General features: G+C 37.0%; 2 protein-coding genes and 1 pseudogene across 3 annotated transcripts; 2 read left to right on the top strand and 1 right to left on the bottom strand.

Annotated features, from left to right (window-relative positions):
* The first annotated feature begins 7,445 nt into the window (after positions 1-7,445).
* Positions 7,446-27,317, top strand: LOC125654203 (uncharacterized). 2 transcript variants are annotated; one of them, XM_048884040.2, is made up of 7 exons: positions 7,446-7,502; positions 10,261-10,352; positions 12,816-13,321; positions 15,860-16,096; positions 18,777-18,909; positions 23,635-23,796; positions 27,101-27,317. In XM_048884040.2, the coding sequence occupies exons 2-7, from the start codon at positions 10,266-10,268 to the stop codon at positions 27,284-27,286; spliced, it is 1,311 nt and encodes a 436-aa protein (XP_048739997.2). In that variant the 5' UTR covers positions 7,446-7,502; positions 10,261-10,265; the 3' UTR covers positions 27,287-27,317. The 2 variants fall into 2 exon arrangements, with proteins under 2 accessions (XP_048739997.2, XP_056001177.1); XM_056145202.1 differs by having other exon boundaries at positions 7,499-7,669.
* A 7,681-nt stretch (positions 27,318-34,998) lies between these two features.
* On the bottom strand, positions 34,999-57,273 carry LOC125654207 (uncharacterized). The gene is made up of 5 exons (XM_048884044.2): positions 56,900-57,273; positions 43,756-43,791; positions 41,074-41,140; positions 37,245-37,366; positions 34,999-36,737 (listed from the first exon to the last, which is right to left on the bottom strand). Exons 1-5 carry the CDS (start codon positions 56,952-56,954, stop codon positions 36,493-36,495), a joined length of 525 nt encoding a protein of 174 aa, XP_048740001.2. The 5' UTR covers positions 56,955-57,273; the 3' UTR covers positions 34,999-36,492.
* A 3,637-nt stretch (positions 57,274-60,910) lies between these two features.
* LOC125667884 (uncharacterized) lies at positions 60,911-62,713 on the top strand (annotated as a pseudogene).
* Positions 62,714-65,672: the final 2,959 nt, after the last annotated feature.

The following is a 65,672-nucleotide window of genomic DNA, read 5'->3' as shown; positions in this document are numbered from 1 at the left end:
CTACTGTTCGGTTTTTAACTTGATATTAAATTCAACCCTTTTCAATACCGACGAAATAGCTTTCGCCTCCATACTTGTCCATTGATGTAAATAATACCTCATATGGCATATGCAAATGACTTGACAATCGGAAGTTGAAACTTCAGTACATCAAACATGGCGCACAAATATGAATCGAGAAATTGGAAATTATCGAAATTGTTGAAAACGGTAGAATATAGAGCCTCACAAATCTAAAGTTGCAGGTTGTAAATTTGTATATTGACTAAGAAACATAGAATATCATTTTATTTACGTAAAGAAAGTCAGGAAATGTTTAGAATGAGCGCAATTGTGGCGGGAGTGAATCACTCCCGCATTTTCACCATTACGGAGATCCTAAGGAGTTGTAGCCCTCTACTTAAAAAAAAAAATTAGAGAGGCTACATTATTGCAGCTAGCGCAGCACATGTAAATAGAAGAGGAGCGGATCAAATGATAGATAAAATAGAACTCTTATCTATGAAAAAAGCAACGTGTAAATAAAACTATATACAGGTCTATAACCGAAACAAAGTTATCATAGAAACGGTGAATAGTCGAAACGGGGTCCATAGCAAAATTGTCGTGAAAACGGTGTTTATAGTCGAAACGGAGTCTATAAACAAAGTTGTCGTGGAAATCGGTAAAAATTACCCCCCCCCCCCTAAAAACAGGGGGGGGGGGGTCGTCATATCCATACTTCAGGGCCCTTATTCACAAAATATCTTGCGACTAAGCTGGAAAAAAATCTGTCTGATAATCAAATACGACCGTAAGTATGTATTCAAGTTTTATAAACCATAAATGCACATGTACTTTAAATATTATTAAATTAAGAAACAAGATATGAAAAATAAGGAAATTACTGTGTTTGTAAGTTTTGATCTTAGTCGTAAGATATTTTGTTAATAGGGTCACAGGTGCCTGTGGTATAAGGTAGAGGAAATAAAATTTATTTTCCCATCTTCGCTACCAAACCTCAAAAAATTTAATCCAATAACTCATGTTTTTCGTGCGAGGGCATTCACTTGCAACATTCTGAAAAATAACCTTCAAACCAGACAGATATATTTGTATCAGAAATGAGTCGTCTTTAGCCATTATCAATTTGTATACATAAGAGTAGCCTAGGTCACGCCAGCCGTTTGATTTTCCACTTTTGAACACTGCATTGACAAACGTGCTGGTGACCTAGACTAACATAAATGTTGTTCAAGTGACGCATACATTTCGGAACTTCTTTTTCTGAAGAGTTCCAAAATGTTGTCTAGTTCCGATATCCCGTATTATAACATTCTAGTTAATTTTCACTAAATGAAACTAATCAGTATCAAAATAACATTGATAAGAACACCTGACTAGGGTAACATTGATAAAAACACCTGACTAAGGTAGCATTGATAAGAACACTTGAATAGGATAACATTGATAAGAACACCTGACTAGGGTAACATTGATAAGAACACCTGACTAGGGTAACATTGATAAGAACACCTGACTATGGTAAGAACACCTGACTAGGGTAACATTGATAAGAACACCTGACTATGATAACATTGATAAGAACACCTGACTAAGGTAGCATTGATAAGAACACTTGAATAGGATAACATTGATAAGAACACCTGACTAGGGTAACATTGATAAGAACACCTGACTAGGGTAACATTAATAAGAACACCTGACGATGGTAAGAACACCTGACTATGATAACATTGATAAGAACACCTGACTAAGGTAGCATTGATAAGAACACTTGAATAGGATAACATTGATAAGAACACCTGACTAGGGTAACATTGATAAGAACACCTGACTAGGGTAACATTGATAAGAACACCTGACTAGGGTAACATTGATAAGAACACCTGACTATGGTAAGAACACCTGACTAGGGTAACATTGATAAGAACACCTGACTATGATAACATTGATAAGAACACCTGACTAAGGTAGCATTGATAAGAACACTTGAATAGGATAACATTGATAAGAACACCTGACTAGGGTAACATTGATAAGAACACCTGACTAGGGTAACATTAATAAGAACACCTGACGATGGTAAGAACACCTGACTATGATAACATTGATAAGAACACCTGACTAAGGTAGCATTGATAAGAACACTTGAATAGGATAACATTGATAAGAACACCTGACTAGGGTAACATTGATAAGAACACCTGACTAGGGTAACATTGATAAGAACACCTGACTAGGGTAACATTGATAAGAACACCTGACTATGGTAAGAACACCTGACTAGGGTAACATTGATAAGAACACCTGACTAGGGTAACATTGATAAGAACACCTGACTAGGTGGTCCCGATATGAATCTTGATTTCGTCAGACATATTTTCATTTACAAGTGCATGGACTTACAAATGTTGATCAATATATATATATATATATATGTGTGTGTGTGTGTGTGTGTGTGTGTGTGTGTGTGTGTGTGTGTGTGTGTGTGTGTGTGTGTATATATATATATATATATTTTAAAAGATAATATATTTTAAAACATCCCACCAATGTTTTTAATTTTTTGATAAATTGAATAAGGGTCTTCCCTGTGGGTGACCCCTTACATTTCTTCCTGCCGTTCCTCATATAAGAATACTCCACCAAAAACAATGACGGCATCTGGACGAGAATAACTGTGAATTCCCTCATGTGTCTAATATCAAAACACAAAAAAACCCCCAAAAAACCCTGTACTGTCGTGAATTGCTGTAGTGCACATAAAATTCATAATTCATAAAACACCTGCTGTGACACGGGACCTCGATTTTTGCTGTCCCATTCGAAGGACCGCCCCATTTAGTCGCCTTCTACGGCAAGCAAGGGGTGCCGAGGACCTATTCTAACCCGGATCCCCACGGGATATAGCTAATTATGGAATGAACGTTATTTTTATTGGATTAAGAGCATGCGGGACGATGTGGCCAAAAATGACTGGTTAATGAATATTTTTGTTTTATTTTTTTCATGAAGCACCATCAGGATGTCCTTTACAATGTGTATAGATTTCATGACCACTTTCTAAGTATATAAGGGAGGTAATAAGCTTTGAATTACCCCCCTTTTCGAAAATTGTGAATTTTCCAAGATCATTCCGATTTTCAATTAAGAAAAATAATTACATGTAGATGGAATTTTCATATGTATCTTTTACAATAATCTTTAGAATATATGCTGAATGTAAAATAAATAATACTAACATACTTAAACATAACCACATAATAAGAAATTAGGAAAATTTAAGGATTTGGGGTGAAAATTAGTACTCAAAAACAGGGTTGTCCAGACACTAAATGAAGCACTGCTCAAAAACCTGTCAATATTTTTTTTCCCTGCAAACACTGTAATTAAAAGCTATTCATATACCTAACTTCCTGTAGAAATATGAAGGGGTGAATTTAATCTTGATTTTGAGGTAGGCGTCCTTGAAGTGTTCACTTGGGGTTAGGTTGCACCTTTTTTTTTTCTTTTCGCACGTCTGCTTTTCACATACATTCCGATGTGTGTCATATTTTTTTTTTTTTTTTTTACATTAGTTTCCGCAGCAGTTTTTCGTAAAGTTAGTAAAAATGATTTGAAATATGAACTAGAGATATAAAGCGTACTTAGATTTAAACATGAAAAAGCTTGGGAAAATTAAACATTCCTAGCATGGACGTTAATATTTGATCCTCGTCATAGGAGGGGGGGGGGGGGGGGGGGGGGAGGGGGGGATTTTTCGCAAACAGTGATCGATTATAAAAGCACCAGAATAGTTTGTACGTTTCCCAAGTAAGATTCGAGAGAAATATGTATCCAGTTCTAATTTCATATGGTGTCCGGATAGGGCCATTTGCAAAAGCGTGACTGCGCGTTAGTCACAACACGCCGTCACGCCAACAAGCAACGCGCCTTCGCGCTCTCACGTCAATAAGCAACGCGCCTTCGCGCAGACAAGCAACGCTGCGCGAAGGCGTAATGCTTGTTGGCGTGAGAGTGCGAAGGCACGTTGATTGTTGTCGTGAGAGCGCGAAGGCGTGTTGCTTGTCTGCGCGTTATTTGTTGGCTTGAGAGCGCGAAGGCGCGTTGCTTGTCTGCGCGAAGGCGTGTTGCTTGTTGGCGTGAGAGCGCGAAGACGCGTTGCTTGTTGGCGTGAGAGCGCGAAGGCGCGTTGCTTGTTGGCGTGACGGCGTGTTGTGACTAACGCGCAGTCACGCTTTTGCAAATGCCCCTATCCGGACACCATAGTTTCACGCTATTATAGTAAATATCAACAAACGATCATCATCTTACACTTGCACCGAGTCATTGTTTGCACACGATTGACTTTCTTTTTCTAAATGCCTAGATGCAATTTGCATACATGTAGGAGCAATTTCGGTGACTATTATAGGCTATATACTATCAAAATTACTGTGGTGAATACTATATATATATTTATATATTGTGGTGTTGTTTTTTTTTTAAATCTCAGTGTCCGGTATAAAATATTAAAAGAAATAGAATAAACAGTACACAAAGTTAAAATTTTAACGCAAGCGCTTTCATTTTATAATCCTCATCGTCCCGCATATCCTTAATACAAAGTAAGTTGGGGCAGTTTATGCATTATAAACCGCAAAGCAGTTTATAAAATGGCGTAAACTTTCCAAAAAAACTTACTTTATATCGTACAAAACAAATAAAAAATACTTTCATTCCTTATAATCCATCGACAGTCGGCAGTTCTAGATTCCAAATTCACAATAAAGACTCTTGATGATCGTCTTAAAACATATTTAGTATTATATTCTCCCTCACTTTGTTCGTCCGAATATAAATTAATTAGATGCTAATTACCAAAAAAACAAGAAACTATATAGTATAAGTAGGATGGCAGCTCGCTAGCACTTTATTCATCACTCGTAATGTCCTTAAGAAATATATCGCAAACAAAACTACTCATGTTAATACACATCAATATATACACAGATTAATGTCATCTGATAAATGGTTACTATCCGCCATATAAATATTGTAAAATTTACCTGTACGTAGAGCTAGCGAGCGTGCTTAGAATGCCGCACAAACACATGTTCGCCTATTTATATGCCTTCACCACGTGACCAATACAAATGATATTCGAACCCGACTACCTATAAAACACCCGCATATAATTATAATTATATTCTCCCTCACTTTGTTCGTCCGAATATAAATTAATTAGATGCTAATTACCAAAAAACAAGAAACTATATAGTATAAGTAGGATGGCAGCTCGCTAGCACTTAGAAAAACAAAGAGAGAAAAATCTAATGGCGGAAGTAACACATTTGTTATTAATTATATAAACAAAAGTGAACAATATATAAACCTTTCATATGTTCAAATTTTTGGTAACATGAAGTTGCTTTTGCACACAATCTTTAATGTAGTTGTCCCTTGAAAAATCCGATTTCCATCGACCATGAATTTCCTCCTTCCATGAGCATATGGAGAATTTTTTGATCACACGGGTTAGAGCACATATTGCAATCATGATACCACTTGATACTGTAGAAATATGTTGATAACACAGATTCGGAAACCGATTGCTGTACAAGACCGCTTAGAAATACTGCCACAGTACTCACTGCTGCGGGTAAATAGGAAACATCGTGAGCCAAACACCAGCCTTTAAATTTTTGGAAATAAGTGTCGTATTTTCTATTAGAGTTGTCGCTCTTTCCTTTCCGTAGAATGTAATGAATGTGTGATGCTGCCGATGCAAACCTGCTGTCTTTTTTCATTTCCTGGATTTCCGACAGAATGTTATTGTGTACCTATAAAAAAGACAGATTTTATCAATGCAAAGTTGTCCCACAACTTTCCACCTTGAGACTTAAGATATAGTTCATGCATGCCCCATTCAATTACATTTGATTTTCTGAAAACGCACATGGTGCCTTATCTCTAATTCATATTTAGCTCACAAAATCCCACTTCGTTTCAATTCAAAATTCTCTTAGTATACACAAGAAAACGCACATGGTGCTTTGTTTACAATTTCATATGTAGCTCATAAGGTATATGCACATGGTGCTCAAAATACTGCTCTAGAATTCATTATGCACATGGTGCCATGCAAGATATGCCATGTGGTTCATGGAACCTTGTTGATCATCCATATGATCTATCTAAAATCAACTCTCAGCACTAGAACATTACTAGCAAACTTATATGCCGCAAAAATACTGTTTATATCTGATCCAGCTTTGAAAAAATTTTTTGGATTATTATACTCAATAAATCCTTTTACAAAATAATGAAAATTGTTTTGCTTTGCATTCCAAATCAGAGGCCAAAACATTGAAGATTTCCATTTTGGTTTAAAAATCCAATCCATCATGAGATTTGAACCTGGTACCTCCGGCATACTAATCCAGATACCTTACTGCAAAGTTGTCCCACGACTTTCCACCTTTAGACTTAAGATATAGTTCATGCATGCCCCATTCAATTACATTTGATTTTCTGAAAACGCACATGGTGCCTTATCTCTAATTCATATTTAGCTCACAAAATCCCACTTCGTTTCAATTCAAAATTCTCTTAGTATACACAAGAAAACGCACATGGTGCTTTGTTTACAATTTCATATGTAGCTCATAAGGTATATGCACATGGTGCTCAAAATACTGCTCTAGAATTCATTATGCACATGGTGCCATGCAAGATATGCCATGTGGTTCATGGAACCTTGTTGATCATCTCCGCTAAGGGGTCGTCAAGGTATTCACTCACGGTATCCCATCCGTGCCGGTCTGCAATCTTTAAAATCTTGTTTCTTTGAAGTATTGCTGCTTGTTCCTCTTTTACGATGTCTGCTGCTTTCTGAAAATCACACTCCTGAATCAACTTTCTTAGCTCTGACAACTTGGAATATCTTGCTTGATTAAAGTTAAACTGAATCTTGTGTCCCTCGTGTTTGAATTCGAATCCTGGTGACCCGTTAACTGAAACTGTTGGTTCCTCCACGTGCGGCACGTTTTTCCCCGCGTTGCTTTTTGTCAACTTTTCTGTAAGGCCCGTTATAGTGCTCACAATAACATTGCTCTGCCTTTCTAAAGCTTTGTTCAGTGAAGAACTGAATAAAGAAACGGCCTCTTCATTATATAAACCAAATTCTTCTCCCGGAGTTTCCATGCAATGGTCACTTTCAGCCATAGAGTTTTTGTAGTGTATAAAATTTACCTGTACGTAGAGCTAGCGAGCGTGCTTAGAATGCCGCACAAACACATGTTCGCCTATTTATATGCCTTCACCACGTGACCAATACAAATGATATTCGAACCCGACTACCTATAAAACACCCGCATATAATTATAAAGATATTCAAAGAAAATATAACATATAACGATAAATTGGCAACATCGCGGGACGTATGTCCGGAACTACATTTACACTCACCCAGATTAACCGCCTGCCCACTCGGAAGGCCTCGGATCGGGTACTAAAAGGTAAATTATCAGATTAAGCTGTATTAGTGTATAACATAATCCTAATCTGTGTGTATCGTTTATGTTATGATAATACACATACACAGGATAGAACTGTAGGATGTAACCAGGCTTGAATCTGACATCTTCAGCTTCACAAGTCAAGGCACAGGGGCTCGTTACGAAATGTTTGTCTTATTAAACAGTTAAATTTGACACCGTCTATTCTATATTTACAGTGTAAATTTATATAGAATAGAGAGGGTCAATTCGTGACAAGCCCCTTTGGTCAAGGGTTATTGATTCGTTACCTCGCACTAATAAGTCAATCAATGAATAAGTTGAGTAACCTATGAAAAATGAATTTATTCTCCCCCCCCCCCTCTCGTTTCTTTCTCTTTCACTCAATATTTAGCCAAGCCGAATCTCAGCCGAGATTATCTTTCGCTAGCTTTTACTCTCCGTCTCTTTCTGATTTCTCTGAACTAAACGTGTCAAACATTGAAATTTTCTTATTACACTGATAACAGATTTCTAGACGTTCCGTCCCATTATCAATCCGTCCCACAGGCACTTGTTTCGTACATGGGTCCCCCTCCTTAACAATACCGGGGGGAGGGGGGAGGACCCATATATGAAAACAAGTGCCTGTGATCGGTCTCCTAGTTAATACCTCCCCTAGTCGATTGAGCCCAGAAGAAAATATATATTGCCACGTTTTTTTAACTTTTTCCAAGTGTTATTTACAGTACTGAATTTGGTTTAATTCATCTGCGTATTTCCTCTTTATTGTGCTTATCTCTGACATCAGGTAGTAATCCTTTAATATTCTCTCTGGTATTTATGGCTTGATTGCAGACTAACATAACATACTTGGTGATGAAACAATCATTAAGCAACGAAATATGAATAAAATGGTAAACCTTTGTTGCATGTAAGATGCTGTCACTTTTTGCACCTTTCACACTTTAATGCTTGCCGCCGGGGTCGGATCTCCCAGTGACAGAACTGGCATGGAAACTCCATTGTCAGAATGATGGACTATCTTGAGGATTGGCTTATACATGTACATATCTTTGGCTTCGGTATATCAAATTTAAATCTAAGCTCTGAGGAATTCTTTGAACTAGCTTCTGGAGTTTTAAAAACAAAAAATTCTAATAGTTAGCTAGGTTACTGTAAGCTCGCAATTAATTATCAAAGATTGCACCATAATGCAGTTTTCCCTATGGTGTTTTCACAATGATTAATGGACACACTTTTACATTGATTGCTGTACAAACTTAAATAACGATGTTTTTATAATAGTGAATGAGCACACATGACCAATTGTACAAAAATTATAAAGTTACAAAAATTATAAAGCCTAAGGTTTGTATAAACAATTGTACTGATTATAAAGTTACAAAAATTATAAAGCCTAAGGTTTGTATAAACAATTGTACTGATTATAAAGTTACAAAAATTATAAAGCCTAAGGTTTGTATAAACAATTGTACTGATTATAAAGTTACAAAATTATAAAGCCTAAGGTTTGTATAAACAATTGTACTGATTAACGCACTTCAAACAAAAATTATAAAGCCTAAGGTTTGTATAAACAATTTTATTTACATACCTAACTCTGACAGTTATTTAATTTTGATAACTACCTGCAATATGCATGCAAAAACTTTCTTTTTTTCTTAAGTAATTATCTATTATAAAGGAAATTTGGAGGGGCCGGGTCGACGACTAAGCAAAATGGGCCGAATTTACCAGGGGACGGATCGACTAGGGACGGACCGACCGTGGGGGATAGACCTGACACCACTGATGAAATATGCTAAAATCATCCAAATATGGAATATCTAACTTTTATAAACAGAAATACTAGCCTGTGTGAACATTGTAAAGCCATACATTATAGGGATAATTATGATGTTTCTTAAGGTTACACTGCAAAGTGATATGATAGCTTTTAAACATGGTAAACAGTGCACAGCTTTGAACAGCGACTGGGCCTTACTGACATCATATGCAATGGGAGATAAGCCACATTAGTCAATATGAATTTTTATGATCGGGTAATTTTGAGTGGCTGTGCTGTCGCTGACTTGCGTAAAATGTTCAGAAAAACATTTCAGACTTATTTTTATCCCCTGAGATGAACTTATTCTAGTATGTAACTCAATATGCTCAGGTGTCCATTTCCTATGACCTTTAAAAGATTAACCCCCAAATTATGATATCGGACATTCACGTGATATTATTAACCCTCAAATTATGTTATCAGAAATTCAAGTGATATTTTATTAACCCCCAAATTATGATATCAGAAATTCAAGTGATATTATTAACCCCCAAATTATGATATCAGAAATTCATGTGATATCCAGTTGGTTATAATATTTAATGCTAATTAAGGAACTACCATCCTTGGGTATCTGAATGCCTGGTAATGACACTCAGGTTTTGGTGAGGAAACTTATTGCAGGAGTAATACAATCTGATTAAAATAAGATCTTTGATCCACTCTGTTATTGCTTTATGTAGCGACATAACAATAATGAAGCGGATCAAAGATCTTATTCTGATCTTATCAGATTGAGTAGTAATACTTCTGCCACAAGTTCTTTGGTTAATGACTGGTACCCTATAGGAAGGATAAAATATACAGACTCGATGTTTACATCTTTATATGACACGGTGTTTAGAAAACATTTTCATTAGAGAGGGTCATTAAGGAGACGGACCTGATCCTATTCTGTTTGTTACAACTTCCTAATTGATTTCTTAGGTTGAATGATGTCTTTCCGTAAACCTCGACAGCCACTAAGCACCAGTAAGGGAAAGAAAGAAAACCCATTCACTGCTACAGAAGAATCCATAGTAAGTTCAAATTGATGAATTGTTGATTGCAAACTATGCCTAACTGAAGAAAAAGCAATTATTGAAGTTTAGGTGCAGAAAAAGTATTGAACAGAAAAAAGATGAATGTTCTGTTTCTTAATCATATTAATATTAAAATTTAAAAGTCTTTGCTCCACTGGTTAAGCAGTGTTGACCAGAAAAGCTTATGGATTGGCAAGAAGTCAATCGTCTGTTATCAGCTTTTCTGAGTGCTACGCTCCTTCTACAGTTCTAGGTCAGCGAAGTCACTCACTGGGGACCTATTGTGATCGGTTTTCGTTCATCATCAGGAGTCTGGTTAACATTTGAACATTTTTAGCTTCTTTGGAACTGCTGAACCAATTTCAATCAATTTTGGCATGTAGCATATATGGTTGAAGGAGAACAAAAAATTGAATTATATGGTCCAACCCTTTTAAAGTAGGGGTCTAGTAGCGTGACATGTCCGGATCGATCTCCGGTATTGGTTCACGAACTATTATTATCTAACATATTTTTACATTTACCTGGATGTTTTTTAATTTAGTAAAATGAATACAATAACACTCAATCACTTACATTTGAGTAGACTATGGCTCCAATCTTCTTTCCATTTTTTGTCATCTAATTCACACATAAAACCAGAGGTACATATTTGTTTAATTGATATACAGGGGTATTACATGTTAAAATTATCTGTAGATTTAAAAAAAAATTCATGATATGCAATAATGCACTTGTGGAATTAAATAAAACAGTTCTGCACTTCTTATATATTTGTTATCTTGTTATATATTTGTTATCTTATATTATGTGAAAATCATCTTCAAAATGGCTATTTTGGCCAAAAAATGTAAATATAAATTGAGATGCTGTGAAAATATTATGCTGAGAAAGGGCAGATTTTTAAAATGTATTTTAACAAGCATTCATATATGAACATAATATGTGTGAGTTTGAATGAAAAATCACCAGTCAAATTTTTAAAATATTCATATTAGTGGTGTTGCAGTGCCGTATTTTTTACTGCCGAGGGCCTGTATTGAGTTCAAATTTGTACCACCATTATTAAAAAACATGAAACTGTGTTAAAATTTCACTTTTAATTAATTAGTTAGCCATATTTATTTCATGTTTGAGGGGAAAATTGCAGCATCATATCTCAAACAAAATTTTATGGACATATTCTAAGACTTCTTCAATGAATTCTGATATTGCCGTTTGACGAATGGGGGTACACGTAATAAGAATACCATAATTTACTCATTAGACTGACAATCCCCCATATTTTTGTTTTTATCATACCCTCAAATGAACAATCTAAGTATTTAAACTCAAATTTTTGAAAAATCACAAGTAGGTCCAGGACTAGGGACCTACCTTAAGTTCAGGAAAGCTAATACTTTCTCATATTTTGAGACAGCTAGAATCTGTGTGGGAATAAGTTAATTACTCCCACCATTATGAGATCCTGTGGAGTAATTCTCCCCCCCCCCCCCCCAAAAAAAAAAAAAGGAGAGAGCTACATTATTGCAGCTACTGGGTATTGAGCAAACAAATTTAGTGAATGGTTTTAAATAATGAGCAAGGCTCCTCTTTCAAAATTGTGAAATTCCTGGCCCGTGGTCAGATGTTCTGGTATGAAAGCGGGGCTCTATTGATTTTTTTAGGTACATGTACACTGTATGATAAATATTATGATATGATAAAGTTAGCGCACATTGGGGTCCAGACTTAGGGAATATGATAAAGTCAGCCCATACTGGGGTCCGGACTGAGGGGAAGATGATAAAGTCAGCCCACACTGGGGTCCGGACTGAGGGGAATATGATAAAGTCAGCCCACACTGGGGTCCGGACTGAAGGGAATATGAATTTTGTAATGGTTGTTTATTATACTAGTGTACCCTTTTCACTCCTGGACTTATAGGAGAACAACTACATGAAAAAGATGGTGATAATTATAAGAGTCCAGTCCTCACTAAACTGTAAATTCTGTGACTTGATGCCAGACTTTTAGATTTGGGTGGGGCTAAAGTTGTCACATCATGAGAAATTCATAATACTCAGGTGACCACCACAAGCCGTAGGGAGCAATTTCGGTTTTGGGTGTGTGTGCACATCCAAACATTTTCAGTTTGTGGGGTGGGGTGGGGGGTACTACCAAAGACAATGTCATCAGACACTATTATTAAGAGGGCTGCGGCACAAGCATCAAGTAGCTAAGTTTTTAATTTTGGGGGGAGTGGGGCATGCCCATGGACCTCTTGTTATCAAAGAAGACATGGCTACCTTTAGTTTAAAAATGAATAAAATGTATGTACCAGAGTAAAATATTAGATGAAATTGAAAACTCATAATTGATATTTTGCCAGACTGTTATCACCGGATTGATCACACTTTAGAATTCCTGTGTTTCTGGTATAATTCTGCATTTATGTTATTTCATATTTCATTTTCAAAGACTACTTCAGATGAAATGCCAGGACCCAGTGGAGAAGTTCCTCTAAAAAAACAGAAGAAAGGGAAAAACCCAACTCACATGACTTTTTCAGACTCCGGTGAAGACTCTTTTATCGATGACCCATCCGATACAGACTATTGGGACAGTGTACCTTCAGATGGAAAAAATGGTAATATCCCTGCTAGCAACTGGAATTATTCTGATTTGAAGCAAACTAATATTTTCTTTGATGAAAGATCTGAGATCTTTGAAGATTTTATGTTGGACGTTAAGGAAGATATTCTTAAGAAATATCCTCGTTGCCCAGATTACAGCGAGTGTGTAAATACTTTCAGTCATCTTCTCAAAGAAAATGTTGTCTTCTCATATGAATTGGAAGGCATTCGAGAATTACGCAAACACATGTATAAAAACAAAATGGCAATGGAACAGAAAATGATGAAAGACATACAGAGTGATGTGCAGAAGGCAGAGATTGTTGAGAAAAGTTTGGATTTGAAGGACATGTGAGTATAATTTCAGAGAATTACATGTCTAGGTCACCTGAGTCACTCTGGTGATCTATTGCTATCTGTTTTCATCCGTCGTCGTTCGTTACTATTTGAACATGATTAGCTTCTCCTGTGGAACTCCGGAACCAGTTTTGGTATATAACATGTATGCATAAAGGGGAACAGAATTATGAATTTCATGGTCCTTGCCCCTTTGGGGCCCGATGCATGGGGCCAAAACCATCAAAATTAATGCAGTCTTTAAAAATCTTCTTCTTTATTCTTGGTCATCAAGCAGTCAAAATGTTGGCATGATGGGCATTAAGACCTCTACCAAAATTATGAAACTCATGACCCCTGGGTCAGGGATTCTGGAGTTACATGGAGGGCTGGGCTCTTTGATGTTCATGTATAATATGAACACGGATATTTATGCTGCTTTTAGAGAAGTTATTCCCCTCTGTTATTCACTTATGGTAATTTTTCAAAGTAAATAATGTAACAGTTAGTGATTGGCAGCCTGATAGGTAAATGGAATAAAAGAATTGAAATGAAATGTGTGGTTCTTCAATGTTACTGTAATGCTACGTACCAATATATGCAGTTTTATTAAATTACAAATATCATGTTTGTACATGTACACTGAAAATATAAATAATGAATTAAAAATGGTTATCTTTTGGTGCAGAGCATTTATTCAAAATAAAGAACATTAAAGAGGAATGCCACACAAAAATCTTTGAGACATCCCTTTTAAACTATGGTTTCAATCTTCAAAAAACTACTTACAGCTAGGGAGAATATGCTAGTCGATCATATTTAAAAAAGAAATTGAATTGAAATTGCACAATTTTAGGGAAAATAATTATTTTCAAATTTGGAACAATATACCCATCAAAATGAACACAAAAATAAATGAAATAATAATTTGTTGTACATGTACATATTTTATGCATTTGCCACTGAGAAATCTATTTGATTGTCAAGTTCAATTACTATGTAACCTGTTTAACACCGAAGCAAACAAGTTTTCTTGTGAAACTGTTATCTATTTCCTTATTGAATAATGCTGGTTGTCTAATTTCAATCAGGATTGGTCCAAAATTTAAAAAAAAAAAATTATTTCTTTTAAATTTTGTAATTTCATTTCACAATATCATACACTAAAATACAAGTTGAGGAGAGCTATTCAACTGTGTCATAGTTTTCTGACCCTAACTTTCCCTGTAACCTTAACATATTACCCTAATCTTCAACAAATAGGCAATCAAGGTACAACCATTTCTTTTCATGCTGCATTAGTATTTAGCAATGAACCTGGGTACAGCATTCACGTCCAACATGTCCAATAGACATATTTCTAGTTAATCATTTTCAGCTCCCCGGGTGAGCTGAAAGCAATCATTTTCAGCTCATCAGGTGAGCTGAAAGCTAAAATGAGCTCTTTCTGATCACATTTTGTTTAGCATCTGTCTGTAAACTTTTAACATTTTATGCTTCTTTTCATGAAGCAATGAGCCAATTTCGTTTAAACTTGCCACAATGTATCCTTGGATGGGGAGGATTTAAGTCTCCTCTAATGAAGGATCATGCCCTTTTTCAAGGGGAGATAATTAAGAATTAGTGACAATTTAATCACATCTTTTAAAGATTTTCCTCTCAAGAACCATTGGGCCAGGTAATGTGAAACTTTTGTTAAAGCTACATCACATAGCGTAGATTCAAATTTGTTCAAATTATGACCTCAAGATACAGGGTGTGACTTGTAACCATGGGCAATCAAAGTTTTACATATCTTCTTATGACCTCCAGGTACAGGGTGTGACTTGTAACCGTGGGCAATCAAAGTTTTACATATCTTCTTATGACCCCCAGGTACAGGGTGTGACTTGTAACCGTGGGCAATCAAAGTTTTACATATCTTCTTATGATCTCCAGGTACAGGGTGTGACTTGTAACCGTGGGCAATCAAAGTTTTACATAATTATCTTCTTATGACCTCCAGGTACAGGTTGTGACTTGTAACTGTGGGCAATCAAAGTTTTACAGATCTTCTTATAACCTCCAGGTACAGGGTGTGACTTGTAACCGTGGGCAATCAAAGTTTTACATATCTTCTTATGACCTCCTGGTACAGGGTGTGACTTGTAACCGTGGGCAATCAAAGTTTTACATAGCTTCTCAAAAAACAGCATAAGAAATATATATTGGAAAAACATCTTTAAAATTTTACATCAGAATATTGCAATTAAAATTCGACATCTGAAACACTGATGTGTTAAATCTATCACAGATATGTGGAAGTTATTTTTAAGTCTTTACTACTTCACCCACGATATCTCGAATCTTCGAATATCTGAATGTTTTTTCTCAATCCCATTTATTTATTGTTTTGCTCTTGAAAGTTGTATTCAAAATTCCTTCAAAATTTGGACAAAATCAGACTTCAGCATTGATGGAGGGCATTTTTTTCACTTCAAATAGATCTCAATTTCACATTCTGAGTCAGTTATATGTGTGACTGTATAACCATCCGTTTATGGTTTATCCTAGGTTAAACAGGAAGTGGTTTCCAGCTGTGAAGAGGTTTGCGTACCAAACAATGAAGTTGATAAAGAAGGCATTGTATCCTTTGGAAGAAGGGAGCGAGACCACGTGGCCAGCAGGTTCAGATGACAAAACAAAAAGTGAAGAGGAGAATAATGCCACTGCTCTATACAGGGATGTGGATGAAAATTTCTTTCAACATTTTTGTTCTATATTTGGACAGCTGTTTTTCTTAGAGCCAGAGTAAGTATGTTAATCTCTTCTGTAAAACATTCAGACATGAAAATTTAATCCTGTGTATATACGTAGTATAATTTAAAAAAAGACACACAAAAAGGTTTACGTAACGCTTTAGCGCTTTCATTTCAAATCTTCAGAAGCTTTACAATAAGTAACATAGGAACATGTTACATAACGTTTTGATGGAGGTAAAAGAACGTAACTCAAATGTACTGATCATGTGAATTTTGCATTTACTTCCAGCCAGAATTAACCCTTTTACAACATGATAATACACAAGACAATTTAGTTATTATACCATCTCCAAATTTTACACATTTTTAAATGAATAATGTAAAGCATAAATGAGGTAAAATGTCTTGTAAAATATTCCACCGCGAGTCCATCAGACCCTGGACTTTTATTATTATCCATTTAATTGTTTTGTTGTTTTTTTTTCATTTCTGTATGTACGTGCCTGACATATTGTTGGTTTGTGTGCATGTTTGTAGGTGTGGGGTGGGTTATGGTATGTATGAAAAATGAATAAATGCAATACATGTTCTACTGAGAAACTTATTCCAAGAATTATGATAACATTGGAGGACATTTACAATAATTATGATTACATTAGAGATTCTGTTGGAGTACATTTACATCATTTTGATTTGTTCTTGAGAGGTATGTGTACATCTACTGAATATTGACTGATTGATTGAATATAATTTAGCGACCCTCTTGAGAATATTTCACTCATATGAAGACTTCACCACTGCTGCAAAATTTAGGCCTATCAGGGTTCACACTGGACCAAAATTTTGTGTCGCAACCTGGCGCACGTGCATCGACTCATACACGTTTACTGTACATGTAGATCTATATTCATGTATATCATTCACTAGGCATATACAACATATCATATCTCTGATTATTCTTACACAATGCATACAACATAGCTTTATTTAGCTTTTATCACAAATCACTATAATTATTAGGATATTGTGAAAATCGATTGTATTTCAGCAGATTGCTTTTTAGTCAGTCTGATGACATTGCAGCACAATCATGGTTTTATTTCATGAAGAACCTACAGTTTTGCGTTTCCTCATGGCCATTTTCTAAATAGATCAAACCAAAGACCTAAAGAATAATGCAATTTCCCAACATTCCTTTATTTATACATTAGACTACCGTCAAATGGATTAGAAAATATAGCTGAACATTCTAGTTTAACTTTCTAAATGAAATCGCTTTTGTACTGTGATGAACCGACAAATTAAATTTTATGTATTTTCATTAGCACAGAAGTATCTTCCATTGACTAGCTTGTGTGCACAATCACACGCTTTTTATTCCATCCAGTACAAAACAGGTAGCCCCCCCCCCCCCCCCCCCCCAGTAATGACTCGGGGTATCTCCCCAGTGTATTACGATATGTATACTGTAGGCAACTCGCATGTGCAAAGTTCATTTCATTCACACCTACCTGCATATATAGAGGATCAACCCTTTGTTTTGTGTAACTGCTAAATATACAAGACGTCCCTAAGTCTTATTGTTCCCTAGTCCGAAATATCTGACGTGTTTTCCTGAGTTTTTTTTGTTTTTGATATTTACTGTGCCAGGAAAACTACCTTTCCAGGAAAACTTTCCTGGCACAGTAAATATCAAAATAATGAAAAAGCCAGGAAAACGTCAGATATTTCGGACTAATTGTTCCCATGCGACAGGGTATCCATATTCTGCACAGGTAAAACAGTCCTGAAGCTGTTTGAATGCCAACAGCTGAAATTCAAAATGGCGTGCGAATACTAAAATACGAAATGTCTGTGTCGCATTTCGGGAATTTCTGTCACATTTTTTCCTGAAAATCGCAAAATGCGACAAATGCGATGGGCAGCGCGAGCCCTGCCTATGCTCGGCGCTTATGGCCATTGAGCAGGGAGGGATCTCTATCGTGCCACACCTGCTGTGACACGGAACCTCATTGTTTTGCGGTCTTTTCCGAAGGACCGCCCCATTTAGTCGCCTCTTGTGACAAGTAAGAGGTACTGAGTACTTATTTTAACCTGGGTCCCCATGGGATCCACTGAATATTATCTTTATTCTAATGAAAGCTTTGGTCATTTATCAATACTTAGCAAATACCTGTATAGATTTCTAGAGCAATAAAATCTTTTCCATCATTGTAGCACACAATGATATACACAGAAATAGAATTATAATAAAATAATATTTATGAATTCTTCTTTATATTATTGTTTATGCAGACATATATAAATACGGAAATATTCTTTCTTTGTTTTATTGTTCATACGGGAATCAACATTGCAGCTGTGTCATTGTTCTGAAGAAATCTGAGATAATATGCCGTATTTTAGAACCTCATTATTTAGTCCTATGTTTTTCTAAGTATTTTGTCAGCAAACAAAATAAGTCGTGTTGCAAGTGATTTAATTAACTTCAGAAATTACATCATAAATCAAATACACAGGGGCTAAGCCCATTTGGGTCCAAACTCTGATGGTATCACAGAGTTCAGGCTCTGTTAAACCGGCTTCTGTGATCAAATAACTAATACAAATGCAAGTTGACAAGGCTTTCATTTAAGAAACCATGATTTGTATTATTTCTTTCATCAGGAAGTTATTGTTAAAGAAATGGAACCAAATGCTTACAATATTTAACGCATTATTCTTTTTAGTGCAGTGAACAGAAAAACCTTTTACTTCAATGAAAAGAAAGTATTCAGCACACCAGATTTAGCTTACTCTCTGCACATGGAACCATTTGCAGGTGTGACAGACGTACAGGACACAATACTTTTTGTGATTGGGGTAATGAGTTTTTGTGATTGGGGTAATGAGTTATTAGCTCAAGTGAGCTTTTCTGATCAATATATGCCATTGTTTGTATAGTCATGGTTGTTGTCATCGTTGTCATAAACTTTTCACTTTTCGACTTTTTCTCCAGAACTACAGGGCCAATTGCAACCAAAATTTCCACAAGGCATCCTTGGGTGAAGGGGATTCAAGTTTGTTTAATTGAGGGACCATGCCCTCTTTCAGGGGGAGATAAATAAAAATTTGTGAAAATGTGGTGGCATCTTTTAAAAAATTTCAAATTTGTGAAAATGAAGGGCCACACCCTCTTCCATGGGAGATAATTAAAGAAATATTGAAAATTGGGGGGGGGGGGGTCATTTAAAAATCTTCTCAGGAGCCACTGGGCTAGAAAATATGAAACTTATGTGACAACTTCCAGACATTTAGCTCTTGTAGATTTTTAGCTCACCTGAAACAAAGGCTTAAGTGAGCTTTTCTGATCAAATTTGACCAATGTCTGTCGTTGTCGATGTTGTCGCAAACTTTTCACATTTCGACTTCTTCTCCAGAACCACAGGGCCAATTTCAACCAAACTTGGCACACAGTATCCTTGGGTGAAGGGAATTCAAGTTTGTTCAAGTGAAGGGCCACACCCTGTTCCATGGGGAGATAATTAAAAAAATAGTGAAAATTGGGTGAGGTCATTTAAAAATCTTCTTAGGAACCACTGGGCCAGAAAAGATGAAATTTTTGTGACAACTTCCTGACATAGCATAGATTTGAATTTGTTCAAATCATGACCTCCGCGGGGTGAGGGCGTGGCCACAGTAAGTGATCAAAGCTTTACATAGGAATTTGGGCTGGGACAATTCAGGGTTAGCTCGATTCGGTTCGGTTTTGATTCAGAACAGCACGGTTCGATTATTTTCGATTCAGTTCATGTTAGGTCCAATTTATCTAATAATAGCACAAAAATTAACAATTTTAATGAATAGCTTATTTGATTTTATTTTATTCAAGTTACATAACTATATGTCGTCATTTGTAAACATCATATCTATTCATAATGGTATTGTATAACTCTGAGAGAGAAAAGAAAACACTGACAGTCTTTTAAAATTTGTTATATTAATGTGCTGCATAAGTTTTGGATTATTAAACAAATCTATAGTGAATCTAAAATGCATATGATATTGATTTCATATGTAAAAATTCAACAATTCTATCAATTGAGAGTCTTTGAAAATCTCTCCTTTTTTTAGCTCACCTGAACCGAAGGTTCAAGTGAGCTTTTCTGATCACATTTTGTCCGTCGTCCGTCTGTCTGTCCGTCCGTCTGTAAACTTTTCACATTTTCGACTTTTTCTCCAGAACCACTGGGTCAATTTCAACCAAACTTGGCCAAAAGCATGCTTGGGTGAAGGGCTTTCAATTTTGTTCAAATGAAGAGGCATGTCCCTTTAAAAGGGGAGATAATCACAAAAATGCAAAAATAGGGTGGGGTCATTTAAAAATCTTCTTCTCAAGAACCACTGGGCTAGAAGAGCTGAAATTTACCTGAAAGCTTCCTGACATATTGCAGATTCAAGTTTGTTCAAATCATGGCCCCCGGGGGTAGGATGGGGCCACAAGTGGGGATCAAAGTTTTACATACAAATAGATAGGGGAAAACTTTAAAAATCTTCTTCTTAAGAACCACTAAGCTAGAAAAGCTGAGATTTACATGAAAGCTTCCTGACATAATGCAGATTCAAGTTTGTTCAAATCATGGGCCCCGGGGGTTGGATGGGGCCACAATAGGGGATCAAATTTTACATACAAATATATAGGAAAAATCTTCTCAAGAACCACTGAGGCAGAAAAGCTGATTTTTACATGAAAACTTTCTGACATAGTGCAGATTCAAGTTTGTTCAAATCATGTCCCCCCCCCCCCCCCCCCCAGGGGTAGGATGGGGCCACAAGGGGGATCAAAGTTTTACATACAAATATATAGGGGGAAACTTTAAAAATCTTCTTCTCAAGAACCACTCAGCCACTCATGAAAAAAAACCCACATGTTCTGCACATCACTCGGACGCCATATTTGTTGTTTTGGTGTATGTAAAATCTAAACTGAACCGAAATCCGGAATTTGTAATCGGTGCATTGAATGGAATGGTATGAATCGTGGTGCACTGAAATTTTCGATGCACCGCACAGCCCTGATAGGAATATATAGGAACAATCTTCAAAATCATTTTCTCAAGAACAACAAAGTCATTATTATTCATATTTATGTGGAAGCATCCTCAGTTGTTGTAGGTTCAAGTTTGTTCAAATCATGACCTCTGAGGGTAGGGCAGGGCTACAATGGAAGAAAAACCCTTAGAGAGGAATATATAGGGAGAATGGTTTAAAGCCATGATTAGTCATGTTAATATGGAAGCATCCTCAGTCTGTGTAGGTTCAAGTTTGTTCAAATCATGCTCCTCCACTGCCCCTTCAGAAGGGGGAGGTTAAGGGGGACTACCTGTATATGTAAATGTTTCCATACTGAACTAATCTCTGCTTTTCTCTACCCTTAGTGCTCAGGTGACCAGTGTGGCATATGGTCCCTTGTTAATTTTTGAGGGGAACCAGATTACACTTACATAATGTACCGTTAGGGGACTAGTATTGCTTATGCAATACTCTCAGAATGCTTGTTCATTAAGAATTGCAGTCAAAAGTTTAAGAGTTATCCCCTGTTTGAGTTATTGATTAAATGAATACTGTTTTATATTCCTATTGAGAATTTTTCACTCATATGGAAACGTCACCACTGCCGGTGAAGGGCTGCAAAATTTAGGCCTATGCTCGGCGCTTATGGCCATTGAGCAGGGAGGGATCTTTATCGTGCCACATCTGCTGCGACACAGGACCTTGGTTTTTGTGGTCTCGTCTGAAGAATCGCCGCATTTAGTCGCCTCTTACAACAATCAAGGGGTTCTAAGGACCTATTCTAATCCGGATCCCCACAGGAATTTGTGTGGCACTATAGAGCACATAGCCATGTGGAGAAGGGAAAACTATCGACGTAAAAAGAAGTTTATATGTAAGAATACAATAATATGCCAGCATTAACAGATATTAAATTCTAATATATCTAGATACTACCAGCAAGTTTTTAAGGGGACTAAAAGTACGTAAAGTATAGTAAAACAAATGAAAAAAATTACATCTTAAAACGATTAGCAGTTTTTATGTTGTATCGTATTTAAAAAAATAGCTTTGGCAGACTTTAGAGGATAATAGAGCTAAGGAAATGTGAAATCTTAAAACTATTCAGCATAAGCTATTCAACAGAATATTTTAGACACCCTGTTTTGCAAAATTGAAAAATGAATATGCAATGTGTCATTATGGATGAGGACAGCGGAAATCTGTGATATTTTCACACAAAACAAAAAGTTGGTCAACTAAAAAGATATTTGAAGAAAGGCATATGTGTAGGTGTGGCTACAACCTGAAGCAACAGCATGCTCAATTTATTTGGATTCACACCCATTTCATAGCAGCAGTTGTGTGTGGCGTGTGCCATAAGTGTGGAAGTTTAAAAAAGTATTTTCTATAAGCAGCTGAGAGGACAAATCTTCTGATTAAAAGAATAAACATTAAGATATATCGATATTGGCATTATCGATGTGAAAATTTTGTGTAAGAAAAGCGTTTCTTAGATATTTTCACAAAAAATAAATAAATAAAAAATAAAATCTGCCCACCCACCCCAATTAATAAAGAAATTAGAATGAGAATCTAAAGTTTAAATTTTTGAGGCCTAAAAAATGATCTTAAAGATTTGCTCTAGATTTTTCATGTGGAATATATTTTTTAAAAGGTTTTAGGAGATAAATGCTAAAAATCCTTGCAATTCTTTGGGTATATATCTATGTGTTTATATGAAGGGAGGGTCCTATTCATACGTTCGGCAAACACTGGCGTCAGTTTTGTCAAAAGCATCATGTCCAAAATCAAGTTTTAGGAGTAAGTACATCCCTATGCAGTATGTTCAAACTTAATTGCATCAATTATGTATCTTGGGATTTACATTGCATGCTTGCTTCAGATGCTGATCCGATCTACATTTTCAGTTGAGTGACCAAGCTAAACTTTTTGGAGAAAGTCCATTCATCCATTTGTTTAACAAACTTTGATGGATGATACATCTAGAGATGTATACTAACAAGCGTTTTTGAGATGCTGAATTTTCCAGATGACTGATCAGATTAAAGGTTATGAAGAGAAAGTCACTTACCAATATCTTGATGTAAGCTGTTTGTTGACCAAGCTTACATGGATGATATATCTAGGGATGCACACTACATGTGCCATGCTTCAGATGCTGAATCTGACCTAGATTTTCCAGATGGGTGACAAGGTTTAATTTTAAGAGCAATTTCTTAACTAAATAAATGAAATTTAGATACATGGCGAATTTTTGGTGTTTAATGTCCCCGGTTCTTTACTTAGTAGGAGTATTTTACTGAGACTTTGAAATGTAGATTTTAACTTCTGAAAACCATGCCCTTTCCTCCTCCCCAACCTTAGAAGGGACTATAGGAGAAGATCAACTTAAATTTGAAATGAGAATACAATGGGATAAAGCACTTAACATTAATTTAAGTGAATGCACTGCCTGTGATGGCATCATTGTCTTGATAGCAGAATCTATTTTTTTCAGAAAATATAATAAATACTTTCTTGTTGTTATTTTAGGTGAAGAAAAAGCCAGTAAGAGTGAAAGGTTCAGTCTCTGTTTCACTAGAAAAACAAGTTGGACCAAAGGTCTTAGGACAAGTTGGATCAGAATTGTTTGCAGGGACAAATTTTTCAATACTGAAACCAAACTCTTTGGGAATTGTCTGTATGGAAACCAGAGTAAGTAAATCATTTCCCGAAGTTAGAGAACTTCTCTCATTATTATCTTCTTTTTCAAGTCTGATACGGATGGAGACCATTCCTTTTGGTTCAGGTATTGATCAGTCAAGTTTCAAGGGCCTCCATGGCCGAGTGGTTAGAGCATCGCGCTCAACATCACACGGCCTCTCACCTCTGTCAGCGCGGGTTCGAATCCCGCTTGCGCTGGTAAGTGAGAAAGTTTCCCAGTTTACTTTCAGAAGGTCGGTGATCTCTTCCCAGGTACATGGTTTCTGGGTTCTCTCTTCCACCAACAAAAACTGGGCTCCACCATATAACTGAAAAATTGTTGAGTGTGGCGGAAAACATCAATCAATCAATCAAGTTTCATGACCCTTTACTTTGAATTGATTCCATTCTTTAAAAATATCAATGTAAAGCAAACTTTGGTTCCCAAAAAAAATGTGTTTGAGAAACACTGATTTCTCTGTATGGCATCTTGTGACCAAGGTTAATGTCTTCAAAAGAAGACCAAACTGCAAAAAAGTCAAAAGATGAAAATAATGCTACCCAATAGAAAGGTTTGTCACAAAAAATGAACATGTGAAATGTGAAAGCACTAGCACCAACTGTTCAGAAGTTATGTATATGTTGTTCAAAAGAAGGTCAAACTCCATGGTTATGGTCATGAGGTCACAAATGCACCCTGGGATATGTGGGAGCTGCAATAAAGGATTAAATCTTTAGATATGAGCATTTAGGAAAACATCTTCTCAAGAACAGCAGGACCATGATTAGTGATATTATTGTGCAAGTATCCTCAGATAGTGCAGATTCAAGTTTGTTGAATTACTAGGCATGGGGATAAATTGGCCACAAAAGAGGATCCAAGTTTTTCATTGGAAATGAAAAAAAATAAAGACGTTTCTCTCTTCGGAAACATGTAGGTGTGTTTGGGTAGTGCAGATTAAGAGATTTTAATCAGCTCGCCTCCTGGGGTGGGTTGTGAAAAAATTGCAAAACATTGCTTGATTGATTAAATCTTGCTTAACGTCTCGCTCGAGAATTTTTCACTCATATGGAGACGTCACCAAGACCGGTGAAGGGCTTCAAATTTAGGCCTATGCTTGGCGTTTATGGCCATTGAGCAGTGAGGGTTCTTTAGCGTGCCACATATACTGTGACACGGGACATCTGTTTTTAAGGTCATCTCTGATGACCTGTGACTTTCACACCTGATGCCGAGCGTTTGGCGATGTAACTGTCACTACCTATTTTAACGACTTAGGCCTGTCGCGGCTGGGATTCGAACCTCGGCTTTCCACATGCAGGGTGAACACTCTAACCTCTCTGCCACCGCGGTGGTCTAAATTGCAAGGGAATAAATAGGGGGAAATCATCTATTTCTTCTAAGAGCTTCTGGGGTATGATAAGTCATATCAATATGCAAACATCCACAGGTTTTGCAGATTGAAGGTAAATTCATGGCTTGGGGGTAGGGTGGGGCCACAATTGTATAGGATTTTAGAGAGGAAAAAAATCTATAAATTTGAAAAATCCTTTTCTCAAAAGCAGATCCAATTTGACTCAAGTGAGAATAGTGGCCCATGGGTCTCTACAATTTATTTTTATACCTCTGAATTTCGGTCATTCGCCTTGGTTATTATGGCATTGGCCGAAGGTCATCGGTCAACCGAAGGTCGAAAGCCAATCTAGGGATCGTAACTGGAACTGTCAATCCTCGGTCCACTCCGCTACACTCCATACAAATATTCGAGGTACGAACTACGCGAGGAGCACTGAAGGTTTACACAACCAAAGGTATCAGTCGAAGCATCAGCAAAAGAAAATAGAATAATTCAGTTTCTTTTGAAAATGGTGACCATGACAACAAGTAACTTTATAAATAAAATTGCAACAAATATATCTACAATTAATTATGTTATAAAATACACATACCGCGTTAAATTCTAATAAGAAAGTGGTGACTTTACTGATAATTGTTGGGGATTAATTTCAAAATAGTGATGGGTTGAATTACAGGAATCATTGGTTTTTGGCAGGAAAAAAAATCAATAAACAACAAAGTGGTAAAATAATCATGAAACTACTTTAATGGGCAAACAAGGTGGTTAGAAACATTAATTTTTAAGTTCAGTCTTTTACCTCACAATTTTACAACCAAATTTTTATCGTAAACATAGAAGCTCCATTTCTAGGTTTCACCGGCAATGGTGACGTCTCCATATGAGTGAAATATTCTTGAGAGGGACTTAAACAAGAATCAATCAATCATACTATACCATGTACCACACCTGATCGCAAATCATACACATGTAGCCCTGTGCAAATCGCTGAAAATGTTGTATAAGCTAAAACTGTTAAAGTGACAAGTAGAATTGGAGATAATAAAACAATCCTAGCACTTCATCTGACTGCAAAGAGGTTAATTATTCATTCAACAACATCAACCAGTTTCCAAATGGTGTTTGCTTTTGACGGTGTCTGGTTAAATCAGATCCTGATCAATTCGAACCATGGTTAAAAAGATCCAATATAATTGTGATACCTTGTGTACAATGTTTTAATTTTATATATAATTCAAACAAATTTTTATGCCCCCAAGATTGAAGATCGGGGGGCATATTGTTTTTGTTCTATCTGTCATTCTGTCTGAAACTTTAACCTTTCTAATAACTTTTGAACAGTAAGTGCTAGAGCTTTGATATTTCATATGAGTATTCCTTGTAACAAGACCTTTCCGTGGGTACCAACATTTTTTACCCTGTGACATTGACCTTGGACTTTGACCTACCTTTTGAAACCTTTAACCTTGCTAGTAACTTTTGAACAGTAAGTGCTGGAGCTTTGATATTTCTCATAATTATTCCTTGTGATAAGACCTCTCTGTGGTTACCAAAATGTTTGACCTTGGAGTTTTACCTATCTTTAAAAAATTTGACATTGGTCATAACTTCTAAATGGTAAATATTAGAGCTTTCATATTGCACTTGAGCATTTCTTTGCCAAGATCTTTCTACTGGTACCAAGATATTTGTCCTTGTGACATTGACCATCTTTGCATGGAATTGGCCATTATCAGGGATATTTGTGTTTCAGAAACGCATCTTGTTGAAATTGTTTTTCCACGTTTGATGCCATTGAAGCCTTTCAGGCTTTTGATTTTATGTTTTTGAGGGCTACTACAAACAATAATAATGTTAACATTGTGAATGGACCTATAAATGTAAGCAATATTTCTGTTTGGGCCTTTATGAATATGTATTTTTATTCTGTCGTATTATTAAACATCTGAATTTTACAGGTAATATTTGTATACCTAAAGATGCCAGAGGACCACTATGTGAATGTGCTGTTGGGAGAACCACTGAAAACAAAAGGGACTATTTCATACACTCAGTCATTTGATATGTTAAATGCTGAAGACAGGTCAAAAATTGCTGGATTTATGTACTTCCTTGGATGTGTTCAAAATTGCCAGAGTTCCTGAGGAATAAAAAACAAAACAATACACTAAAAAATGGTAAATATTTTTACCAGGTTTTCCATAAGAAAAATCCAGTTATTGAAATGGTGACAATGGCGGGTGAGTGGCTGACAAAAGGGTATATCATTTGTCCAGACAACTCCTCCTACAGTTTTCAAGAGGGGAACTTTTTTACTTTGCAGATCAATTGTGCACATGTGCTGCGTTCACGTTTTCATATCCCCTTTAACCAATCAAACTCGACTTCCCAATATGCGCTGGTTACATGCTGCTAGGAGATTTGGTTCCGCAGGTCATGAGTTCAACCCTGGGTAGGGGCAGAAGTGGGTATCCAAATAAAGTGAAATTTTCTGTACTTTATATTAAATATTTCTTCACTTAGGGCAGTTATGTTCATTTAAGAGTTCATTGCTATTTCTGTGCTTTATATATATATATATATATATTTATATATATATATATATATATATATATATATATATATATATATAACACATGCGTAATGTCTTATTCCTCTATCCAGTAGATATCACACCTTGCATTGAACCATTTTCCTACGCCGAGTGTGACGTCACTAACGAATGTTACATAGTTTGTCAGAGCAAAATTCCGAACAGCATTGTTGTAAAGATCTATCAGCATTTACCACGAAAAGATTGACAACTGTCGTGGGAATTTACCACGAAAAGATGGACAGCTATAATGGGAATTTTTGGAGACAAAAGATGAACATTAAGTTAAAGAATAAATATCTGCCAATCAAATTATGCAGGTGACTGACCACAAAAATATCCAATCAATGAATAATTACAGCAGTTTAATTGAAAGGTAACACAGATATATTTAGACTATTCTTCTAGATTCAACAGCTTCACAACAATCCGTATTCGCCACTCCGTTTGAATTCACTTAAAATAATGCTGCTTTTGAAACACATTGAGAAAAGTGGAGCCACAAACACAAGAATACATCAGACAGAAGGAGTTCAAAATCATTGTTTCCACTTTTTCATTGAAGTGATTGAACAAAATTTGAATGATTTATACCCAGATATAACAGTTACACTTGGTGATTGATCGAATATTGTTTAACATCCCTTTCGAGAATATTTCACTCATATGAAGACGTCACCACTGCCGGTGAAGGGCTGCAAAATTTAGGCCTATGCACAGTGTTTATAGCCCTTGAGCAGGGTGTGATCTTTATCGTGCCACACCTGCTGTGACGCGGGACCTCGGTTTTTGCGGCCTCATTCGAACTGGAGAAAGGGAAATAACAGAATTGCTGTGATATATTTCACAAGAGCACTGATACACACCAGTATTTACTGCGACACTCACCAGTATTTACTCCGATATTCACCAGTATTTACTCCGATACTCACCAGTATTTACTCCGACATTCACCAGTATTTACTCCGACACTCACCAGTATTTACTCCGATATTCACCAGTATTTACTCTGATATTCACCAGTATTTACTCCAACACTCATCAGTATTTACTCCGACACTCACCAGTATTTACTCCGACGCTCACCAGTATTTACTCCGATATTCACCAGTATTTACTCTGATACTCGCCAGTATTTACTCTGACATTCACCAGTATTTACTCCGACACTCACCAATACTCACCAGTATTTACTCAGACACTCACCAGTATTTACTCTGATACTCACCAGTATTAACTCCGATACTCACCAGTATTTACTCAGATACCACCAGTATTTACTCCGATACTCGCAAGTATTTACTCTGACACTCACCAGTATTTACTCCGATACTCACCAGTATTTACACCGACACTCACCAGTATTTACTCCGACACTCACCAGTATTTACACCAACACTCACCAGTATTATCTTCGACACTCACCAGTATTTACTCCGACACTCACCAGTATTTACTCTGACACTCACCAGTATTTACTCCAACACTCATCAGTATTTATTCCGACACTCACCAGTATTTACTCCGACACTCACTAGTATTTACTCTGATACTCACCATTATTTACTCCGACATTCACCAGTATTTACTCCAACACTCATCAGTATTTACTCCGACACTCACCAGTATTTACTCTGATACTCACCAGTATTTACTCCGACACTCACCAGTATTTACTCTGATATTCACCAGTATTTACTCCAACGTCTCGAGAGAGCGTCTTTTCAAAATTTAAATTCATAAACAGCAAACGTCAAAAGAACCTAAGAAGAATGCTTTATCCATACAATTTCAGAAATTAATAGTATTATATCCCTGCTGCCTTCACTGTCAATGATTTAATCTTGAAGAGTTTGACGACTTAATTATTCTGAACTGTGCGCTCCAGACTGCCTCAGATTCTACTTTCCCAATCTATACTATCAATCTTTCCTAGTCACTATCTGTGCAATCAAAATGACCAAAAATGTTGCGAACCTTTCAAGTTTGTAAAACTATGTAAACAGCACTACGTGTGGGCATAAATCGCTTTAAATACACTGATATGTACGAATTTCGTAAGAAAATGTAGAGATCCATGACGTAACACATGTCCGCATTAACAACAAGGGACCTCCTTAAATTCTAGAGAAATTATATTTCATGTAAGTTCGGATATATCTTATGAATGTAAAAATCTTCTCCATGTTATAACCTGCTTTGCCTGTAATCAATTCTCCATATGAAAGACGAGCACAGCATTGCGAGCGAGAATCCGTGTTAAAGTCCCGGAATACTGGAAGATAAGATTAAGACAACATCTAGATATATGTGGTCGTTGACATTTCAAAGTATTCTTTTTTACAACCTTTATACGGACACTGTTATACGATAAAGAGAACAGTTAAACACTTTATTCAATTTTATGACATACAGGATGACTTCATCTTCCCCATCGTCAATTCTCCATACTTATGTAACAATATCCCATTATCACTTGCATATAATGTCTGCCTCACAACTACTACGCAAAGGCTTGTTCTGCGTATGATCATTTTTTAAATCGAGTCAGGCTACTGACAAACATACATGTAATAGTACTTAGATATTTTATTGAAAATAAGAATTAACGGCAAACTAACAAATCAACTTGATTTCAGCTTCATCGTCAACATTTCATATTAATGTAGCATTATCCATTATCACCTGCATATGGTGATTATATCTCTCAACTGATTCGATACGCAAGAGCTTGTTCGTCGTATGATCAGTTTCTAAGTCGCGACAGGCTACTGGCAAACAAGTTGATGTTACGGGAATTAAGAGTATCGTTTAAAGCCAGCATTCTATGGTCGTTATAATGATCTAGTTTGTCAATACAATCTATCTGGGTGAAATGTTGTCTGGTTGTTTCATACCGATTGTTAAGCCGTACTTGGCACATTGATTTTATCTACAGATTACTCCATTTACCTGATCAAGATATGGGCCTCACGGAGGGCGTGACCGGTTGACAGAAGATGCTTACTCCTAGGCACCTAATCCCACGTCTGGTGTGTCCAGGGGTTCGTGTTTTCCTACTCTCTATTTTGTATTTCGTATATAAGTTATGAGATTGATTAATTGGTTAATATATGTACCAAGTTTGATGCTTGATCTTCACCTTTTCATCTAGAAGAATGTCCTGTAATGTTGATGTAGGGAATATTTGGAGGATGTATATGGAAAATAAACTTTGTACGAAACTTTGGTGCTTAATATTTATAGGATTTTCAATTGAAATGTGCACTATTCATACGAATGGGAATTGTATTTCTGGAGATTTTTTTCCCCTATCCGTTAAGAAAACGAACATTTTCAAAATTCCCCATTATATCCAGTGATCCGGGTTAAAGTAGGTTTTCAGTACCCCTCGCTTGTCGTAAGAGGCGATCAAATGGGATGGTTCTTAAATTTCGATAAGACCGCAAAAAATGAGGTCCCGCGTCACAGCAGGTGTGGCACGAGGAAACCCCTCCCTGTGTAAAGGCCGAACACACATGTAGGGCTAAATTTTGCAACCCTTCACCGGCAGTGGTGACGTCTCCATATGTGTGCAATATTCTCGAGATAGCCCAGCAGATTATGTCTATATATGGAAAAATCTTTCAGTTGGTGATGCAAGCATCAAACTTGGTACATATATTAACCAAACATAGTTGAATAAATAAAGCACGTTAGCCACCCGAAAAAAACAATATGGCGGCCATTTTTCAAGATGGCGGCGGCCTACATTAAGATATTGCATATTCCTTCCTCTATTGTTTGTTAAGTGACATTTTGTTTTTTATTTTCGGAATTCGTGCTTTTTTTGTCTTCCAAACATGATGAGAGACATTTGTGAATCGTTACGTAATGAAATGCCGGCCATTTTTTTCAAAATGGCGCCAAAGCATTATGTAAGTGTTCAGTACCCAATAATTTGTTTTGTGCTTTTGTTTTTAATTGAGTAAAACACCGCTTATTCATTATTGAAGGAGTATTTTATACGGTTTTAATCTTCAAGAGATATTTATTTAAAAGAGTGACAGTCGAAGCACAACCAGGGCACTCTGGTGACGTCACTGCTGTGGAACTCAGCATGTGGTCCAACATTAGCTTTACTATTAAGTATTCTTTTATAAAGGTAGTAAATAGTATTAGTAAGATAGCCGCACCTGAATAGACAGGATGTGCCAGCGCAGGAGAGCCGAGCCAAGGGTAATGGGACAATTGTTACCTGGATGGTGTACAGATCTCACGGGTCTTAAACAATGTTGGATGAACGATCGGGCTAGATGTAGGGGTAAATTTACCATGAACCTAGTTGAATCCCATATTTCAATGTGCTTTGGATAATTTAAGGTGGTAAAAGGATATACCCTCGGCCTTAAACATTGTCAGTTTCTAGATTATAAAACGTCAGTTGCAATATATACGCTGATACATCTATGACCTTTAGTTTGAAAAATGGCAAATGTGAGACCATTGTCATCAAACTTGGAGACAGACTGGAGTAAATGTTGTCTCTGTCAGATTGATAACGATGAAGGTCTTAAATCTCCTCCAACCCGTTACGAAACGGACAGATAATGATGGGTACGTTATGATTGCAAGAAATATTCCTATCCTCCATGCGATTCATCAGATGCCAATCAAACTAAACCCGAATCGGTTAGATCAAGGTGGTGGAATAGAGGAAACACTAAGGGAAAACAATGCTAAATATCATCAAAGCTGTAGACTTTCATTTAGCAATAGAAAGCTTGAAAGGGCACGCAAACGATCTGCTACAAATATGTCTGATGATGCCCATAGTGTACCTACAAAAAGTAGACGGAGCTCTCTTGAAGATAAAGTATGTTTCTTGTGTGAAAAAGATGCTCCAAAATCTTAATTTCGTCATGCTATGACGATGGTAAATATCATCGATTAAATGAATGTGCCAGAAATTTAAATAACGTTAGATTGATGACCAGATTAAGTGGTGGGGATATAGTTGCTCAGGAACTAAAATATCATCGCTCTTGTCTCGCAACCTTTTACAACAGGGAGAGAGCTCGTTTTGCAAGTCAAAGTAGTTCGGAAAAATGGCAACAAGAGAGAAGGAGGCCCATCCTATCGTCTTTTCAGTGCTTATTGTCTACATTGTTGAGTCGAAAATAGGTACTGACGGTCCGATGGTTTTTCGCTTGGCTGACCTTGTGAGCCTCTATAATCAAGGTTTGATACAATCGGGAATAGAACCGCCAAGCATAAAATCCACGAGACTTAAATACAAGTTGTAGGAAGAGATCCCTGGACTAGAAGCTCACAAAAAAGGTAGGGATATGTTATTAGCCTACAAGGAAGACGTCGGCGAAGCATTATCACAGGCGATGGACTATTCGGAGGCACTGATATTAGCGAACGCAGCAAAGATATTGCGTAAACGTATACTGGAACATAAAATGCCTTTCAAGGATCTTTCCATGACAGTTGTATTGAAGATTCAATGCCATCTCTTTTTGTACAGTTTGTTTGCATGATTGAGCATGTTGCTGATATAAAATCTCAGCTAAGATTTGGTGCTTCGAAAACGGACTTAGCAATGGCACAGCTGCTTCAGTACAACTGTTACGCAAAATACAGAGAAGAGTCAAAACCTTTCAGGCATTCTAAAGACCGTGAGACGCCATTTCCTGTATTTATCGGTATGTCAACTTATTCAAAAACCAGGAAAAAGATATTAGATGAAATATTTCATGATCACGGTCTTAGCGTCTCTTATGATAGGGTGCTTGAAATATCTGCTCAACTAAGGGATGCAGCGGTCTCCCAATTCTATACGGAAGGTGTTGTTTGTCCATCAAATCTTAGAAAGAATATTTTCACTACTGCTGCTATGGATAATATTGACAACAATCCATCTTCAACGTCTGCATCAACATCATTTCATGAAACTAGTATATCCATCTTTCAGCATCTAACATCGGATAACAAAGGTGAGGTGCGGGAGAAATTACCAGTAAATTCGAAATCTAAAATGGTTCCAGAACTACCGGACTCATTTACCAACATACAATCAGTTTTTTTCTCTGATAAACACCCTAAGCCTTCGAGAGTTGATAGTCCTGTTTCAGTTCCAAGTTTACAGCTTCAGCCAGAATATGAATGATTACAAAAGGTCAGTCTCATTGAATCCGTAAACGAGCATGAAATCAATGTAACATGGTCATCACATTTTGCATCTTAAAGTAGAAGCCCACCTTTTGAAGTTAGTATAGCATCTTTGTTACCATTACTCCAGGACCAAGCACACTCAGTTGCCACAATCAGACATGTAATGGATAAAATTAGTGATATTGTTGCTATTTTGAATCCTGGTCAGGTCCCAGTGATTGCTGCTGATCAGCCTATCTATGCAACAGCCAAATAAATTCAATGACACAGGCCAGAACGTTATGGTGAAGACAAGTTTATCATGATGTTTGGAGGGTTGCATATTGAGATGTCAGCTTTTAAATCCAACGATTCACTCTTGCAGGATAGTGGTTGGACTGGTGCTCTTGTAGCGTCTGGGGTAACAACGCCTGGTACAGCTGAATCATTTTTATCTGCTTCCAGTGTTACTCGAACACGCCAAATACACCAGGTAACATCATGCTGTTTATATAAACTTATAATAAATGAGGCCTATGAAAATTATGCCACAGAGGGAAATGAGAGCAGTCTTTCCAAAGAAGACTGGGTGAAGAAACGTGAAGCGGAAAGTCCACAGTTTCAGTTTTGGAATTTGATCCTTTGTATGGAGTTGGCTATATTTTTGCTGATTCGTTCTTTTCGAGAGGCAGACTGTTTGCTTTACCTACAGTCTCTGCAAGGAGAGTAGGATTTAATTGTATATAGGATATTTAGTACTGCCTTTTTGTAGTTTTGACTCGTTTTGGTGTCCAGTTGTACGCATTTTTACATCAAATGTGCGATTTTCAGTTGCACCTTCAGTATTTCCAATTCACGAATACGGTATGGCCGCCATCTTGAAAAATTATGGCCGCCATTTCTAGATATTTGGTGGCTAACGTGCTTTTTTGATAAAATAGTGTCTAAGGATGTTTCATACCAAATTTCATGCTTACATCACCTACTGAAAGATTGTTAGGGTTATCTGCTTAGCTAAGAGGGACGTTAAACATTATACAACTAACGACCCATCCGACTGGAAACGACGCATGCCTCTTGCAAAACACAATGAGGATCAGAAAATATGAAAATAACACAAAACAGTTTAATAAGGAAAATAAAATTTATATAAATTAATCATGTATAACATATTACAAAATAGTGATACATATTCTACATGTTAACATATTAACCTACAAACATCACTAACATAAAAACAGACAAACATGACATTTGTAATGGACAATAGAAATCGGAACAATCAGCGCACGCAAACATAGCTAAATCTGAGAGACATTGCTAGTAATGTAATGCTACAATGCTATTGCTAGTTACGTAGCAATGAGAAACATTGCGGGTAATACACCACTACAATGCTATTGCTAGTTACGTAACAATATCCCGGTGTAGAAAATAAAAGTTCATTGCGCTTGACGTTTTCGAAGGCTATTCGAATGGATATTTTACAATGTTTTCATTTCCATTGCTTTTGCCTTTGATATTTTAACGAATTGAAATGATAGTCATTTCCTCATGAATGCGAACAATGTGCGTATGGATCTTGATTGATAAAGTAAGTGAATTCTCACGACTGGGAATTCCGATAGAAAATAAAGAAAAACGAAGATATAAGAAAATTCATGTTTGTAATATAGATAAAGGAATTCACTACATCATTTTTAAGCCAGTTTTTCTTGTCCTCCACCGCAACGCGGAATGGCATAGAAATACCGGTGTCCGTGCGTCCCCCAGAAATACCGGTGTCCGTGCGTCCCTCTGTCTCACTTGACTTTGTGGACGCAACTCCCCTAAAACTGCTCAACGGATTTTGTTCAAATTTTGTAGGCTAGTTAACTACCATATGTAGTTGATCATACTGCGCCGTCATGTTGATTCGACACATTTTACTGGAGTTATGGAACTTTGTGCTTCAGCTTTGTTGCAGCGGTGGGGGATATGGCTACGCGTAGTAATCTTGTCATGGTGTTTTAAAAAGCGCTTCGTGGAGTACTGAGTAAGCTGACGTAAAGCGTATCGGTTCATTTACGGTTGTACCGGTACTTTCAACATTGAAATTTATTTTTTTGTATACTTCCTTGATTACTCAAAACATTGCATTAACAATTTTACTGTGTTTTCATCATCTTTACTTGGTTGCGTTGATTTCAGTGGTTGTCGTTGTTGTACCAGATCAAAGCTAGTCTAAATATAACGAAACACATTTTCGGTCATAGATGGCGAACATATTTTATGAAACTGCGAATCCACAGAATCCACAAAGAGTGATTATAACACGTGGACTGTGATAAACAGAATCCACAAAGAGTGATTATAACACGTGAACTGTGATAAATTTCTTTAGTGTGATGAACTGCGATATAGTGATATCTAGTGATATATCCTTAACACACGCAAACACACGGCAGTGACACTTTTGAGTATAATAATTTAAGCTACATCGGTGTACAGGTAGTGATATAAGAGTGTCATTAACCCAACAGGGATTATATAAATACATTTTTAGCTTATGGCAACTTCAAACCTTAACTCAGTAGCATATAACAGTTTGCATGCTTTACAGAATGTCATGCTAATTTTCTAGTACTTGGGGTGTTGACAGAAATGTTGTGGATACTCATTGAGCGACTGTATAAGACTTTCTCTGTAAGATGGTGGGGGAGCCTGAGGTGGAGACGACTCCTTTGTGACTTCGTCATATGACGGTGGTTTTACCGGATGTACGACTTCTGGAATCTCGTTGGCCTCTACATCTGTGATTGTTGCGCGTTGACTTTGAGATAGGATGTCGTAAATAGCTGCAGTCATCAATCCGCACTGTCGTTCTACAATACGTGAAAGGTGAATATAACGAACAGTGATCAATCTCATAACTCTTATAAGCAATACAAAATAGAGAGGTGGGCAAACACGGACTCCTGGACACACCAGAGGTGGGATCAGGTGCCTAGGAGGAGTAAGCATCCCCTGTCGACTGTTCACACCTGCTGTGAGTCCTATACAAGTACAGGTCACATATTACAACATGTGTACAGATTACAATGCGTTTATTTATTACAACTTACAATACATGTAGAGATTACAACTTACAACACGTGTACATATTACAACACGTGTATATATTATAACACGTGTACAGATTACAATACGTGTACATATCACAACTTACAACATGTGTAGAGATTACAAACTTACCGTCTATGATTAGTTTCTGCTTGAAATATCAGATGAGTCATAATGGATGTAATTGTGATATTGTGATGGGAAACTTAAGGTAGGTGTACTTGAATTTCGTTTTAAGTCAAATCAAATGATAATAGAAGAGTATTTACCTTGCTGTTGTTGTGAATGATTTCTCAAGGCTGCCTTACGTTTGACCACAATAACACACAATATACCCAGAATCAGAACAAACACACCGAAAAAGAATGCAACCTGGTATGTAGACCATACTCTGAAAAAGAAAAAGAAATCCGATAATTAGGCAATCTTTTAGCCTCGCCATGCATACATGTATGCTTCTGCTGTGCTCACCAGAAATTTAATTGAAAGTTAGTAACTGCTCGTTGGACAATCTGAATAAATCAACAAGGGTATACTATTCCACCTCGAAACCTCACGCTATGTACTATTCCTCCCAAAAACCTCGCGTTGTTAAGTACTATCCCCCCCAAACCTCGCGTTGTTAAGTACTATTTCATCTCAAAACCTCACGTTGTTAAGTACTATCCCCCTCAAAACCTTATGTTGTTAAGTGCTATTCCACCTTAAAACCTCACGTTGTTAAGTACTATTCCATCTCAAAACCTCACGTTGTCGACTAGAACCAAATCCTCTGACCCCTGAGTTGTGTCTAGTAGTAATCCGTTTGCAGAGGGTAGAATAATACCATTCCCCAACCCTGGTTCTAAAAACCCCAATCTCCCGGTTAATGCATATTAATGTCCCGGGATGCGACGAAGTCACTCCAATGATTACATATTTGAGTCACGTGGTTTGCTTTCCATCAGCTGAAAAATGATGAGTATTACCCGTAATGCTTCTACAAAAAAATGTCGCCATCACTGCGGTATACTTCATGGACAACCCCGTATATAAAACAAATAAATTGTTTGAAAAGTACCACAAACGTATTAAATTCCAGACAAGCTTTCTCAGACCTTCGTACATGTTGTTATCATATGGTTTGAACGAAAGAAAAAGCAAACATCGCAGCTAATATGTCGTCGCAATGCACAGTTTACACCGACCGCGTTATATTTCCCGCGTAAAACGAAAAGGCATAAAGTGTTGCAAGCAAGATATTATAGGTCTTCGTTCGTCTCAACGGTCACACCGTAAGCGTATTAGATACATATCCAGGAATACATATTTCCGTGTTGTAGATAATGCCCCAAAATACGTATTTCCTGGTTGCAGATTAATGCCCTGGGATACTATTTCCGTGTTGTAGATTAATGCTCTGCAACACCCAATTCGATTTCATTTTTAATTATCTCAAATTCTTCCTAATGACCCTGATTATCATGACTTTGCTGCAAATCATTAAACATCAAAATTTTTAGCATCATCACATCATATGTGACCGGTCGACAGGGCATGCATACTCCTCCTAGACACCTGATCCCACCTTTGGTATATCCAGGGGTCCGTGTTTGTCCAACTCGATCACTGTTCGTTATCTTCACCTTTCATGAAACTCAATGATTACCAAACTGACCATAACACCTGTCTATATTTCTAACTTATACAACATAGTTGTTAAAATGTCAATTGAAAATCACACTACATGTCCGTATATTTTGTCCACCTAATGTCTATTTTAAATCACACTACCAGTCTGTATATTTTGTCCACCTAATGTCTATAAAAATCAAACTAACAGTCTGCATATTTTGTCTACCTAATGTCTATCAAAATCACACTACCAGTCCGTATATTTTGTTTACCTATATCAAATGAAAATCACACAACCGATCTGTATATTTTGTCGACCTAATGCCTATTAAAGTCACACTACCTGTGCGTATAGTTTGTCCACCTGACCTACTATCGGGTTTGATTGCGCATGCGTGGGAAAAGGAGAGGACACCCTAAAATTCCGCTCGTAAAATTCTAGGGAAATTATTTGCTTAAAGGTGTTAAAACAAAGGGAATTCCAGCTAAAGTGTATTCGTATAGGATGAGACAGGACAGGGAAAAGAAAAAAAACCCCGAAAAAACGCAAAAACAAAACCGTAAATAATATGCCCTATATCCCTCAAGGCCCACAGAGCCAATTTGCAGGTTTTGTTTCACCTATCCATGATCACGGTCATCATCCCTCCCAGATTAATCAGCAATACAGTATTGGGGACATTAAAGATTCACTTGCCAAAATCTGTGAAAATATAATGGATAAAATGGCTACGAAATTGAACACATTAGATCAAATCGACAAAAGACTTACTGATCTTGAAAAAAATGTACACAATGTAAATCAGGAGCTAAAAGAAGTGAAAGAAATGACAACAAAGATAACGGACATTGAAGAGGGAATAAATCAATACCACGATCAACGAGAACATGTCAGACACTAAGAAGAAACAGTGAACGAACTCAACAAGAAAACAATACAAACATTAAATGAAAATGAAACTTTGCATAAGGATCTTTAAGAACTTACAACACGCCATCTAGACCTGCAAACCAGATCGATGAGAGATAATTTAGTTATCAATGGTATTACTGAAACAGATGAGGAAGATGCAGAAGCCATACTCAAGAAATTTATAGAACAAGAATTGCAGATCACAGACGACATCCAGTTCCACCGTGTACACCGAATGGGAAGACGACTGAGAAATAAACACAGACCCATTGTTGCAAAATTGTACTATACAAAGATAGGGAACGGGTTCGAAGGGCAGCACCACGTCTTGCCGGAAAATCGTTCAGCATCTGAGCAATTTCCCAGAGAAATAAATGAAAGGCGCAAATTACTGTATCCTCAATACAAGTTGGCCAAACAACAGGGACGACGTGCTACCATGATCGCGGACAAGCTGTTTATAGATGGAAATCCCGTGCACGTGAATCCCAGATCTGATAGCGAGAGACCAATCCACCAGCCCAATCATCTCAACAGTTCGATCCCGTACAGAAGTGGCGCCGCAGAATCACGCGCAGCGCAGAAGAAAAGTGTAAATGCGACCCCACAAGTAGGGTAGGACAACCACGGAGAACACTTCCTGTGTCATGACAAACAAGAAAATAAAAACCCTGACTATTTCAACCAAACTGTAATATGTTGTATGGTGTGACCGTTGAGACGAGCGAAGCCCATTAACATTTTGCAACACGACTTACAGACATTTTATCCGCCTCTTCATTTAACGCGGGGAATATAACGCGGTGGATGTAAACAGTTATATTGTGACGTCATATTAGCTACATTGTTTTTACTTCTTCTCTCAAACCAAGCAAAAACAAAACGTTTGAAGCTATAAGAAAGCTTGTCTGGGATTTAAAAACGTTTATGGTACTTTCTAAACAATCTAATTATCTTAATTATGGGTTTGTACATGAAAAATACCGCAGTGACGGCGACATTTTCCCAGAACCATTATGGGTAATATTCATCTTTTTTAGCTGATGAAGAGCAGATCACGTGACTCATATGTGTAATCATTGGAGCGAGCTCGTCGCGTCACTTCGCTTCGCGAGCTTCGCTCGCTATTAAAACTTGTAAGTCTAAATGTATGTGGACTTTCGTCTAAACTTCAAAACCCTGAATTCCTAGAATTTATCAATCAGTACGATATCATATGTCTAACTGAAACGAAAACTGATAATGCAGACAATATTTATATTGACCATTACACTGCATTCACGATTCAGTACACATAGTACCATTGTCCACGACTTGCATGTATATCTATATTACGTTCACTTTGTTTATTTCTCTACACTGTAAATCAGGTTAAGATAACAACCATATTGTCATTGTTATTGGTTAGGATACAATAAGACAATGTTCCTCATGTAATTACAATTCATTTGGCAGCTGAAGCTCAGAGGGACAATAGGACGGACGACAAACAAGCCGCATTACTGTGATTTCTCGGGGATGCAATAGTGTATCGTTGAAGTCAAGTTATGCTTATAAATCTTAATACTCACGAACTAAAATCTTTATCATCGGATGTGGTACTGGTAAAAGCAGGCGAGGATGTTGTTGTCCAGAAATCTACAATGAAAAATACAAGGTTAACAATTCTTTTCTTGGAATCCATCGATGTGCGTATCCTGAGCCATATACACATAAACTGAATAAAACTAGGTATGGTATGTAACGAGTCTGTCAGTACATTTCTAATACTGGTAAGTAACGAGTCTGTCAGTACATTTACAATACTGGTATGTAACGAGTCTGTCAGTACATTTGTAATACTGGTATGTAACGAGTCTGTCAGTACATTTGTAATACTGGTAAGTAACGAGTCTGTCAGTACATTTGTAATACTGGTAAGTAACGAGTCTGTCAGTACATTTGTAATACTGGTAAGTAACGAGTCTTTCAGTACATTTGTAATACTGGTATATAACGAGTCTCTCAGTATATTTACAATACTGGTATATAACGAGTCTCTCAGTATATTTACAATACTGGTATATAACGAGTCTGTCAGTATATTTGTAATACTGGTAAGTAACGAGTCTGTCAGTACATTACATTTGCATTACTATTCACTTGAAAGGTGTGTTTGCGTGAAGCTCCCTCATCCTGAGGAAATTTAAGCTTCATATTTACACTATACTTTCCTTCTTGTCGGAATTTCCAACTGTTTGAATTAACATTCTTTGTTCAACTAAATTCAAACCATAAATTAGTAATAGAAACTGGTAGATGGCAAAATGTTGAAAGAAATGAAAGAAAATGCATTTTTTGTGACAAAAATGATTTAGGAGATGTGTTTCATTCTATTTTAGTTTGGCCACACTTACGTTTGTACAGAAATCGTTTTATTAATTTGGAAAACAAAACAAATGTTAATATTATTAAATACAAAAATATGTTCCAATCTAAATATACTATCACTTTGAAAAAAAAAAATGTAAATTTATCACTTACATCAACACTTTGAATACTAAACTTTCATGCGCTAGTCCTCCAGAATATGTACATTGCATCATGTACATGTTCTTTATGTACGGTATATGCATAAGTGTACGTGTATATGGTACATTATGCGATTTTATTTTAGGAATCCCGAGCTTGTAACTTAATTCCGAGTCCGAGTATTTTGTCGGTATATCGGTACTGAAAAAAAAAATGTATCACAATACGATATTTTTGTCAACGAAACACAATGCACCGGAATATCAATATTATTGCACGGACCTGGTCCTATCATCATGTGTTCGAATATAGTCCTACCATCATGTGTTCGAATATAGTCCTATCATCATGTGTCCGAATATAGTCCCATCATCATGTGTCCGAATATAGTCCTGTCATCACGTGTCCGAATATAGTCCTATCATCATGTGTCCGAATATAACCCCATCCTCATGTGTCCAAATATACTCCTACCATCACGTGTCCAAATATAGTCCTATCATCATGTGTTCGAATATAGTCCTATCATCATGTGTCCGAATATAGTCCCATCATCATGTGTCCGAATATACTCCTATCATCACGTGTCCGAATATAGTCCCATCATCATGTGTCCAAATATAGTTCCACCCTCATGTGTCCGAATATAGTCCCATCATCATGTGTCCAAATATAGTTCTACATGTATCATCATGTGTTCAAAAATAGTCCTACCTTGGATGACATATTTTCTGTGTTGATGAATATCGATGCATGAAATAAAGTGTATAACTTGTTATTCTGTATGTATTTAGAATTTATCTTATAGCAAAATTAAAATGATATTGCCCCCACTGACATATAGTGCAAGATAACGGTCATAAAAATGTCAACTCGATCAATAACTACTCAAAACTATTACGATAAGAAACCAAAGAGATGTCCACACTATTAGCATCGACAAGGATGCAACCACCTACTGGACAGGCCTAATTGAAAGTACCTCGAAATGCTGCGGTACCAAGCATTCACAAGCACAGTCTCTTTTCTCTGGAGCCATATTGAATGTAATAAATCTCAACAACAACGTTACTTACTAACGTTCTAAGTGTCTCAGGATTTCCTCTCGCCCTCAGATTCAAAGAAACCACGTGAATAAAATCCAAATACACAAACACTTCTACTTTTCATTGTAAACTGTTGAACATTCTAATGACGCTGCATTAAAATACTAGGCCTATTTTCAATGATCATTGTGACAGATATTTATTTTAAAAAGACGGCGACATCAAACTTCTACCAGAAGGTCGGGCCTACGTCAACAAATAAATACTCGGTCAATAGTTGTTATTTTGTTGGAATGGCAAAACCATTATCAATCATGCATAAAGTATATCCCTTCTAAAAAAAATCATCCATGGTTTCTATTATAAAAATGCCCTTTGTAATATACATGAATCGATTATACATGTAAGCGCATTGTTTTTTTCCCGCGTAGGAAAATTAATAAGTACGACGCCTGAGCCACGGATTCAAAACAATCTCAATCAGCTGTTTCTACCATACTGGGGATCATCTCAAAATTAAGCGAAAAAAAGAGGTATGATATAAACAGAACATCTATAATTGCGTATTTTGATATTTTGGTTTATCCAATTCGTTGATATGGTGTATTTATTCGCTCAGTAAGAGCGAACCATCTGTGGAGACAGTGAAGATGAAGTCAATCTGTACATTACCTGTGCAGTAAATATGTACATTACCTGTGCAGTTTCTGTCTGAACATGCAGCTTCAGTACCTGAAACGAAGATAAATCAAATGTACCGGAACTACAGAACAACACTATGTACGTGAATTGACATGAACAGTACCGCGTAACAACACTATGTACGTGAATTAACATGAACAGTAGCGCGAAACAACACTATGTACGTGAATTAACATGAACAGTAGTACGGAACAACACTATGTACGTGAATTGACATGAACAGTAGTACGGAACAACACTATGTACGTGAATTAACATGAACAGTAGCGCGAAACAACACTATGTACGTGAATTAACATGAACAGCAGCGCGGAACAGCACTATGTACGTGAATTAACATGAACAGTAGTACGGAACAACACTATGTACGTGAATTAACATGAACAGTAGTACGGAACAACACTATGTACGTGAATTGACATGAACAGTAGCGCGGAACAACACTATGTAAGTGAATTGACATGAACAGTAGTGCGGAACAGCACTATGTAAGTGAATTGACATGAACAGTAGTACGGAACACTATATAGGTGAATTGACATGAACAGTAGCGCGGAACAGCACTATGTACGTGAATTAACATGAACAGTAGTACGGAACACTATATAGGTGAATTGACATGAACAGTAGCGCGGAACAGCACTATGTACGTGAATTGACATGAACAGTAGCGCGGAACAACAGTACGTACGTGAATTGACATGAACAGTAGCACGGAACAGCACTATGTACGTGAATTGACAAGAACAGTAGCGCGGAACAGCACTATGCACCATCATGTAGATCAAGGAGTTTCACCAGTCTCGTTAATAATCAGCATTTCGAAAAAGATTTGGTCGTTATAAGAACCTAGTTTGCCAATACATGCTATCATTAGATAAAATGCTGTCTGACGTGTTTCATACCGATTATTAGGCCGTAATTGGCACACTGATTTTGAATACAGACTACTCTGTTTATCCGATCAAGACATATGGCTCACGGCAGATGTGACCGGTCAACAGGGATTGCTTGCACCTCCTAGGGCAGTGGCCAATTCTAGTTAAGTCACATGCGCATGATCTATAGGATTCATCAGTAATGTTGTTTGTTAACACATTGGGCTGACTTCATTTGCCTAAGACCGGTACAAACCAAATTGTGCCGGTCATATGACTGACGTAAAACGGCAGGCTGGCATATGGATAAACCGGTAAACCGAAAATAATAGCATTAAACAATGGCGAAACATCTTGATTTCTAGACGTGTCTAAGGATTTGATTCTTTATCAGAAATCCTGTAACACAACAGGTTCTATATGCATTTTTTTGTCTGTAAGCATGCGTTTGCTTGGATCTCTGCAATAGTTATATATAGTTGAATATGCAGTAAAACAAATTCTACAATCAGTCACGTGGTAAGCATCATCAGGGACTAACTGAATGCTCAAGGAAACTTTTTTTTGAATCATGTTGTCAACGAAAGCATTGGACATGTGGAATTAAACTTGGGGAATTACAGGCGATATATAGTAGAGAAAAGGCTCAACAGCATCTGTTCTTACAGCATCTGTTCTTACAACATTTGTCCTTACATTATCTGTCCTTACAGTATCTGTCCTTACAACATCTGCCCTTACACTATCTGTCCATACAGTATCTGTCCTTACAGTATCTGTCCTTACAACATCTGTCCTTACAACATCTGTCCTTACAGTATCTGTCCTTACAACATCTGTCCTTACAACATCTGTCCTTACAGTATCTGTCCTTACAGTGTCTGTCCTTACAGTATCTGTCCTTACAACATCTGTCCTTACAGTATCTGTCCTTACAACATCTGTCCTTACAGTATCTGTCCTTACAGTATCTGTCCTTACAACATCTGTTCTTACAACATCTGTTCTTACAACATCTGTCCTTACAGTAGCTGTCCTTACAGTATCTGTCCTTACAGTGTCTGTCCTTACAGTATCTGTCCTTACAGTATCTGTCCTTACAACATCTGTCCTTACAACATCTGTCCTTACAACATCTGTCCTTACAGTATCTGTCCTTACAACATCTGTCCTTACAGTATCTGTCCTTACAGCATCTGTCCTTACAACATCTGTCCTTACAGTATCTGTCCTTACAACATCTGTCCTTACAGTATCTGTCCTTACAACATCTGTCCTTACAGTATCTGTCCTTACAACATCTGTCCTTACAGTATCTGTCCTTACAACATCTGTCCTTACAGTATCTGTCCTTACAACATCTGTCCTTACAGTATCTGTCCTTACAATATCTGTCCTTACAACATCTCTCCTTACAGTATCTGTCCTTACAACATCTGTTCTTACAACATCTGTCCTTACAGTATCTGTCCTTACAGTATCTGTCCTTACAGTATATGTCCTTACAATATCTGTCCTTACAGTATCTGTCCTTACAACATCTGTCCTTACAGTATCTGTCCTTACAACATCTGTCCTTACAGTATTTTGTTCTTACAGTATCTGTCCTTACAACATCGGTCCTTACAGTATCTGTCTTTACAGTATCTGTCCTTACAGTATCTGTCCTTACAACATCTGTCCTTACAGTATCTGTCCTTACAACATCTGTCCTTACAGTATCTGTCCTTACAGTATCTGTCCTTACAACATCTGTTCTTACAGTATCTGTCCTTACAGTATCTGTCCTTACAACATCTGTCCTTACAACATCTGTCCTTACAGTATCTGTCCTTACAACATCTGTTCTTACAGTATCTGTCCTTACAACATCTGTCCTTACAGCATCTGTCCTTACAGTATTTGTCCTTACAACATCTGTCCTTATAACATCTGTCCTTACAGTATCTGTCCTTACAACATCTGTCCTTACAGTATCTGTCCTTACAGTATCTGTCCTTACAACATCTGTTCTTACAGTATCTGTCCTTACAGTATCTGTCCTTACAACATCTGTCCTTACAGTATCTGTCCTTACAGTATCTGTCCTTACAGTATCTGTCCTTACAACATCTGTCCTTGCAGTATCTGTCCTTACAACATCTGTCCTTACAGTATCTGTTCTTACAGTATCTGTCCTTACAGTATCTGTCCTTACAACATCTGTCCTTACAGTATCTGTCCTTACAACATTTGTCCTTACAACATCTGTTCTTACAGTATCTGTCCTTAAAACATCTGTCCTTACAGTATCTGTCCTTACAGTATCTGTCCTTACAACATCTGTCCTTACAACATCTGTCCTTACAACATCTGTCCTTACAGTATCTGTTTTTACAATATCTGTCCTTACAGTATCTGTCCTTACAGTATTTACCCTTACAACATCTGTCCTTACAGTATCTGTCCTTACAACATCTGTCCTTACAGTATCTGTCCTTACAACATCTGTCCTTACAGTATCTGTCCTTACAGTATCTGTCCTTACAACATCTGTTCTTACAGTATCTGTCCTTACAGTATCTGTCCTTACAACATCTGTCCTTACAACATCTGTCCTTACAACATCTGTCCTTACAGTATCTGTCCTTACAACATCTGTCCTTACAGTATCTGTCCTTACAGTATCTGCCCTTACAGTATCTGTCCTTACAACATCTGTCCTTACAACATCTGTCATTACAGTATCTCTCCTTACTGTATCTGTCCTTACAGCATCTGTCCTTATAGCATCTGTCCTTACAGTATCTGTCCTTACAGTATCTGTCCTTACAACATCTGTCCTTACAGTATCTGTCCTTACAACATCTGTCCTTACAGTATCTGTCCTTACAGTATCTGTCCTTACAACATCTGTCCTTACAGTATCTGTTCTTACAGTATCTGTCCTTACAGTATCTGTTCTTACAACATCTGTCCTTACAGTATCTGTCCTTACAGTATCTCTCCTTACTGTATCTGTCCTTACAGCATCTGTCCTTATAGTATCTGTCCTTACAGTATCTGTCCTTACAGTATCTGTCCTTACAACATCTGTCCTTACAGTATCTGTCCTTACAGTATCTGTCCTTACAACATCTGTTCTTACAGTATCTGTCCTTACAGTATCTGTCCTTACAACATCTGTCCTTACAACATCTGTCCTTACAACATCTGTCCTTACAGTATCTGTCCTTACAACATCTGTCCTTACAGTATCTGTCCTTACAGTATCTGTCCTTACAACATCTGTTCTTACAGTATCTGTCCTTACAGTATCTGTCCTTACAACATCTGTCCTTACAACATCTGTCCTTACAACATCTGTCCTTACAGTATCTGTCCTTACAACATCTGTCCTTACAGTATCTGTCCTTACAGTATCTGCCCTTACAGTATCTGTCCTTACAACATCTGTCCTTACAACATCTGTCATTACAGTATCTCTCCTTACTGTATCTGTCCTTACAGCATCTGTCCTTATAGCATCTGTCCTTACAGTATCTGTCCTTACAGTATCTGTCCTTACAACATCTGTCCTTACAGTATCTGTCCTTACAACATCTGTCCTTACAGTATCTGTCCTTACAGTATCTGTCCTTACAACATCTGTCCTTACAGTATCTGTTCTTACAGTATCTGTCCTTACAGTATCTGTTCTTACAACATCTGTCCTTACAGTATCTGTCCTTACAGTATCTCTCCTTACTGTATCTGTCCTTACAGCATCTGTCCTTATAGTATCTGTCCTTACAGTATCTGTCCTTACAGTATCTGTCCTTACAACATCTGTCCTTACAGTATCTGTCCTTACAGTATCTGTCCTTACAACATCTGTTCTTACAGTATCTGTCCTTACAGTATCTGTCCTTACAACATCTGTCCTTACAACATCTGTCCTTACAACATCTGTCCTTACAGTATCTGTCCTTACAACATCTGTCCTTACAGTATCTGTCCTTACAACATCTGTTTTTACAACATCTGTCCTTACAGTATCTGTCCTTACAACATCTGTCCTTACAGTATCTGTCCTTACAGTATCTGCCCTTACAGTATCTGTCCTTACAACATCTGTCCTTACAACATCTGTCATTACAGTATCTCTCCTTACTGTATCTGTCCTTACAGCATCTGTCCTTATAGCATCTGTCCTTACAGTATCTGTCCTTACAGTATCTGTCCTTACAACATCTGTCCTTACAGTATCTGTCCTTACAACATCTGTCCTTACAGTATCTGTCCTTACAGTATCTGTCCTTACAACATCTGTCCTTACAGTATCTGTTCTTACAGTATCTGTCCTTACAGTATCTGTTCTTACAACATCTGTCCTTACAGTATCTGTCCTTACAGTATCTCTCCTTACTGTATCTGTCCTTACAGCATCTGTCCTTATAGTATCTGTCCTTACAGTATCTGTCCTTACAGTATCTGTCCTTACAACATCTGTCCTTACAGTATCTGTCCTTACAACATCTGTCCTTACAGTATCTGTCCTTACAGTATCTGTCCTTACAACATCTGTCCTTACAGTATCTGTCCTTACAACATCTGTCCTTACAACATCTGTCCTTACAGTATCTGTTCTTACAGTATCTGTCCTTACAGTATCTGTCCTTACAACATCTGTTCTTACAGTATCTGTCCTTACAGTATCTGTCCTTACAACATCTGTCCTTACAACATCTGTCCTTACAACATCTGTCCTTACAGTATCTGTCCTTACAACATCTGTCCTTACAGTATCTGTCCTTGCAGTATCTGTCCTTACAGTATCTGTTCTTACAGTATCTGTCCTTACAGTATCTGTCCTTACAACATCTGTCCTTACAGTATCTGTCCTTACAACATCTGTCCTTACAACATTTGTCCTTACAGTATCTGTCCTTACAGTATCTGTCCTTACAACATCTGTCCTTACAACATCTGTCCTTACAACATCTCTCCTTACAACATTTGTCCTTACAGTATCTGTCCTTACAGTATCTGTCCTTACAACATCTGTCCTTACATTATCTGTCCTTACAGTATCTGTCCTTACAACATCTGTCCTTACAACATCTGTCCTTACAGTGTCTGTCCTTACAACATCTGTCCTTACAGTATCTGTCCTTACAACATCTGTCCTTACAGTATCTGTCCTTACAACATATGTCCTTACAGTATCTGTCCTTACAACATCTGTCCTTACAACATCTGTCCTTACAACATTTGTCCTTACAGTATCTGTCCTTACAACATCTGTCCTTACAGTATCTGTCCTTACAGTATCTGTCCTTACAACATCTGTCCTTACAGTATCTGTCCTTACAACATCTGTCCTTACAGTATCTGTCCTTACATTATCTGTCCTTACAGTATCTGTCCTTACAGTATCTGTCCTTACAACATCTGTCCTTACAACATATGTTCTTACAATATCTGTCCTTACAGTATCTGTCGTTACAACATCTGTCGTTACAACATCTGTCCTTACAGTATCTGTCCTTACAACATCTGTCCTTACAACATCTGTTCTTACAGTATCTGTCCTTACAACATCTGTCCTTACAGTATCTGTCCTTACAGTATCTGTCCTTACAACATCTGTCCTTACAACATCTGTCCTTACAACATCTTACAGGAACATAACAAGTGTACAATAAAGAGTCATTCTTAGCGTCTACACATAATCTAAAAGGAATTCGATTTGTAGGTTTTACGGGGATACTGGTTACTTTACTTTGATCATTATTTCAAAATAAACATTTTCTTTATTTCAATCATTCAAACTATTCAACTCTCTTTCCTTATAAATGTCTTATCATGATTGAGAAATATTTTTAAAATTCATTTTACGAGACTCGATATAGTATGGCTTATTTACAAACTTGACATATGTTATCACCGCAATGCCTGTAGTAAATTGTCCACTTCATTTGATATCTTTATAATGAAGGTGTTTCTCTAATATCTTCTGTTGGTGATTCCCCATGATTCTATTCAAAACCGGCGAATCTCACGCCTGATGTTTCAAAGCGATATCTCAGTCACACAACCAGGAAGTATGCAGGCTTATAGCCTTGTAACTCATATCCTCATGTAAAAAAAAAAAAATTTCTTAAGAAGTCATTGCCTTACTGACAAATAGAAACATTTAAAGCTTTTTGTTTTTAAAGTTGCTTTGTGGTAACCAGTATTGTTTCTACTGGCAAAACATTCCAATAATTTAAGCAAATTAATACTAAGCAGAGATAGCCTTTGCTTTAATCTTAGGTAAGAATTTTTTTATAGGCAGCGTTTCTAGTACAATTATTGTTTTAGAGAGGTTTCTGACAGTTCTGCAAGCAATTCACTGTTATAGGGTTAATTCATCAAAAGAACACAAAAAATATGTTTTCAGCCAAAAAAAAAAAAAAAACCCTACCGACCGACCCAATATTTTTTTATGACCCTCGGGCTATGGCAAACCAACATTTTTTTTTAAATGTGGCCTTGTATATTTCAAAAAATATTTCTTAAAAAGTCATTGCCTTACTGACAAATAGAATCATTTAAAGCTTTTTTGTTTTTAAATTTGCTTTGTGGTTACAATGTACCTGTATTGTTTCAATCTAATTAAAATCAGATCCTAGAATACGCTCTGAACAATCGCTACAATAGAGTATACGGCGCGGATCTAAGAAGTCTGATTTTAATTAGATTGTGTATTGTTTCTACTGGCAACACATTCCAATAATCAAAACAAATTGAAATTAAAAAAAAAAAAATAATAATAAACATTACTAAGCATCTACTTATAGATAGCCTTTGTCTTTTATCTTGGGTAAGAACATTTTTATAGGTAGTGCTTCTAGTACAATTATTGTTGTTCCGTGCACATTGAACTGAAAGATGATGTAGCGGGTTACCATGGAATTTATTAAACACATGGTTCAATATTGGGTAACTCTGCCGAAGGAGTCTAAAATATCACATGTAATGCTGGCTTTAATTAGATTTAACAACTTTTTATTTTGCGTATCTTGTCAGATATGTTTGATTTAGTTGCTTGGCAATACCACTATACCAAGAAGAGAAGGCATGATCTAAATTAGCGGTGTATAAAAGCAGAACATAGGAACAATAACTACATATGAGTGACTTCCGGTAATGGCCCAGAGTGCGGTACACGGTTAGGTGCTCCGTAGTTCATGCAAGTGTCTACGTGTCTTTGATTAATGTTGGGCGACAAATGATGTGACATAGACTATAAGTATATATTGTTGCCAGTTTTAGACATTTATTTGGACACGTGCTGGTATGTACATTGTATATGCAATATTTAGTAGTTCGTAAAACTGGTGGACAGTGAGTGAGTAGTATTCAGAGATTTCTCCTATTGCATTCGTCGGATGATTATCAGTCTTTCTGTAGCCTCCGTACATATGAACTATGGCTTCTCAAAATACCAGATCAAATAAGTCTGCAAATACCAGCAGAACGAAATCGGTGAATACAAGTATAAATGAACAAGAAAAACAATACGGCAATAACGATGTCTTACAGAATATACAGGCGGATCTAAAATCCCTCAAAGAAAATGTTGGTAAGACAGTAAACATTGATGATATTAAAAACATTGTTGGGTCAATTGTCAGAGAAGTTATGTCTGACAATAAGAAAGAGATGGAAATACTTATCGAGGAAAAGCACAATGTCCTTATTATAGATTCACAAAGCTCCGAGATCGAGGGTTTAAATGACCAAATACATGTGATGTCTGTGGAAAATGATGAACTAAAGAAGTTAGCTAGATCAGCGATGAGTAAGGCCAACTGGAATGAACAATATTCTCGGAAAAATAATATGAAAATTCACGGAGTGAAAGAATTACCCGGGGAAAACGTCAAAGAATTGGTACAACACATCATTCAAGAAAATTCAGGTGTGTAAATACCAGACGACAATATTATAGCAATTCACAGAATTCCTGGAAGAAAAGGTTATCAACGACCAATTCTAATGAAACTTAATAAGAATTCTTTAAAATCGAGAATCATGAAACACCGAAACAGTGAAAAAAACCCACCCAGAATGGAATTCGTCTCTGTGACGATGTGACTCAACTTAATGGGCAGCTGATTAATACGTTGTTGGAAAACGAAAATGTCAAATCAGCTTGATATTTCAACGGCCATGTGTATGGACAAATTGGAGAAAAGCGAGTGTTGTTCGACATCTTTGACGAAATCGAGAAAAAAATAGCAAACGTGAAACGATGAGCTTCCTTTCCGGGAATACTATTTCCGAGTATATCTACGAGGCTGTTCTGGAACTTATGCCCCTTCTATGATCTTCCGGTTTATATTGGACAAAACAAATAACCAAGTAGGACACTTGCCTGTATTTAAAAAAAAGAGTAACAAGAACTAGTTGTCATTACATTTTAATGCTCTCTCTTTCTTAGCCTTCTTTACTATCGTCTCCCTCTTTTTCAGTCTGTATATACATGCGTGCAGGAAATCGATTATTTCATTTCAGTGTTTGTTGTTTGGGTTTTTTTTGTTTTTTTGTTTAAATTTTTTTTTTATAAATTTCAATATATATGTACCTTTTTAAAATATATCAAATAATGACTGAATTCATCTCTCTCTCTCTCTCTCTCTCTCTCTCTCTCTCTCTCTCTCTCACAGAAAATAATATATACATTTACCTTTGATAGTTTCTTATAAACATTTTGTACAAGTTTCTTTGCAGAATGTATGTACATATATACTGTATGTATGTTTAAAAAAAATAACTATATATATATATATATATATATATAAAAAAAAAAAAAAAAAAAAAAAAAAAAAACTACATATATAAGTAGTTTGTCAAAGTTCATTATCGGCCGCCAGGAGGCGGGCGGTTATGTGCTGCGGTTTTAGAATGACGACCGTGATTTACGGCGGACCAACATTATAAAATGATAAACTTAATTCTATATAACCACAGCCATCATTATCATTTGATTATTCTATTGAATTGAATTACGGTATCTACATACATGTATATCTAATCTTGAATTTGATACATACATGTAACAATGTCATTCTCTACCCAGAGTTCCATGCGCTCCTCGCACTACACCTCTGTCAACGGCTTTTTACAGAAATCTTGTAAAAGTTTCTATTATCCAACATTTATGTTTTGGACCAAATATTTAGTCATATTGTGACATGCTTTTGGTGTAATTAAATTGATACTTACTGTAAATTGTTTAAAATCGCCGTTTTCTGATCATAAATTAGGAACTGCTCCGTAATATGCGTATGAATGTAGGGCATACACGTGGTGGAGATTTAAATGTAAACATGGAATCAAAAGTAAGAAAGGCTGTAAAAATACAATAAAACTTGTAAAATAAGAGACAAACAGCTAAAACGTAAAAATGTACTCAAGAAACTGCCAGTGGGTTATGAAAAGAGCCTGATGTATCATTTGTTGCCAAAACGTTTAAAGGGAAAGGAAACCGAGAATGATTGTTTATATCATGTGATTATATTGTCACGTGATTCCAAGCGTTGACAGAGGTGTATGTGACGCTTGCGTAACGCGCCCTCTGGTGAGAGAATGGTAACAATGTATTAATATTTTCGGTAGACAAAATCTGTTAACTCGTACTATTTATTTTCGCATGCACTGCAATAACGATTTAACTCTGGTTTTATCAGAGTTTGTGGTATATACATTCTCTTTGTTGTTCGCTTTATTTTATTCATGTTTTCTATATTCATTAATCTCGACTGAGATTCGGCTCGGCTGAATATTTGGACTGACGCCTTCACCGAATCTCGGAGCAGTCCTTCATAATTCATGTCTGGACTTTCAGCTTCGACCGGTTCTAGCAATTAATGTGCACTTATGTGACATTGCTGTTCTCTTCAGATAAGTTACTTGACTATTAAACAAAATCTGTATCACTATTAATGCTGCATTACTTACCGTCAAAGTATGTAAATTCCATAAAATATACTATTACTAAATTTTCCGTACAAATGATAAGTTTCATGGCGCATATTTTAACTCCCGAAATTCAAGAGTTCCAATAGTTTGTTTTTTACAAGACGGTATGTGGAGATACACTGTATCAGTAACTAGATAATACAGACTATAGGAACTCTTCAATTTCAGGAGATAAGATATTGTGCCATGGAAGTCATCATTTAAACGGAAAATTTAGTGACTCTTTTCATTTTAGGATTTTTATACCTAAACGGTAAGCAATGCAAAGTTAATAGTGATAGAAAGTTAGTTTAATAGTCAAATCACTTATTTGAAGCGAACAGTAGTGTCACCCAAGTGCACATTAATTGCCAGAACCGGCCGAAGCTGAAAGTAAATTTCCAGACTTGAATTATGATGGACTGCTTCGAGATTCGGTGAAGGTGTCAGTCCAAATATTCAGCCAAGCCGAATCTCAGCCGAGATTATATATTCATACGTTACGTTTTCAAAATAATATTCATTAAAAATAGAGGCTTTCTGTAGCAATTTTTTTTTTATACTTAAATACATTCTCCATATGAGTATTTTTTATTTCTTTAGATATGAAATCTACTTAATAGAATGGGATATCTGGGGGAAATTACAGTTAAATGATATTGCATTGGATCGTGTTTAAATAGTTGCACACAGGAATTGATTGAATGCTATCTTCAATAGAAATGAATTTAAGAAAAACTTTTGAATAATTCCGTGTATTAGTTATATTTATTGACGTCGTATACAGTAAATAAAACTTGATTATCAGGAAGTCACTTGGAGCTCCAAATTAAAAGTTCCTTCTGCAACATAAATGATCTCTCTCCGTATTGAAAAATTAGATAATGATTTTACGAATGCAATCGTATTCAGCGAGATCATAAACAACGGAGTTATTTTGTATCGTACTATCTTCAGTTAAGATCAGCCACTTTACTCTCAGTTTTGCTATTTAAGCCCAAATTAAGGGTAGTTTATCGAAAACGAAAGTAGGTTAATATTTTAATAAATTTTACGATATTTACTAATCAAGTACGATTCTGCTAAAGCTTACGGACTTCAACTCACATATGGAACAATATTAAAGATGTAAGCAGTAGTTCTGGAGCAAGCGTTTAGGAGTTTATCGACAGACTTGGTTGAATTTTAAGTATATAAATTGTACGGGGTATTTTGGTGACTCCTTGTCTTGATAACCTAGGTACATGCTGCATATGTGGTGACACGTGACACGGATATTTAAAAATCCATACGCTCTAATTCCGCTGATTCTAAATAAAACGTATTGGTAGCAACGCAACTGCGTGTGTAGTCAGCAGCTGTGTTGCACAATGCTGGTGTTGAAATTTTATGCAAACTTTAAATATTATTTCACATGAACATGAACAAATGCAGGGTAGCGAAATAACATTGACGATATTTGACGAGTATTTACATACATTGACTTAGTCAGAGGGTGTATCTATATGAGGTAAAGACAGACATTCACACGTCTCGCTGAAATGAGTCATAACTTTGAACGTTTTATAAATATCTTTAATTGTTCATACGTGTATGTGGCAATAGACTACATTTACTAATTTACGGCATATTTTCTCCGTGTGTTGCAACAACTTAGAATTAGAATACATGTAAATATCAATCAATAAAGCAATAAATCAATATATATATCATATCATATCATATCATATCATATTGTATAATGTTTTATTAAAGATTATGTTTTATTAGGGATGAATAAAAACGATCAATATTGATGTTAGTAATTAACAGAAACAAGTCATATTACAGATTAATGGTCTGGAATAAATGTATGTTTTACTTGCATTAAGGGGAAGTAAATTAAATGGAATTATGTAAATGACCTCATGATACAATCAAGTCACACTCCTTGAACATAAGCACATCATGCAATATATGTATGTGTGTGTCCGTACATCATCGTGATTAAGCCCCCACTCCACTTCTCCCCTCCCCCACGCCACCCCTCCCAACCCCACTCCTCGACAGTACACAAGCATAATGTATGTAGCTCAGACTTCCCTATATAACACCTTATAAGAATAAAACCGTGCGTTAAGTGTCAGTGAATACTTCCTTAATTGTCGTTACAGTGCAAGCGAAATTAAGAAATAATTCTATTTATCATGAGGAAGGAGAAAATATAGGTTTCTGGCTTTTCCAATTTTATTAATTCCGATTCGCGCGCGCCCTTTCCTAATTATTTACATAATTCAAGAAATTGTACTTACCTATTACATAAAAGGTCACAAATAGGAGTACATGACACGACCAGTCCATTCTCATAACAGTCCTGTGTACAGGGATTTTAAATAGTTGTGTATTTCATAAATCCTAAACACAACACACACGCATTTTGTGTATTTAAACGTATTGCATCACGGGGACTAACTGTTCACCGAAATTCAGTCATCCGTGATTAGTGTCAATAGGATTTATATTTTAGAACATAGTGAAAACAGAGCTTATGTGGCAGTCTGTGAAGAAATGGGGTGCTTATTTAACGTGAACTTTAATTGTCGTTGATGTAAAGGATCGTGAAAATATGAACAGAAATGACTGTACTTCAGTACATGACCCATACCTACAAAGTAAACAGAGGAAAATCACGCATGCATATTGTACATATTCATATATTTATGAAGGAATTATGAGAGAGAGAGAGAGAGAGAGAGAGAGAGAGAGAGAGAGAGAGATGGACACAGAGATAGACTGACATAGAGAGAGAGAAAGAGAGAGAGGGTTGATTTTAAGAAATTCTCCTTACAGATGTGGCATCGTGTGGGTACATTTGTACTTGTGTGTACCGCTACAGGTACAACACGTTTCGTTTTAACAGTTACAAAGAATAACCTGGTAATATCAAGTAGATGCAATATGTACTACAAGTAATTCAGACTTTAAACTGTTTACGTACAAATGCAATTTAATAAAAAAAAAAACCCTGTTTTCTTTTCAGTAGGTGCAGCGCATCTTTGAACATAATCTTTATTTTCTCTTACATTTAAGTAATAAGGGTAGGACGAGGTTGAATAATCAGATCACGTTCTCCAATATCGAATGACGACGTTACACTCTGTCAACATTAGACTCTTTTATTGGATTGACCCTAAACTATTTTCCGTGTGTAAGTATCGTTTACTGATATAACCAGGTCGTGTGTATTCTGTGTGTGTCGTGTGATATAACCAGGTCTTGTGTATTCTGTGTGTGTCCTGTTACTGATATAACCAGGTCTTGCGTATTCTATGTGTGTCGTGTTTACTGATAGAACCAGGTCTTGTGTATTCTGTGTGTGTCATATGTGTGTCGTGTTCCTCATATAGCCAGGGTTTGTGTATTCTGTGTGTGTCGTGTGATATACCCAGGTCTTGTGTATTCTGTGTGTTTCGTGTGTGTGTGTGTGTGTGTCGTGTTATTGATATAATCAGGTCTTGTGTATTATGTGTCTGTCGTGTGTGTGTGTGTGTGTATGTCGTGTTATTGATATACCCAGGTCTTGTGTATTCTGTGTGTGTCGTGTTTACTGATATAACCAGGTCTTATGTATTCTGTGTGTGTCGTCTTACTGATATAACCAGGTCTTGTGTATTCTGTGTGTGTCGTGTTTACTGATATAACCAGGTCTGGTGTAATCTGTGTGTGTCGTGTAATATAGCCAGGTCTGGTGTAATCTGTGTGTGCCGTGTTACTGATATAACCAGGTCTTGTGTATTCTGTGTGTGTCGTGTGATATAACCAGGTCTTGTGTATTCTGTGTGTGTCGTGTTACTGATAGAACCATGTCTTGTGTATTCTGTGTGTGTCGTGTTTACTGATATAACCAGGTCTTGTGTATTCTGTGTGTGTCTTGTGATATAGCCAGGTCTTGTATATTCTGTGTGTGTCGTGTTACTGATAGAACCATGTCTTGTGTATTCTGTGTGTGTCGTGTTACTGATATAACCAGGTCTTGTGTATTCTGTGTGTGTCGTGTTTACTGATAGAATCAGGTCTTGTGTATTCTGTGTGTGTCGTGTGATATAACTAGGTCTTGTGTATTCTGTGTGTGTCGTGTTACTGATATAACCATGTCTTTTATATTCTCTGTGTGTCTTGTGATATAACCAGGTCTTGTGTATTCTGTGTGTGTCGTGTTACTGATAGAACCAGGTCTTGTGTATTCTCTGTGTGTCGTGTGATATAACCAGGTCTTGTATATTCTCTGTGTGTCGTGTTACTGATAGAACCAGGTCTTGTGTATTCTGTGTGTGTCGTGTTACTGATAGAACCAGGTCTTGTGTATTCTGTGTGTGTCGTGCGATAAAACCAGGTCTTGTGTATTCTGTGTGTGTCGTGTTACTGATATAACCATGTCTTCTCTATTCTCTGTGTGTCTTGTGATATAACCAGGTCTTGTGTATTCTGTGTGTGTCGTGTTACTGATAGAACCAGGTCTTGTGTATTCTATGTGTGTCGTGTGATATAACCAGGTCTTGTATATTCTCTGTGTGTCGTGTTACTGATAGAACCAGGTCTTGTGTATTCTGTGTGTGTCGTGTTACTGATAGAACCAGGTCTTGAGTATTCTTTGTGTGTCTTGTGATATAACCAGGTCTTGTGTATTCTGTGTGTGTCGTGTTACTGATAGAACCAGGTCTTGTGTATTCTGTGTTTGACGTGTTAATGATATAACCAGGTCTTGTGTATTCTATGTGTGTCTTGTGATATAACCAGGTTTTGTGTATTCTGTGTGTGTCGTTTGATATAACCAGGTCTTGTGTATTATGTGTGTCTTGTGATATAACCAGGTCCTGTGTATTCTGTGTGTGTCATGTTACTGATATAACAGTGTCTTGTGTATTCTGTGTGTGTCTTGTGATAGAACCAGGTCTTGTGTATGCTGTGTGTGTCGTGTTTACTGATAGAACCAGGTCTTGTGTATTATGTGTGTCTTGTGATATAATCAGGTCCTGTGTATTCTGTGTGTGTCGTGTTACTGATATAACAAAGTCTTGTGTATTCTGTGTGTGTCTTGTGATATAACCAGGTCTTGTGTATTCTATGTGTGCCGTGTGATAGAACCAGGTCTTGTGTATTCTGTGTGTGTTGTATGATATAACCAGGTCTTGTGTATTCTGTGTGTGTCGTGTTTACTGATATAACCAGGTCTGGTGATATCTGTGTGTGCCGTGTTACTGATATAACCAGGTCTTGTGTATTCTGTGTGTGTCGTGTGATATAACCAGGTCTTGTGTATTCTGTGTGTGTCTTGTTACTGATATAACCAGGCCTTCTGTATTCTGTGTGTGTCGTGTGATATAACCAGGTCTTGTGTCTTCTGTGTGTGTCGTGTTTACTGATATAACCAGGTCTGGTGTAATCTGTGTGTGCCGTGTGATATAACCAGGTCTTGTGTATTATGTGTGTCTTGTGATATAACCAGGTCTGGTGTAATCTGTGTGTGCCGTGTTACTGATATAACCAGGTCTTGTGTATTCTGTGTGTGTCGTGTTTACTGATATATGGCTGAAGGTCCTAAAGTCGTGCGTGCCCAGTAGTCGTGCGCCATTTTGTTTGTTATCATAATCGGGGCGCGTGCCCAAATATTACGTCACGAGCAGCTGATTTTCGAAGATAATAGAAGAGAGCGTCCGTATTTTTACTCAGGGTGAAATATGCGAAACAAACAGGTAAGAAGGATAAAAATACAATTATACACCCAAAATACCCACCATTTTGTTAATGCTTTTCCCCCTGTCTGTGAAAGTATATGTTAATCATACTGAACCGCAACCTGTGGACATACCAACCACATGGCTAATTAGCATAACCCAAGGCGAAGGCTACCACGTAGTTTGAATTGTTTACGAGGCCAAATATTTTAATTGTTGGTGTATTGAAAATTTGGTAGTCCTTATTTTTATTTGGAAGGTTGTATAAGACGTAGGGAATTGGTGTGTAGTAATTGTTATTAAAGAATAGTACTTTAATTCATAAATTTCATCGATTTAATTTAATAATATGATCTAATAATGTACACTAATCTACCATATATATTAAAATGTTACATCTATGAATAAATCAAACTTCTCAAACTCTAAGAGTATTAATTAAAATCATTAGAGATTTGGTAATCTGATGAAATGAAAATTTTATTTTTTAATTTGAAGTTAGTACTAGTAATAGACTAATACATGTAAAGTGATAAAGTTATCTCTTTTACTGTTTTAGACTTCAAAGAAAAAAACAGATGTTAGGTTGAGACAATACAGTCCAACTCGACTTATCAATGCCTATCTGGCTGTCAAGGATATGGGTATTAGTGTCCGTAAGGCAGCGAAGAAATATAGTGTCCCCGTCCAAACTCTTCGTGACCGCGTGAAAGGGAAAGTTGATATGGAGAAGGTCACTATGGGACCAGCACCTTTATTAGGACAGGAAGAAGAAGCCATGCTAGTGTCCCACTTGAAGGAAATGGCAGCACTGGGGTATGGATACACACGACAAGAAGTGACTAACATTGCATCAGATTATGCAATTCAACTTGGTAAAAAGACTAAACAACAGAAACTCCTCACACTTAAATGGTTTAGAGGATTGATGAAGCGGTGGCCAGACTTGAAGGTTGTAAAGCCAAGAGCCTTAGAGTACCAACGAGCAAAATCAGCAAATCCAGGAAATGTGAAAAAGTACTTTGACGAACTTTCAACTATTCTTAAGAAATACAGTTTATTCGACAAACCCCATAGAATATTCAACATTGATGAGAAAGGAATTACCCTTAATCATGTGCCTCCTCATGTAGTATCGGGCACCGGACAAACTCCACAGGCAGTTACAACAGGAAAATCCTCTACAGTCACTATATTTGGATGTGGTAGTGCCATTCGGGGGTTGCCATTCCACCATATTTTGTATTTCCTGGAATGCGCATGAGGACAGAGTTGATGGAAGGCGCAACACCTGGAGCAACTGGTGATGTATCAGAGAGTGGTTGGTCTAACTCTGTTATTTTCCTACAATATCTACAGAACCACTTCCTTCAACATGTTCCTGGTGGACTGCATGAACCAGTTTTGTTATTGTTGGATGGACACAAGTCCCATGTTTCTGTTGCTGCGGTGGAATGGGCCAAGGAACACAATGTTATACTGCATGTATTGCCAGCACACACAAGTCATATTCTTCAACCCATGGATGTTGGTTGTTATGGCCCCCTCCAGAAAATCTATAACAATTTGTGTCATAAACAGATGAGAGAAACATCAACAGTTATATTGAAGCAGGATATTTGTTCGCTAGCATGCCGTGCATATACAAAAGCTCTTTCAGCAGAAAACCTTCAGTCTGCCTTCCGCAAGTGTGGGATATACCCATTTAATGCTGATGTAGTCCCAGCAGAAGCCATGGCACCTTCATATGCAATCTTGACGGTCACCCATGAGGAAAATCAAGAAATGGCAGAGGCAGATGAGGATGATAATGATGTTATAGTTGAGAACAATAGCTTAAATTTTTTTGCTGAACGCACGAGGGAGCTTGTCCATGTAAAATCTGAAGAATCGAGGGCCAAAAAACCACGCAATACTCTCAGCAAGATAACATCAGGCAGAGCAATTACTGAGCTTGAGGTGTCCGATAAAATTAAAGAGCATGTTTCATCCAATAAGAAATCTACAGGAAAAAGCCACGCAAATGCAAGGAACAAGAAAACTTCATGTCGGACTAACAATGACTCTCAGGAACCTGGACCTTCCTACATGGGCCCAACGAGTAGTAAGAAGATAAACACTTCTCATCATACTAAGGATCATTCTCAGGAACCTGGGTCTACAAACCGATATCTTTTATCCGAAGATTCCGAAGATGTTTCCATTTCTGAGGAAGAACTGTGCTGTATTTGTAAAAAGTACACACCTGAAGCCGTCCGACAAAGTGCATCCCTAATTTTTGTGAAGTGGGTGCAATGTGATATGTGCAGACATTGGGTTCACTTAAACTACTGCACTGATATCAGAGTGATTCGTATTGGTGATCAGTATAAATGTCTCCACTGTAAATAGAGTAAACACGTGTACTTTTGAAATATGTTTATTACCAAGTTTTGAACAGTTTCATTATTCGAAATATAGTTGACTTTGATGTTATTTTGATGCCTATCATATTTATTCTGTTGTGAAATTTATGGTATTTTGAGTTTCATATTGAAATTCATCAAACTGTGAAATGCAATCAGTGTAATGAAATATTTCATTTCCATTAGCTGTATATAAGTGTAAATGCATAAAACGAATGTGATATTTAAGAAATGAATGAAAAAAGTTACCACACACTAAAAATGTGTTTTTCGTGGCCTCATTTAGCTGTTACATCCGGGTGCACGACTACTGGTCCTAAACAAATATGGCTGACGTTGAACTTCACTTGCTTTATGTCTCAATAATAAACATGATAAACCGCTTTGAAATATTTTGAATAAAGAGAAAGTAAGATTATAACATGGTAAGTTAAAATATCATGTGAAATAAGCTAATATTTCGTTTAACTGTTTCTTGAAACGGATACTCTCTTAAGCGCACCACTACTGGGCACTCGAGGGTAACCAGGTCTGGTGTAATCTGTGTGTGTCGTGTGATATAACCAGGTCTTGTGTATTCTGTGTGTCGTGTTACTGATAGAACCAGGTCTTGTGTATTCTGTGTGTTTCGTATTTACTGATATAATCAGGTCTTGTATATTCTCTGTGTGTCGTGTGATATGACCAGGTCTTGTGTATTCTGTGTGTGTCGTGTTACTGATAGAACGAGGTTTGGTGTATTCTATGTGTGTCGTGTGATATAATCAGGTCTTGTGTATTCTGTGTGTGTCGTGTTACTGATATAACCAGGTCTTGTGTATTCTATGTGTGTCGTGTGATAGAACCAGGTCTTGTGTATTCTGTGTGTGTCGTGTTACTGATATAACCAGGTCTTGTGTATTCTGTGTGTGTCGTGTTTACTGATATAATCAGGTCTTGTGTATTCTGTGTGTGTCGTGTTTACTGATATAACCAGGTCTTGTGTATTCTGTGTGTGTCGTGTGATATAACCAGGTCTTGTGTATTCTGTGTGTGTCGTGTTTACTGATATAACCAGGTCTTGTGTATTCTGTGTGTGCCGTGATACTGATATAACAAGGTCTTGTGTATTCTGTGTGTGTCTTGTGATATAGCCAGGTCTTGTGTATTCTGTGTGTGTCGTGTTACTGATAGAACCATGTCTTGTGTATTCTGTGTGTGTCGTGTTACTGATAGAACCATGTCTTGTGTATTCTGTGTGTGCCGTGTTTACTGATATAATCAGGTCTTGTGTATTCTGTGTGTGTCGTGTTTACTGATAGAACCAAGTCTTGTGTATTCTGTGTGTGTCGTGTTTACTGATATAATCAGGTCTTGTGTATTCTGTGTGTCGTGTTACTGATAGAACCAGGTCTTGTGTATTCTGTGTGTGTCGTATTTACTGATATAATCAGGTCTTGTGTATTCTGTGTGTGTCGTGTTTACTGATATAACCAGGTCTAGTGTATTCTGTGTGTGTCGTGTTTACTGATATAATCAGGTCTTGTGTATTCTGTGTGTGTCGTGTTTACTGATATAACCAGGTCTTGTGTATTATGTGTGTGTCGTGTGATATAACCAGGTCTTGTGTCTTCTGTGTGTGTCGTGTTTACTGATATAACCAGGTCTTGTGTATTCTGTGTGTGCCGTGTTACTGATATAACCAGGTCTTGTGTATTCTGTGTGTGTCTTGTGATATAGCCAGGTCTTGTGTATTCTGTGTGTGTCGTGTTACTGATAGAACCATGTCTTGTGTATTCTGTGTGTGTCGTGTTACTGATAGAACCATGTCTTGTGTATTCTGTGTGTGCCGTGTTTACTGATATAATCAGGTCTTGTGTATTCTGTGTGTGTCGTGTTTACTGATATAACCAGGTCTTGTGTATTCTGTGTGTGTCGTGTTACTGATAGAACGAGGTTTGGTGTATTCTATGTGTGTCGTGTGATAGAACCAGGTCTTGTGTATTCTGTGTGTCGTATTTACTGATATAATCAGGTCTTGTGTATTCTGTGTGTCGTGTTACTGATAGAACCAGGTCTTGTGTATTCTGTGTGTGTCGTATTTACTGATATAATCAGGTCTTGTGTATTCTGTGTGTGTCGTGTTTACTGATATAACCATGTCTTGTGTATTCTGTGTGTGTCGTTTTTACTGATATAATCAGGTCTTGTGTATTCTGTGTGTGTCGTGTTTACTGATATAACCAGGTCTTGTGTATTCTGTGTGTGTCGTGTGATATAGCCAGGTCTTGTGTATTCTGTGTGTGTCGTTTTACTGATATAACCATGTCTTGTGTATTCTGTGTGTGTCGTGTTACTGATAGAACCATGTCTTGTGTATTCTGTGTATGCCGTGTTTACTGATATAACCAGGTCTTGTGTATTCTGTGTGTGCCGTGTTACTGATATAACAAGGTCTTGTGTATTCTGTGTGTGTCTTGTGATATAGCCAGGTCTTGTGTATTCTGTGTGTGTCGTGTTACTGATAGAACCATGTCTTGTGTATTCTGTGTGTGTCGTGTTACTGATAGAACCAGGTCTTGTGTATTCTGTGTGTGCCGTGTTTACTGATATAATCAGGTCTTGTGTATTCTGTGTGTGTCGTGTTTACTGATATAACCAGGTCTTGTGTATTCTGTGTGTGTGTCGTGTTTACTGATATAATCAGGTCTTGTGTATTCTGTGTGTCGTGTTACTGATAGAACCAGGTCTTGTGTAATCTGTGTGTGTCATATTTACTGATATAATCAGGTCTTGTGTATTCTGTGTGTCGTGTTTACTGATAGAACCAGGTCTTGTGTATTCTGTGTGTGTCGTGTTTACTGATATAATCAGGTCTTGTGTATTCTGTGTGTGTCGTGTTTACTGATATAACCAGGTCTTGTGTATTCTGTGTGTGTCGTGTGATATAGCCAGGTCTTGTGTAT

This window comes from Ostrea edulis, chromosome 7 (assembly GCF_947568905.1).
Source record: "Ostrea edulis chromosome 7, xbOstEdul1.1, whole genome shotgun sequence".
NCBI classification, from domain to species: Eukaryota; Metazoa; Mollusca; class Bivalvia; order Ostreida; family Ostreidae; genus Ostrea; species Ostrea edulis.
Note: the sequence above shows the minus strand (reverse complement) of the source record. Positions and strands in the feature narration are given on the sequence as shown.

Bases quoted from the DNA above. Each gene is read 5' to 3' on its own strand.
- LOC125654203 (XM_048884040.2), top strand. From the start codon at position 10,266: ATGATGTCTTTCCGTAAACCTCGACAGCCACTAAGCACCAGTAAGGGA. The intron at 10,353-12,815 runs GTAAGTTCAAAT...TCATTTTCAAAG, and splicing joins CTGCTACAGAAGAATCCATA to ACTACTTCAGATGAAATGCC. The intron at 18,910-23,634 runs GTAATGAGTTTT...TTGTTATTTTAG, and splicing joins CAATACTTTTTGTGATTGGG to GTGAAGAAAAAGCCAGTAAG.
- LOC125654207 (XM_048884044.2), bottom strand. From the start codon at position 56,954: ATGAGAATGGACTGGTCGTGTCATGTACTCCTATTTGTGACCTTTTAT. The intron at 41,141-43,755 runs GTAATGTACATA...TTTTCATTGTAG, and splicing joins TTCAGACAGAAACTGCACAG to ATTTCTGGACAACAACATCC. The intron at 36,738-37,244 runs GTAAATACTCTT...CACGTATTGTAG, and splicing joins TCATTCACAACAACAGCAAG to AACGACAGTGCGGATTGATG.